Raw genomic sequence first — 72,089 nt, 5'->3', positions numbered from 1 at the left:
GCGCTTTATTAGAGGTGGCGAGATCAATCTGCCGGTCACGCACGTCTTCAACCAGTTTGTTGAAAATCAGGAGGCTCGCCGTCATTCCCTCAACCTTTGTGTTAAGGCCACCGAAGTCGAGTCCCTCATCAGTCAATTTTTCCTTGATGTTCGTTATAGGCTCGTCAACAAGTTCATGCAACTTTTCATTGAACCTAGCTTCGAGGCTTTCGATTTGCTTAGCAAGCTCAGCCTTCGTCGGCATTGTGATTAAAGCAGTCAGATTACAGATCACTGGACAAAATATTCAAAAATGCCTAAGCAGAGGAGCAGCAGCAGCAGCTGTGGTGAAATACCTAAATACACTAATATGACAAGAGGATGCCAACAGCACCAACCTGAGGAATGGATGAAGAATTACCAGTGTTCTTGCTTGACCACAGCCGCTGCTGCTATGAATCCGGAGCCATGTCGGCGGCGACTTTTATAAGGAACGCCGGCAGTCCGCGTAGACGCAGGAGGTCCCGTCCAAGCAGCCTTGACTGGCAGGAGGATATGAAGATGGCACGTAGGCGGACGGCACATGCGGTAATATTCTGGACCACTGAAGAGGACAGCAGCCCAGCAGAAACCTGAGGAATGGATGAAGAATTAACAGTGTTCTTGCTTGACCACAGCCGCTGCTGCTATGGCAATAGCGGGGTACAAGAGCTTACAGTGAGATGATGGAATCTTTCAATGGTGATCGAGAATGCCATGTAGAAGTGGCACAACTCCCCCCCAAGTTTACTAAAAGCTTGGTAAGGATTCATGACGGCCTCTCAGCCTTCCTTCCAATAAGGTCTTGAGAAATACCCTAACCACCCGAGGCAGTGGAAACAGTGCATAGGGATCAGGTTAACTGATATTCACAAACATGCCTTGACTAACACCTTTACTCCAAGCGGTCCTCGAGCCCCCCCCCCCCTTTTTTTTTTAAATGAAGCTCTACTTGAATTGCTCTTCGAGTGCATGAGAACACAGAGCATCTATAAGTGTCAATGACACTACTACGGGGACACATAGACTTCCACTTGCAAACATGGGGCATCGCAGCTTTCACACACTGTGCAGACTTCGTTCTACTGCATACCAAGCCTTTCATAAAAGTGGATACAATAAGGATTCACAGACCCACTCTCTGAAGCATTGGCTCTGAGAACCTCAATCTGACTCGAAAATACTGAAGCATCTTTTCAAGTATGACCAAGAAAAGCTTCCTAAGTTTCTGCGGCTGACGTTGAGCATGGATAACTATCGTTAGTTGCAGATTTCAATGTTGTAGTTGATCATCGCATTACGCTACTGTGGTGGAGGCACATTTCAAGTCATCACCAGATACCTTAGAAACATTTCAGAGCACGCCGAGTGCCAAGTTGCAGAAAGCATTTGATGGCTAATAGCAAATGAAGCATGTGCAGTGGTTTCTGTGAACCACTGTGGACAGTGGTGCAATCGTGGGGAATGTCATATTGTAAACAAGAAGACAGCGAGGTACCGGAGGTGCAGTTGTGCCATGGAACACCTGTGCTGCACACATCAATGGCTTTCTGATTGCCTCAAATATGCCTGTATGTCTAGATGCAGTGCTGAAGGGGGGGGGGTCAATTCTGTCTTTTTAGCTGTGGAGAGATATTTGCAGTTGGTGGAAGGCATGGATTTTCAAGTGCGCTTAAAATTATAGCTCCTAGCTTGCTTGGAGACAGAAGCGGCATTTGCTTCTGGAAAGACAAATTTGCTTGGGTGCATGCTCTATAACATGCTTCTTTGAACCTCACATGTGCTCAACGCTCGCCGCTGAGTACTCAGAGGGCAAATATGCAACTAGGTCACTAGAGTTCACAGCAGTTCGAGCAGTTTTCAATGCCTAAATCCTGTTCTAAATGAGCCATATGTCACTGGCAGTGAATGTTGGTAGATGTGAATTGTTTTCAGCCATTTTTCGCAGCTGCCTTGTTCATGCAGTCAGCAAAACATATTTTACTAGGCTGCGACTTTTTTTTTAACGTCCAAAAGCGACTCAGGCTATGAAAAATGCTGTAGTGGAGGACTTCAGAAATTTCAACCACCTGGAATTCCTTAACGTGCACTGATGTCGCACCGCACATGGGCGCCTTGCTTTTAGTCTCCATTGAAAAGCGGCCGCCACAGACTACTAGCCTGTGAATCTTGAGGCAGCTTGTGGATGCTGTTCACAAGGACTTGACATTAGAAAATGAGCATGTTACACGTAGTGGCATGCACTTACCCGGCCAAATGTTGGCCTTATGGCCCATTCGGTTGGGGGACGAGAGCAGAGGCGCCGAGCAGTACAGAGAAGTACAGGAGCACGCCGACCAAGGGTGAAATTGTCCTCCCACGGAAACGCTCTCTGCGTGTCGAGAGCAGCACGCTACGACCATTGTCACCGCACTTCCCTCCCCAGCATTCTCCGCCTGCCCGCAGTAGCAGCAGTTGCAACCCGAGGAGAAGCAAACATTCCGTGAAAAACTGCTTGCTTTGCATGCATTTGTTCTCACAGCGCGGCGATCTGCCTCCTTTGGCCCTTTCAATGCCAGCACTGACTCTCAAAGCTGAGCAATGCTTTGCAGCCGCCATTTATAGCGTCACCGACTCGAGAAAAGAAAAAAGATGGCACGGATACAACGCTTTATGTCATGCGACTTCCCTACACTTGCTTTAGATGAGGGAGCAGCCGAGAGTGCATTCAGGTGCTCTCAGCAAAGGAAAAGACCTCCTCCTCTACCATTGGAAGCCAGTGAGTCTACTCCTGCTCTACCACTGGAGGGCACCCGCTTGTCTGAGAGCACTTTCGAAGTGCTCTCGAGGGCGCCTGCTCTCCCACTCGAATTCGCCATTAGTTTTGTCCCCGTATGCCACTTGTGCTGTCTGGAGTGGGGAAATATTTCTGAAGGGTAAGTCGGAGGAAATGCTGAAAAGCATTCAAGAATCTGAACTGAACCTTAAGTAGAGAAAAGACTGTTTTCTGCACTTTATGGAGCTGAGGTAGCGTCGAGTGGAGACATGTTTTTGAATTCGGCCACAAGGGTAAAATTTGAATTAACTATTCCACACGCAAAACACTCATGTCCTAATGTCAAGTCCTCTGAACATTCAGAAGCAAACTCGATATTCACAGGCTAACAGAACATGTTTCCCAGGCTGCATGAAAAGGCAGCTGTGAAAAACAGCTGAAAACGCTTAATGTTAGGCAAAATGTCGCTGCCGCTGTGATATTGTTCATGTAGAACATGACATATGCATTGAGAAATGCTGTGAAATTTAGTGACCAAATTTGTTTATTAAGATTTGATTTGAAGTTGCTGCTACACTTGATCTTTGAGCTTGCAGGGCTCAGGGGAGAGGGAAGAAAATATGCGTGCTTCTTCGCTACATTTACACCCAAACCAACAACATCAACTCGCTGATTTCAGTTTCCAAACAAAGCTGGGAGCCACAATGGTCACTGCACTTGAAAAGCCATGCCTTCTGCCTACCGTGAATATCTCTCCACAGAACAAGTGAACCAACCGCTATGACAGCACCGTGTGTCCGAAGACGTACATAGTACCGTGATGTGACAAGCAAACCATTGATGCCTGTAGCACAGATGTTGACATTGTTCACAAGGCTTAATCGCACTACTAATGGCCCCAGCTTCCTTTATACGTACTTGCTAAGACCAAAAATGGGAAGACTGCAAAAATGGGGGAAGGGGGGAGGCAGCGTTTTGGTACAAAAGGGGGAGGCGGCTGCTACTTTCAGGTAGTGTCTGATGCGTCCTAATCTAAACATCCTAAGCATAAACACATGCAGCAGCAAGCATGCAATGCATGTCTAAAGGTGTGCGTCCGTCGAGATATCTGCAGGCCGCCACCGAGCGTTCTCACTACGTCTCTATAGCCAACGCAAAACTGATCTGCATGCCCACCACCAGTTTTCTCTCAGCACCATCGGAGCGCTGTTTAAGTTTTTTATAGCAAAACCATAACTAGCCCTTTTACACGTAATTTCGTCCGTGACCGTTGTTGGCTGCGTTGGTTCCGAAAGAAGAGCAATCACGCCGTTGTTGAGCATAGAGCAGCTTGGTAACATAAGTCATGCGGCTGAGCTCAATAAGAAGGATCAGATAACATGACATTTGGGCAAAGCCTTTAGCCTCAAGTACACTGAGTGGCTGCCCTTAGCTGAGATCGAAAGCGAAGCCAGCAGAGCATCTATATCTACTGTGGCTGCATTAGCTGTGCATCGCTGCCTACAAGAAATGCAGTACACCAACTGCTTTCGCAGCCAGCGACACCTTGCTTGGTTAAAGTCTGCTTTGATTGATTTCCTGCTTAGCCAATGATGCCGATGGTGCTAGTGTGGCCTCTGATGGAGATGCTCGAAATTATAATGCGGCTGCTGATTCCTCGGTGCCGGTTCCGCAAAAGCCATTCTTTGCAGGCAAAAGCCCCTTATCGGAAGATTTAGGGCAGTGATCGTGCAATCAGAAAGTTTGGTCAAAAATCTGAAGTCTTCTAGAAACTCGGAAGAGTTGGCTGCAGGTATGTACGCAACATGCCTTCCCCACAAGTGTGTCCTTGTCATTGGAAGCCACCAAGCAGAGCAAACTTGCTATTAGTCCTCAAATTTGTACCGTAGCTCAGCACTAAGTAGGTTCTGAAACACTGCTCGTATACAGCGACAACTTAAAATGTGCAGCACCACAGAAGTATGTGATGATCAATTACAGCACTGGAGTTAGTGATATACCATGATTATGCATACCTTGTGTCAGAAGCTGGGATGTCAGGAGGGATGCCAAAGCCATACCCAGAAAAAATAATGTGCCAGAAGTTCTAAGTTAACCAGGGTTGACCTGGGCTGTCACTCAGCCAATGCTTCAGAGAACAGATCTGTGCATACTCACTGTATCCACTTTAGTAAAAAGCTTGTAAACCCGCAGAACAAAGCCCACAGAGAGAGCAAATGATAAGATGTCAAGTGTTTACAAGTTGAGTGCCAGTCTATGAGCCCTCAAGGTCACATAACTGCCAATAAATGAAAAGCAGGCATTCAGGGCTACGTGAAGTTGAAGTCAATGTATTCTTATGAAGTGAAGATTTCCTGTCACTATACTCAATCTCACAAGCTGTCTGCTGCACCTGGCCCATTCGAGATCATATAGATTATAGTAGGTAATTGTGCTCTTAAGTGCCTCTCACCCCTTGATTTGGCCAGGGTGAAAGTAGGAGCACAATGACCTACTTGAGCCCTTTGCAAAACTCAATGCGCCACCTATCTTATATAGCAAAATCCTTGTGGGAGAATATTTTTGCACATCCTGGGTGCACAGTCACGTGACACATGAGTGATGTAGCCTATATGTCACATACACACATCTCCTAGATTGTTTTTTTTACAGAGGCATGCGGCTCAGTCAAAAGACGCGATGCGCAGGAGTGTTGCGCGCACCGATTCTGTGCGTTTGCAATTTTTTGTTTTCGTTCTGTTTCTTCCGATAGTTTGGTAGAGCGGCTGGTATGCAATGCGATGCGGGGATTCTGTAGTCGTGAATCTGCTTTTTCGTAGCATGCCGCCTGGATGGTGCGTTTGCTTTCTGCAGCCTAAAAGAAATGTGCAAGAGTACTTGCCGTGTGCGGGGCTGCATATATATTGAGTACCAGAGTGCGAGTTATTTGCACACACGCACGCCCATACGTGCCCATACACATGCAGTTTTGTAGTGGCGCCAAAAAAGTAATTCTGTCAAGACAGAGCATCTTCTAAAGGGCACGTAAACTTTAACGTTTGGATTAAGCAACGGAATTATACAAGATGTTTCACATAAGGTTTGCTTTATGGGGTTTAACGCCCCAAAGCGACTCAGGCTTGTATCACATGAGGGGCTTAACTCAAGGTACAAAACCGGCCCATGTGCGGACGCAGAAGCAGTCAAACCTTCGGTGCTACAAAAAAAAAGAAAATCAAGCATGCACACTGCTCTGTGCTTTGCCAAGGCAGCTCCAAGCCCTCACTCACTTGAAACCGTGCTGCCTGCGTTGGCCAGCCTGCCCCCCCCCCCCCCCGATTCATTCATTTTGTCCACACTACTAAATAAAAAAAGAAGAAGAAAGCATGCATACTGCTGTGCGCTTAGCTCGCAGGACAGCTAGACTCCCCTCCCATTACCTCCACTCCCCCTTCCCACCCGCCACTCATTTTAAAGGACGGCCAACATTCCAGCACCCTTGAGTCCTTCCCACGCAAACCAGGCAACCCTTTTCTCACTCCCTGCCAGTAGAATGAAAAAAATAACCCATGCAGGACATGCAGGAGTGACATAGTCACGTCACTTTTGTTTCAACGAGGTTTGGGTTGCTTTGGCCTGAGCAGCAGTATAGGGAGCGCTCAAGATTTGATTGCTTCTGTGCGCAGCGCGTTAGAGCACAGGGCTCGATCGGCCACCTTTGTACCTTAAGTTAAACCCGTTGTGTGAAACGATAGTGCCGGAAAATTGTTGGTTCATAAGCTAAGCCACATCTTCTATGAATTTACAGTTTAAGTTCAAACACCAACGTTTATGTGCCCTTAGAAGATGCTCTCAGTCTTGACAGTTATTTCTTTTCTGCCACTGCAAAACAGCATATGTGTGGCGTTCGTGTGTGCAAGTAACTCATGCACTAGCCTTGCATGTTTTCATTACAATGAGGAAAACAAATGCTCAATTTCTGCAGCGCACTGTGAAGAAGCAGACTCTTGACTTCGTGTCCTTGCATTGCTCGAATACCACCACCGCCGCTAAACCACCAGAAGAAACAGAATGAAAGCTAAACAAAAGATTGCAAACGCATCAGAATCGGCGCTCACTCTAAATTCCTTTGCATCATGCTTTTTGACTGAGCAGCGCTTCTCTCTCAAGGAAGAAAAGAGTACAAACTCCACAAGATATGTGTACGTAACACATAGGCTATGTTACTGATGTATCACGTGATTGTGCACTGAAGACATGCAAAAATATCCTCCCAATTCCCTTTGGGGCAGAAGTTGGGTGCAATGCAGAATATTTCTGTATCAAACCTTATGTTATGCACGAATCTGACGAGGAGCATGCCTTCACTATTGAAAACCAGAAGGGGCGGAAGTGGGGGGGGGGGGGGATTATGAATTTTGTTACTGAGTGGAGCAAGTAATGGATGTGGTCATTGTCACAAGAAATGTCTCCTGGCAGCCGTCTATTTCTGCTCCCAAAACAGGTTTGGCCGCCACAGTGAAGGGGTTTGCGCTGAGCAGAGAAGCATTGCAGAAATATTCTGCCAGAAAAACCCCATACTTCATTCATGGTCTATGATTACATATGGAGTAGTATTATCACTCTCCTCTTTTCTCTTTTCACTTTACATACAAATTATATTCGCACTCAGTTTGGCTACCAAAAAAGTGCAGGGCGGCCTTTTAGAGAGGAAATGTGTCGGAGCTTATTTGTAAGAAAGCAGCCATCAACAGGTCTAGTTGAAGACAGGAAGACCAGAAAAATAACCCTCCAGAAAGGTCTTCAAGGAGTTCCAATTTGAGAAACATTTATTCACAGCAGTTTTGCATAAATGTTGTGTGAAATTTAGGAAAACAAAGACAGACATGCTGAAAAAAAAGAAAAATTAAATAGGGACAAGAGAGCTGGCAACTGCGAAAAAGAGAGCCACCTGTAACCTTGGTCTGGACACATGCCAGGCTGTCACTTTGGGTTTTTATTATATAGGCTGATGCTCTCTTCGATTGTTACCTCTGAAGTTCACTTTTAGTTTTCATGTAGGCTCGCTTTTAGAGAAAAGCCATGCAATTTTTTTGAGCATTTTAAGAAGCAAATAATCTCAGGAGCTCCAAAGATCCTTGAAATAGTTCCTGAAAACCAAGGGTACTCAATGATATCAAAGGCCTGTGTAAACCACACTCCATGATCATCATATTGAAGGGAACGGCTTACCAGCCCAGCCTCTGGGGCCTGTGCCCAATAAAGTATGGATGCATCATGTAGAACTTATGAAATCAGCTGGTAATGACATCGGTTTCGAAACTTCTGGCTTTTCCTATCTTAAAGTAAGCTCGCATTTTCAGTAAGTAGCACTTTAGTGGACAGAATGCAGTAATTTATAATAAAAGACAGCTTCAGCTTGTCCTCAATGTCCTTTTATTACCCTAAAGCTGAACATGAGCTATGAGGGACATCCCGATGGAGGGCTCTGGGTTAATTTCCAGAGCCCTCTTCCACAAAAGTTCTTCAAGCTATGCAGTGGCACCAAATGTTGGCAAATTTGCATTTTGCCTCTATCAACAGGCCACAGGCACCATTCCACTCCGCATTCTGAAACTCAACAGCCAAATGTCATAGCCAATAAGCAACGGCAGCAAGCAAAGAAAACACTGAAGAAACCTAAATGTCAAAATGAACATGAGGGGTCACAAATGCAGTAGTGAGTTAGGCAAATAAAAAACTACACATGCTGAAAGATGTCTTCAGTACTTACATCAGTGTCCCGCTTCTTGCCCACCACAGCACAACACAATTCCGGCAAAGGGTATAGAGCTTGAAGGAGCCATTGCTTACGAAGCCACATGGAACTTGCTTCAAGGTAAAAAGTACCATGACCCAACAAATTAGTGAAAACGTAATATGGTGCAACACGTACATGTAGAGGCTTTGTGAACAAGAAATAAAGGCACAGAGTAGGAACACCACAATACTGTTTTTTTTTCTTGAAATAATGCACGACATGCTGGTGTAGGTCACTGCATGAAATTTGCCTCTGCCTGCTAAATAATCTTAAATTATTATTTTTTTTAATTCAAGATTTCACTTTGGGATTCAATTAGTTGAAGGGCAATTGCCTACATGCCAGAGAAGAAACAATGTTGACATCACACGAGACATACCAACAGTGAAATAAAATAACTCCTTTCACTCCATCTCGTCGCCAGCCTGGCAAAACAGCAAGTCAGGCATCACAGTGCCCCTAGTTACAAATAAAAAAGCATTTACTTGACTTTAACTGCAAGTGCATTTTAACAGCCTGTCCGTAATCCACCAGTTCCCACTAGGTTCGAGATCAGACAAGCCCTCCCTTTCTTTATGCTTTACATCGAGCGAGCACCTTAATTCGTACTGCAGGGCCTAATACATTCCTGCAACTTCAATACTACTTTTCTAAGAGATGTGGAACTTCATTAAAATTCATTTTATGTCCGAAGTAGCAAAGATTGTATTTTATCTTGAAAGAAGCAGCAAGAAAAACAAGGGTTGAAAGGAGACAATACGGGCACTAGCTTACAACTAATGTTTATTGAAGCACACATGAAATATATAAAGAAGTCGAGCAACAACGCAAACCACTCAATCACTGATAAGCAAAAATCAAGACATGAATCACTAAAATTTAAGAACAGTTCCCTATCTAGATAACCCAACTCACTGCATGGTAACACGATGGATGGTAACACACATTCATTACCTAGTTGTAAAATGTATCTAGCTTCAATGATTTCCCAGCTGATTTGCAGTGGATGACAGCCAGAATGTGCACAGCAGAAAGAAACTGAAAGCAACCAGTGCATTCTTTACAATGCACAGCCAAGTTGACCTCTACCTATATCTACTCAAATGGAACCGTTCGGAAGTTTTAGTGATTCATGTTTTGCGTCTGCTTATTGGTGATTGAGCGATTTGCGGTGTTGCTTGGCATTATATATTTATTTGCATCAATAAACTGTAGTTGCGAGTTAGCGTCTGCTTGTTTCTTTTCACGTCCTTGTTTTTTCGTGCTGCTACTTTCAAGATGACACCTTACCAACTCACCCAAATTACCATCCTTATGATTGTATTTTATTCAGTGAAATTTTACTTCATGTCACACTAATCAACACACATGACCACGTTTCATGGAACTTAAAGCCAATCAGTGAGAGCCTCATCATAAAGCATGAAAGTTGGCTCAGATATGCAGCTCTCCATGCCAACACAGCTTGCACAGACATGATGTTTTGTGGTAAACAAAACACTGGGCTGCTGCAAGGGTGGTACAGAGCAAGCAGAGGGTGCTCTGACACTGAGAAGAAATGTGGCATTGAATCTTGCTGTACATGGGGACAATGTTTTGGGGCTATGCAGCGGAGTCTAGGTACGAAAGAAAAGGAGAAAAGTTTCTGTCCCCATGCCGTGAAGAGTGGTTTGCTTACTATTTGGGCTAGGAGTGTACTGGGTGGAAGTGAAGGGAGGAAGTTGGAGAGTTAATGCAAGGTCACTAGGGCTGAAGTAACCCACTCAACATGGCAAGGGGAAAGAGGTATGTTGCCTCTTCCTCCCTGCCTAACTTCAGCTGCATAGCCACAGTTATCCCCGAGTATAGTGATGTGCTACCGGGATCAAGACTTTTAGAACTGAAAACTGAAAGTAACAAAGGGGTATGGCATGATTAAAATATCTATGGTGTCCAGGTGAATAGCACGCTGCACTCCAGGGTTGCTGACGGCGTATTTACTTATTTTATATTAAAAAAACAGTAGTTAGTGAACCATAAATATAATACTTCTGCTATTGTGAGGATTCCACAGCTATGTAAACTGCATGAATAAAGTGAAACTATCAATAGCTTGCACTGACAACTCACCACGCACCCACTGGTGAAATAAAAGTGGAGCAAAATGTCATCTGCATTCCCCACATTCATCATGAAGGTATTGCAGACACTAAGCATAGTTCACCATCATAGCACTTCTGATATCATATCCAAGCCATCTATAAAGCTACCTAGCTTGTCACATGAACATTTCAGCAGATGACTTTTCAATGGTCGTATGACTGACCAAATTCTCATGAAAAAAAAACGTTTATGACCAAATCAGCACTTTTCTCAGAGTTCACTGCATGGGAGTGAATTCGTCAACTGCTAGTGTTTCAGAAAAAGGGGTCATCAAACTGTAAGTAACCTGAGTTGAGTTGCAAACAACGAAATTTCGGAGAGTGGTGAGGGGCAGACTTTGTGGCATTACGAAGGTCATCTACTAACGCTAACAGTAGGCAGCCTTGATTTGATGATAGGGTTCAACATGCCAAAGAAACTTAGAAAATGAGGGTCAGCAATAGTAGGTAGCTTTGGATAATTTTGACTATCTACACTTCTTCAATGTGCACTGACACTGTACAGCACATGGGGACTTAGCGTTTTGATACCACCAAAATGTAACCACCCCGGCTCGGACCGAGCCCGCGTAACCCAGCTCACTAGTCAAATGCCCTAAACACTGAAGCCACCACAGTAGGGTGCAGGCAGCCTTGAAGTGGGTTACATTTGCAGGCATGTTTTGTACAAGCCAAGCTTATATAAGCTGGGTGTGGCCAAGCTGCGGCTAATGAGTAGCACGAGGCTCCTTGCAAAGTGCAGATCACAACTGCTTGGCACCTGTCCACCACCCACCGTTTGCAGTATTTCTGCCTCTACAGCCAGCTTCTCTGTTCTTTCTCCTTTAAGTTCCAAACCACCTATTGTTTAAAATTCTTTTGAACAATGAAACAATATGCCACCCTTATGGACACACATCTAACAGAGCTGCTCACGACTGTAACCATGCTCATTCGAGAATTTCAATATGCTTGCTTTACAAATGGGGCAGTAGAGGCATATTAACAGTCGTGGCATGAGTTCTTCACTGTGACCACCAGCTTTGTTAAATGGAAAAAAAAGTGATTCTTATCATTTACTTTGCTCTTTGTAAAATGTTGCCTTTTTAGTCAAGCGTTCTCATTAAACGTATGGCAGCAGTTGCTGTAGGCCCATAGCTAAAGAGCTGTCTCACATATGCCCGCATTGTACTAGCTTGCTCGTACATGGAACTGAGCCTTAGCAAGCTTCGCGATGATGCAATGAGATGTTTGCCCATGCTAACATCTCGGCATTTCCATAATGGCGCAGATCAGTGTCTTCACTCTACTTGTGCCATGAGCATTCCTGTCACTAGCACATATTGAAAGTAAAAGGGATGACAGCAGGCAATGCGACATATGCCAGCAGAGACACGTTCACCTGCTTTTCCTCTGCACATACAGTGAATTACAATCCCAGAAGTGAAGTGGCCTGCCTGCTCCGCAAAAGAGTCCAGTACAGATTGTGTCCCGACTGCGCTTGGAACTCATGCCAGCGTGAGTAGGTGGTGCCCATGAACTGACAGAAGAATTGCCTGTTATTCTGTGTGCTAGCCCGTGCTTCGTCTACACGTGCCAGCTGTTTTTAAACCTGTAATAGGTCTGCATTTCTCCCGCTGCTTCTTGGGATGACATTGACATCAGCAGTTTATGCCATTATTTCGTATAGCCGAGTGCGGGCAAGCAGTGTAAAATTTCTTTGGACTATTCTCAAATAAAAGGAAGTCGCAGTTCACCATTTTCACTGTTTCAGAGTTCAGGAATGGCTTTAAGATCATGAATAGCCCATAAAGATGGTTTCCGCACAAAGTCTTCTAGTCACACTCCGAGCTGAGGTCTTTAAAAGAGATTATTGCATAATACTGCTGCTCTTAGACTTGCTGTCCTCAAGAGTAAGCACTAGTTCATGACAGCAATTTGCATTCATAGCAGCGGCAATTAATGATCATCTATTATGGAGCACAGAGGGCACAGTCAGCACAGCAGAGCATGCTACTGAAAATGGAAGGTTCAGCTGAACAAATACTCAAGCAAACTTCTAGCCGATTCTGTTGATTTCGGCAGAGCAATCCACTGCTCCAGGGACCGATCTTGGCTCAGCAATCGCTCCCCATCTGCATTAGGAAGATGGGACCTGAGTTCCGGATCTGCATTTGGAATACAGTTACTCTAAAAAAAGCAGAAAATAATGTTCTGTAAGTCACTAAACCCTGTGATCGGAATTGACCATTAGTAAAGTATTGTCATCCATCACCTCGATCTGCTCATAATTTAAGTAGCATTATAAAGTCTGCGATTCTGCAGGAACCTCTGATCTCACACCAAGAATTCAGTGCCCATAGCAGGCACAACGCGCATCTAGATAGAGATGCCAGGTAATGTAACTCGTAAGAAATGTTGTGCTAACTCTTCTTTACCTACTAAGAGAGCAAACAGTATTTCTGTCACCGAACCCTTTTTTAAATACTATTTCACGGCAATGGCAAAATGCATTTCGAGTCAACTGGAGGTCTAACCTAGTACAGTGGCGATGAACGAGCCCCTGAGCCTGCCATGTGCCAAGGCGTAAATGCGCTTCACTGCAATGTACGAGTAAACAAGTGGAAGGCTGGAAGCTAGAACAATCTGTTTGCAGTAAACAGTGACGTTTGGGTGGTTAGGTTGAAATACCAAGCAAGCACTCTGCCCATAGCTTCATCTACTAGATTTTTTCTCAAAGGTATAACCAGCAAACAATGTCTGCAACTTAAGCCAGCATGTTCTGAATGTTCTGAAGACTTTGATCATCACATTGACTTTTTAATCACGCAAGTCACCTCAACATCAAATCAAAGCAATATCTGTGGCAGCTTATGGAACCCTCGCACATACAAAACACACCGAGAAATGCAAGCCAGTCAGTCTAAAGGCAGCCTATCATCAGCATATTGTTCATGGCCTTCACAGTGCCATCAAGTTTGCTCCCTCACCACCTTATGAATATGCAGTGTTTGCACCCCAACTCGGGTTACACAAAATGTGGCGGCTCTTTAAACGAAATAGGAGCAGTGCACCAAGAAAGGCAAAAGTTCGTCCCTAGCTCCCATTATGTCAACTGAAGAATGTGCAGAGTCAGACCAGAAATATGGATTTCTGAATATATGCATTCTGTATAGAAATATGAGTGATATCTAGGAATCTAGGAAGATAGTGGTACCAGTGCAGTAAGCAGTCTGCCCCTTGTGCATCATGAAGGGCCAATGCTCTCGAACTTCCGAACCTTTTATCATGCCAAAACATGCTCACCCGATCAATTATGAATTGTGAAAGGCTACACACTTTAAAGTGGAAACACTTCCATGCAAAAAAGTAAAAAGAAGCCAGATGCAGAATGTCATGTGACTGTTCAAACAATGTCTGGAAGTGCATATGGCAACCAAGCAATTCTAGCCTTTGTGACTAGGCTCCTGACGCGGGCTAGGTGGTAGTCGTGGCGTGCAGCAGTTCTGTGGCACCCGGCCGGCCTTAGTTGTTGAGTGCAATGCCTCCGAGAAAAGACGTGCCAGATAGGGCCGCCGCTTCGGACGCCAGTGCGTCCGGAAGTGAGGTAAAGGACGCGGTAGAGTCTGCGGAGGTTACCGATGCGGCCGCCCTGATGAGGCAGATGAACGAAGTGTTGTCGGTGTTCACCCGTCAGCTCGGTTCGGTGGCTAGCGCCAACCAAGCCACAGCTGCGGCGACAGTTTTGCATCCGCGGATAAATGTAGAGGTTCCCTCCCTTTCCGGCTACACGGATGTGAAGTCAGTCCACGAGTTCTTGCAAGAACTCGAGGATTATCAGACGGCACTGGGTTCCCCAGACGACGTGGTGCTAGCGCAGGTAATCACCGTGACACTTGTTGAGAGCGCGGCGCGGTGGAGACGCTGCCATCCGGCCTTCCAGTCGATGGCAGACTTCACAGATCGCTTCCGCGCCGAGTTCTTGCCGCCCGATTACGAACGCCGGATGCTTGAGGAGCTAGCGTTGCGCACCCAGAGGAGAGCCTCCTCAAGTATGTACGCGCAATGCAGGAGCTCTACAAGAGGGCAGATCCCACGGCAACCGATCTAGAACAGGTCACGCGCGTGATGAGGCAATGCCATCCGCGCTTCAAGCCGTATTTGCTGGGACGTGGTTTTGCAAACCACGAGGCCCTAGCACAGGAAGCGAAGGTAGTACAGGCGGATTTACTCTCTGAATTGCGCTAAGAGCCACCCCCCAGGCCAGCTGAATCGCTAGAGCCGCGATGCGCCTGGGCCGGAGGCCAAGACTCCGTGCCGCGCGCCAGAGGCGCAGACGTAATGACGGTAGGGCAGGAGAGGCCAGCGGAAGGCTCCGCGATTCCTCGCGCTCTTGACCCGTACGCGTTCGAGCAGCGGCGTCGAGCTGGGCTCGCCAGCGACGTCCGCACAGGCGCGGAGAGAGGAGAAAGACGTCCCCAGCCGCTTCGTGGAACGCGGCATCCCCCGACCGCGCGGCAGGGGAACGATCGGCTTTGCTGGAATTGCAACCAGCCGGGCCACGTGGCACGAGAGTGTCGAGCAAGGCGTATGCAGGGAAACGCGGACCGCCGGCGGCCATAATTGGTAACACCAGCCTGTCGCCGTCGGCGGGAGAATTTCGTGGTAGCCACGGCGGAAAATGGGAAATGTACTCCCACGCCGCGTCACCGGGCGACGGGCCCGGGGGCGCAGAGGCTTTTGTCCCCCTCGCCTGTAGAGCGCAAGGAATGTTGTCGCGCTCGAGCCCTTTTATGCTAGTGCGGTTAGTTGGTCAAAGCTACTCGGCACTCGTTGACACGGGCTCAACTCTGTCATTGGTCGGTGATGATGTTTTCGAGGCCTGCCGTAGATGTAACATCCGTGTCAGGTCAGCCGAAACCCCCTTAAGCTTAGCAGCAGGGAAGACAAAAGCGGAGGGAGCAGTACGTCTGGTTCTGCGTTTTGACGGCAAGAAGCGGGGGCATCGCTTCGTCTATCTGCCCTGCTTAGCCATACCAGTTATTCTGGGAAGAGATTTTCTTTCGAGCGAAGGCATTGTGCTTGACATGGGGGAGAATGGCTATCGCTACAGCCCCGTTCACCCCCCTCATTCCCTTTGTTAGCGCACCCAAACAGGAATGCGTCGCTCAGCGGGCGAGCATCCACGCTTGTGTGGCAGAGGGCTCCCCCGCGACACTGAATGGTAGCCCATTAGAAGCAATTTTCGCGTCCTTCTCAGGAACCGGTAGTCAGCGCCGAAGGCTGGTGGAAACTTTACTCCCGTTTTCGGATTGCTTCACAGAGAAACCAGGCAGAACCGACTTGCTTCTGCACGAGATCGAAACGGGTGATGCGCGCCCTTTCAGATGTAACCCGCGGCCGTTAAGCGCGCATAAGAGACAGTTTCTCGACAGCGCCCTTGACGAGATGATAGATACCGGCGCGGTGAGACCCTCACAAAGTCCCTGGGCGTCCCCAGTGATTCTAGCGCCAAAGAAAGATGGTTCGGTCAGGCTGTGTGTTGATTATCGAAAGCTCAACTCACTGACGCCTACGGTTGCGTACCCTTTCCAGTCGATCGAGGCTGTGATGTACGCGTTAGGGAACGCAAGGTTCTTCACAGTCCTGGATGCAAGCAGAGGGTACCTGCAGATTGAGGTGGCGGAAGGTGACATTCAGAAAACCGCATTCACCTGTCACCGCGGGCTCTTCGAATTTACTCGACTCCCGTTTGGTTTGTCTAATGCACCGAGCACGTTCATGCGATTGATGGACATCGTGCTGGGCGATGCAAGGTTCAACTACGCGATGGCGTACCTCGACGACGTCGTGATATTCTCACAGTTGTTCGAGGAGCATCTTATTCACCTGAATTCCGTTCTTGAAAGAATGAGACGTGCGGGTATAACGATCAACCCAAAGAAAGTGCAGTTGGCATCAAAGAGAGTGAACCTCTTGGGATTTGTGGTTGATGATGGCACTTTGAGATCGAACGATGACAAACTGCAGGCAATTCTGAACTACCCCTGCCCGACGGACGTGAAAAGCTTGCAGAGGTTTTTGGGAATGGTTGCCTTCTACAGACAATTCATCCCTAGTTGTTCAGAGCTCGCTAGGCCGTTGAACCAGCTGTTGCGGAAAGGCTCGAAGTGGGTCTGGGGCAAGGAACAGAACGACGCTTTTGTTGCCTTGGCTCGCGCGATAGCGAACACCGCTAGTTTGCGCCTCCCCGACCTGAACAAGCCGTTTGTCTTGCAGACAGATGCTAGTGATGCCGGTGTAGGAGCTGTTTTGTTGCAGGAACACGAGGGCAAGCTGCGCCCTGTCGCGTTCGCTAGCCGCACGCTCACATCGGCGGAGCGGAATTACTCCGTGACCGAAAAGGAATGCCTGGCGATAATGTTCGCATTGTCAAAGTTCGACATGTACCTAGACGGAGCGGTTTTCACCGTGCAGACAGATCACCAGGCACTTTCGTGGTTAAAGAGGCTGAAAAATCCCCGCAGGCAGACTCGCGAGATGGGCGCTGACGTTGCAACGTTACGAGTACGCCATTGAGTACCGCCGGGGCAGCATGAATAAGGTGGCCGATGCGTTATCGCGCGCACCGTTGAAGGCTGGCAGGAGCGCAGAAGAGGCGCAGACCAGCTTTGCTGAAAGCGGCGTCGCCGCTAGTGGAGAGGAGGAGAGGGCGGACGCGAGTGTCGCGCCCTGCGTAGTTAAAGAGAGAAAGGAGGCGGATAGAGTTGCCGCGCGGTGCTGCGAGAGAGAGAAGGCGCAGCAGATGGTGGCGGCGACTACTCGCCTGCCAAGAAGCGAGGCAGAGAGAAATCTGTCATGGGGAGTAGCGGTCAGTAGGGAAGAGCTAATTGAGGCCCAGAAAGCAGACGGTCTATGCCAGCGGGTGCTGACAGAGCTTGCGAGTAGTGCAGCTTGCACCGGGAACGCTGAGGGCAAGTACGACGCGTATCTGCTGGGCGATGACGGCTTACTGCTCCGCTACATCCCCCAACTTGATGAGGAAGAGGCGATTGCATCCCCCTTCCGAGTCGTGGTCCCGAGGAAGTTGCGGAAACGATTCCTCCAGTACTTCCATGACTCAGCGCTGGCAGGCCATGACAGCGGAAGTAAGACTTACGATAAGTTATGCCTTGTCGCGACCTGGCCAGGTATGAGAAAGGATGTGCTGGGTTACGCCCGTACATGTCCTGTTTGCCAGGTAGCCAAGCCTCGGGCGGGGAAACCCGCTGGCATGATGAAGCCGGTAGTTAGCAACTATCCGTGGCAAGTGGTCGCGTGCGATATCATGGGACCCCTCCCTCGCTCCGCGCGCGGACGCCAATATATCCTGGTAATAACGGACCACTATTCCCAGTGCATTGAGGTTTTCCCAATTAGGAAGCTTGTGTCAGAACGGATTTGGGAGAAACTGTTGGAGACATTCACTCGTTTCGGTTTCCCTTCCGACCTGATTATAGACAATGCCTCGTATTTCACAAGCAAAGTCTTTGTTGATTCCTGTCGGGTGCTTCAAATCCGCCACAGGAAAACGAGTCCCTACCACGCTCAGAACAACATAACCGAGAGAGTGAATCGGAATGCTAAGAGTATGCTGGTCGCGACGACCGAGCAGCACAGAGATTGGGACGCACGGCTGTCCGAACTGGCTTTCGCCACTAGAACAACCGGGAACAGGTCGGTGAGTATGACACCTGCTTACTTGAATTTTGGGAAAGAGATCGCTTTTCCGCTAGAGGACGCCCTACTTGACGCGGCGGGGCCCGCGCCCCCTCCGCTTACGCAGTACGCGGCAAAGCTCCGCGAGCGCCTTGAGGCAGCGCAGCGCGCGGCTCGTGAAAACCTCGATGTCGCGCGTATGGAGCAAGCGGATCAGTAAAACAAAGGTCGTCGTCACGTTGTTTTCAACACGGGCGACTTGGTACTGAAAAGAACGCACCCGCTTAGTAACGCAGCGCGTGGTTTCGCCGCGTCGCTAGCGCACAAGTGGGTTGGACCGTTCGAAGTTACGGCACGGACTACGCCACTCACCTACCAGCTGCGGTTGTTGGAGAGCGGTGAAACCGCTGGTCCGGTGCACGCCGCAGACCTGAAAGCTTACCACCTTCGCAAGGACGATAACTGCGAAGCGGAGGAAGCTCAAAGCGATGCAGCGATCTCCCCCAAAGTAAGGCGTACAGGTAGACACCCGGTTCGCAACCGACGCTATAACCTAAGGCCAAGGTAGTGCACTACTTTGTCTAACGTCTTTGCTTCTTTCAGAATGCATTCTGATAAGATTTTGCAGCAGCCAGATGAACCACCGTCGCTGGGGCGGGAAACCGCACCCAGCGCATGGTTCAAGGAGGGGCCACTTAAACAGGGGGTACCCCCCTAGTTTGTAGTGGTTTGTGGCCCATCATTGTGACCAGCGCGGCCATGCTGGCCGTCTTCAACGAATCTGGATTGGAGCCCGCTGCCCAGGCCTGGAGTACGGGCCTCAGGAAGCCAGGTGTGCCCGGGGCGGAAACGCCTGCTGCAATGTGCATCCAGCACGGCGCCACGTGGAAAGGGGTCAACGATGTAGAGCAGCAGCTCAGGGCCGCTGCCAGGCGTATCCGTGGCCGAGCCCAGCTGCGCTGTGACCCCGAGGATGTGGCCGCTGCCGGAGAGGGACCAGTCGGAACAGTCCCGTCATGCCTGCTGCTTCTCCCGTCACACGAACCAGCTGAGAGGGCATCCCGCCAGAGCCAGGCGACAAGCCTCCCTATTTTACGCCTACCCGGGCTCGTACATGGACATGGCCCGGCTGTTGGCGTAGCCCGGGTCGGACGCTGAGGGGGGGAGGGGGAAGATGTGGGGCCCTGCACCACGCATTCGAAGGCCGCGCCACTATCCCAATGCTCCCTGCGCGCGGCCTGTTTCCCTGCATATGGCAACCGTGCATATGGCATATGGTATATGGCATATTGCAACCAAGCAATTCATAAATGTGGTAGCCATTCATAATCTAGATCCAGGCACAACACTAATTCCATGTCAACATCTACCGTTGCTTCTACAAAACATGCATAAATTTAAACAAAAACACCACAACTAAATGACAGTTTAAGAAGCAAAGGCTTGTTTTGCTTGGATTTCTGCATGCACTCTTCATTTTGAAACCTGCATGTATTTCATATTCCCACATCTGTGATGAATCAGTGGTATACTGAGTACAAAAAAACTGCACACATTTTGATTCACATTTCATATCAGAAAAGATGCCAGTGGGGCATCTCAGCCCTAAGTCATATTTTTTTTCGCTTCATTTGTAAATAATTAAACAAGAAAATCAATGCTATTGGTACTGTTCAATGCATAATTACCTTTACACCTTACTGACATTTCTGGACTGAAGGTCTGAGTTTCGTGCCTGTCATTTATATGCGCTTAGTAGTTTTTGGGGATTACTTCAGTCACGGCCAAAGTATGAAAAATAAAATGTCAAGCCCAATACAGGTAATAAATTCAAAATAGCTCAAAACTTTTTTTTCCCTTCTACTATCCAAGGCTCGACAATGGAGTTTAAGTATGGTTGCTGCTAAATCATACTGCCGTCGCATGTTCGCCGGCTCCATATCTCATAATCCGCAATATTTATGGAACATATAATGATCTAGCCCTGTTGTAACGCAGGTATGTTTTACCGCTTATTCAATCCGTGTAGTTGCAACTGCACGAGAGCCGGATCTTGCAGCGCAACATAAGGCAGGGGTCGAGGCACTTGGAACTGGCCCATTCTAAATTCTTGCAGAAGGCTGAATTGCAGTAGGCGCCAGCATCGTGCACCCCGCAATGGTCTTACGAGTGAGGATTTGTACGGCCTATTGTACTCTGAGCGTGCAGCCCCTGGCACTGTCTCTTTTCCAAGACACTGCAAACGCATTCACCCTTCCCTCGTCAAAAGCAAACTACCGTATGTTATAATGAGATGCGCGTCTTGATGTTTACGAACTAGCGCTGTGCTGGCATGCATCATCAGTTCTGCGCAAAGTTTTTAGGAGAATATACAGGGAAGATGGAAATTAACTTACCTCCGAGATGTCAAATGTATGCCGGGTGGTGGCCGCCCTCCAATAGTCCCGTCGTCAGCGTAGTGTTTGCAGTGAGAGCGCACAAAGGAAACGCCCTACCTGTCGGGCACGCGAGCACAATTTTTGCACAGGTATTCAGTTCAGTTCAGTCGTTCAGTCGTGTCCGACTCTTTGTGACCCTATGGACCATGTCACGCCAAGCTTTCCGGTCTCTCACTATCTTCCTAACATCACACAACTTCATCTGCAGTGCCTCGAGGATGCCATCTAACCATCGCGTTCGCTGCCTACCCCTTCTCCAGCGACCCTCAACCTTTCCCAATATCAACTCTTTCTCCAGCGACTCCTCTCTTCTCATCAGATGACCAAAGTAGCTGAGCTTTAACTTTACAATTTGACCCTCCAATGAGCAGTGAGGGTTTATGGTCGACAATATCGACTGATTTGATCTTCTGGCAGTCCAAGGAACTCTCAAGAGTCTTCGCCAGCACCACAATTCAAACGCGTCAATTCTTCGGCGGTCAGCCTTTTTCACAGTCCAACTCTCGTATCCATACATCACAACTGGAAAGACCATAGCACGAGTTATACGGATCTTGGTTGGCAGACTAATGTCTCTGCTCTTTACTAGGCGGTCAAGGCTAGCCATTGCTCTCTTTCCCAGAAGCAGGCGTCTCCTAATTTCATGGCTGCAGTCTCCTTCCGAGGTAATCTTGGAGCCCAAGAAGAGAAAATCTGTCATAGCTTCCACTTTTTGTCCATTGATGCTCTGTCGTGACGCTGGGGCTACGTCGACCCGGCCTTCACTTGGTAGCGTGCAGAGACTCGGGGTTGAAGAAGGACTGAATCTTCGAAGTTGGTAAAATATGTACAAGCAGGTTTACTGGCACTTTGAGAAAACGTATTTACAAGAATATTTACATGAAAAAGAAGGGTACATCAGCAAAATGACAAGCGTTAAGAGTTCATAGCGAGAAGCGACTGGATGAGCCGTTTACCCAGGGCCCAGAGCGACATTTCGTGCTCTGCAGCGTCCTTAAAAACCCCCTATGTCCAGCCCCTCTCTGAAGATGCTGACCAACCAAATCCAGGGCACGCCCCTCAGGTATCGGCATCCAATCGAACACATCACTGCACTGATGGTCTGAAGCACTGACTGGTCCGGCATTCATTCGTTGGGCGTGATCACTTGTTGGCGGGAAAAGCTTGGGAACGGCGAGGAGAGGAGGTACATTTCTATTCTTCAGCAAAGAAACCACAGGCTGGTTCTGACAAGGGGTTTTACTTCTCAGAAACCCGAGTGCACGTGGCGCCGCATAGGGCTCCCAACATGGTCCCTTTTCGACAATTGCAAATCTTTCCTGCATTCCCGGGAAATCACTTAATGGCCGTATGAGTCATGCTCCTTTCTTGTCCTGCACGTCAGCGGACATGTCACTCTGTCGTCTCCTTTGGATAGGAGGCATTCATCACTGGAGGATAGCATTTCTCGACTGGAAGGGTGAACAAAAGAAAGAAAGCACTTCCTGCTATTTCCCGCAGGGGGACGTTTCTTTGTGTTTTTCCAGACGTTCTCTTGACAGGGTCAATTTGGCATTTGCAGGTTGTCCACAAAGCAAAACATGCTTACAAAAACAGAATTCCTGGAAACAGGCTCACTTAGAGCCATTGGACCATCACCACATATTCACAAATCTTATCCATGCCCACAGGCGAACAATAGAGCGCGCAAATGCGGATGCTTGGTCGTAACAGCCTCCTCCCCCGCCAGAAGAGACTCGGAGGGCAGCAGTCCCAGCTGCTGCATGAAGAGACGACTTAATGGCCTGCACGTGAACGCTTGAAGTTCGCTGTTGCTTGTCGCGTTGTCTTGATTGTTGTAGGCCAAATCGAGCTGTCTGAAACTCAACCACATGTCGAAGCAAGCACTCGGCTCCCGTCTGAAGAGACCAGGTTAAAAGAAAACTGCCATTGTTGTTCGAGAAAAGCCCACTCTCAAGACGTTCAGGACCCACGTATTCCTAGAAAACCAAACGTGCTGCTTTACATAGTCACACATATACAAGCGCACGAAAAAAAAAAAAACCTGATTATCAATTTGGATACATGGTGAGGAACATCTCGGACCGCTTAGAAAGAGCGGCTAAGCGCGTCCGCATTCCCATTTAACTTCCCCTTTTTGTATCTTATTTCAAAATTGTACTGCTGTAAAATCAAGCTCCACCTAAGAAGGCGACTGTTCTTCGATGTCGCAGTTTGCAGCCAAGCCAGGGGACAATGGTCCGTCTCTACGGTGAATTTGGCCCCTCCAAGATAGCACTGCAATTTTTGAATGGCCCATACAATGCAAGCGCATTCTTTCTCTGACGCGCAATAAGCCCTCTCTCTAGAACTCAGTTTTCTGCTCAAGTAGAGCACGGGGTGCTCATTACCGTCGTCATCTCTCTGGCAGAGAACAGCACCTAACCCTCGATCACTGGCATCACACTGGACCGTGAATTCTCGGCCATAGTCTGGAGCTCGCAATACCGGACGGCTAATCAGCACAGCCTTCAGGTTTACGAAGGAGGCTTCCTTTTGTTCGTCCCAGACTACATTTGTCGGTTCTGTCTTGCGGAGAGCGTCGGTCAGAGGGCTAGCCAAAGCTGAATAGTTAGGGATGTAGTGATTGTAGTACCCAGTCAGACCCAGGAATGCTCGAATTTCCGTCTTCGTGCTCGGCCGCGGGTAGTCTGCTACCGCAGAAATCTTAATCTCGCTGGGTTTCCTGAAACCTTGACCTACATTGTGACCCAAGTAGTCCACGGTCGCCCTTGCCAGGCAACATTTCTCGGCCTTTACGGTTAGTCCAGCTTGACGCAAAAGGCTCAGTACAGCTCTTAGATGTACCATATGGTCCGCCCATGAGTCGGAAAAAACCTCAATGTCGTCTAAATAAGGCACCGCGAATGTTTCACACCCCTTTAAAACCCCATCCATGAGTCGGGAAAAACAAAATGGAGCATTTTTGAGCCCGAAACTCATCATTGTTGGCTGGTAGCTGCCCGTCGGAGTGACGAAAGCCGCGTATCTGCTGGCGCGTTCAGTGAGCGGTACTTGCCAGTATCCTCGAGTAAGGTCCAGCGTAGTCACATATGCCGCTCTACTGACCTGTTCTACTCTCTCCTCAATATTCGGAATAGGATACACTTGATCCCTGGTGAGAGAATTTAGCTTTCGGTAGTCTACCACAGGCCTAGGGTCTTTACCTGGAGCTTCTACTAAGATCATAGGCGAAGCATAATCGCTTTCCGAGGGTTTTATTACTCCCAATTCCAGCATGCGAGTTACTTCCCTATCCAGAATTTCTCTTTGCCTTGGAGATAATCGGTAGCACCTTGATCGCACTGGCACGTCTGAAGTCAGCTCAATATCGTGCTCAGTCAAATCAGTCCTGCCTGGCCTGTCCACGAAGCAGGCCTCAAACTCTGTTATTATCTCGCCCAGATCGGACAGCTGGGATTTCTTTAGTTCTCCTCTCTGCTCCGTCTTTTTGAGAAGCTCCTGAGCGTTGCTTCCTTTTCCGCTGAGGCAAATCAAGTTGTCCCCCATCTCCTCGGGAAGGTTTAACGTTAGATTTACCATGGTTTCCCTCTGCTCATAGGGCTTCATAAGATTGCAATGATAAATGCGCACTGCTTTACGACTATCGGGGATTTTCACTGCGTAGTTAGTGTCAGAAAGCTTTGCAACGACTTCAGCAGGTCCTTCCCACTGTACTTCGAGCTTATTCTTGGGATCATTGGCTTGCTCCATAGCTAAGTCCTCTCGGGTTCCACTTAGAAGTCTCGTGAGATTACTAGACACCGGCGGCAAGAGGTTACTCTCAAGAACGTCCTCATTCCGCGTCTCATCAAGCTCACTTGCAAGCTGACATATCTGAGATGCCTCGCTCTCAAAGCTTTCTGACCTGCTATCTTCCGCATTTACCACTGTTTTAACTGCCGTTTCCTCTGCTGTGGAATTTTCTGGTATGAGCAGTGTAGCTAGTTCTCGCGCCTTTGAACGTGTTAATGCTTGCACAACACTGTCTCCGAAAAGGATGCCCCTCTTTCGCAGTAGCATGTCCGATTTGTTAGAGAACAAATACGGATAGCACTTAGGAAGCTTTCCTGAAACGGCAGCCTCGGTTGTCAATTTGCCGAAAGGGCCCTCGATGACCACGTTCGCGATTGGCAAGCACACACTCTGTTCCTCCACTACCTGGCGGATCCACGCACACTGTCCTGTATAGTCGGAAGGCGACACATACGCCGGATGGACAACATCCATCGTTGCGGCCGAATCGCGCAGTACCTTGCAAGGCTTCCCGTTGACTACTAGGTCATGCAGGTAGGGTTCTAAAAGCTGCATATTTTCATCGCAGTCACTGACATACGAGAAAGCAAACTTTTCTTTCCGGCAGTTGACGGCAATGTGACCCTGCTCATTACACCTAAAGCATGTGAGCGGCTTCCTAGCCCCAAGCTTGTTCTTTGTGTTCTGCGCGTTGGTCACTTCCCCACTTTTCTCACTGCCGTCCTTTCTAGGGCGTTTGCCTGAAGAAGCCTTCCTTTCTTCGTTTGCAAATCTAGCAAAGTGCCTTTTCTGACGGTTATTCCCACTCAACTTGGGATTGCGGGGCCTATCCACTGCTGGGTTGCTGAATTGTCGGCGCGAAGCATACTCCTCAATGAGTTCGGCAGCTTCAGTTGCCGACTTAATGTCGCCTCGGTCCTGTAACCAATTTCTTTCTTTTTCTGGGAGGCAGTTATAAAACTGCTCCAAAAGAATTCGCTCGACTACAGCGTCCCTATCACTGTAGGAATCAGTGCTCTTTAGCCACTCGCCCAAATTAACTCTTAAATTGTACAGGAATTCAGGGTAACTCTCGTCCCTGGACTTAGTAGCGTTCCGAAAACGTTGTCTGAACGCCTCGGCGCTAAGCCTATACTTTCTCAGAAGGCAAGCTTTGACCTTCTCGTAGTTGTCCGCGTCCTCCTTGCTTAGCCGCGCGACAACCTCCGCTGCCTCGCAGGGCAGAACCGTCAATAATCTCTGAGACCAAGTGTCTCGCTGGAAGGACAGTTTTTCGCAGGTTCGCTCAAAGTTAGCCAGATACAGACCGATATCCCCTGATATCACATATGGCTGCATGTACTTTGACATCTTGAAATCTGCCTCCTTGTTGAGACGAGGTACCGCTAGCTGGGGACAATCGCCCGACCTCTTGCTCAACTCTAGTTCTAATTTCCGGAGCTCAATTTCTAGCTCCCGCTTTTTTGCTTCTCTCTCAAGCTTCTCACGTTCGTGCTCCCTTTCCTCTTTTTCCCTCTCAAGTTCACGCTCTCTTTCCTCTTTTTCCCTCTGACGTTCGCGCTCACGCCTCTTTTCCTGTCTGAGTTGTTCCTCCTTGTTTTGGGCGATGAGGTTCCATGCTTCACTGAGCTCCTCATCATCGGCTCCCAAATCAGTGATTGCCTTTAAAATCAAGGGTTTTTGTGCCAAACCACTTGTATCAATTCCCAATTCCTCACACAATAGCAACAGGTCCGGTTTCTGCAGCTTTTGTAGGTCCATGATCGCTCCGAGTGTCGGCTACTTCCAAAACAACTGTGCAAACTACCAACCTAAAGGCGTTTCCACACTCTCTTTACCAGTTCTAAAATCTAACCCTGTTCTAGAACCTGGTCCACATCAGAAGAAAAGCCAAGCACTCACCCACACATGCGATCGATGTTCCGAGCTGCCCTCTTGGCCGATTGTTGCTCCTGCTTGTTGCTTGAGATGCCACCTCCGATCACAAGGTGTTGTGGCTTGTAGCTTCAGATCCACCTCCAATCACCAGATGTTGTGGCTTGTAGATTCAGATCCCAACGCTGGGCACCAGTCGTTGTGCTTGTAGATTCAGATCCCACCGCTGCCACCAGTTGTCGTGACGCTGGGGCTACGTCGACCCGGCCTTCACTTGGTAGCGTGCAGAGACTCGGGGTTGAAGAAGGACTGAATCTTCGAAGTTGGTAAAATATGTACAAGCAGGTTTACTGGCACTTTGAGAAAACGTATTTACAAGAATATTTACATGAAAAAGAAGGGTACATCAGCAAAATGACAAGCGTTAAGAGTTCATAGCGAGAAGCGACTGGATGAGCCGTTTACCCAGGGCCCAGAGCGACATTTCGTGCTCTGCAGCGTCCTTAAAAACCCCCTATGTCCAGCCCCTCTCTGAAGATGCTGACCAACCAAATCCAGGGCACGCCCCTCAGGTATCGGCATCCAATCGAACACATCACTGCACTGATGGTCTGAAGCACTGACTGGTCCGGCATTCATTCGTTGGGCGTGATCACTTGTTGGCGGGAAAAGCTTGGGAACGGCGAGGAGAGGAGGTACATTTCTATTCTTCAGCAAAGAAACCACAGGCTGGTTCTGACAAGGGGTTTTACTTCTCAGAAACCCGAGTGCACGTGGCGCCGCATAGGGCTCCCAACATGGTCCCTTTTCGACAATTGCAAATCTTTCCTGCATTCCCGGGAAATCACTTAATGGCCGTATGAGTCATGCTCCTTTCTTGTCCTGCACGTCAGCGGACATGTCACTCTGTCGTCTCCTTTGGATAGGAGGCATTCATCACTGGAGGATAGCATTTCTCGACTGGAAGGGTGAACAAAAGAAAGAAAGCACTTCCTGCTATTTCCCGCAGGGGGACGTTTCTTTGTGTTTTTCCAGACGTTCTCTTGACAGGGTCAATTTGGCATTTGCAGGTTGTCCACAAAGCAAAACATGCTTACAAAAACAGAATTCCTGGAAACAGGCTCACTTAGAGCCATTGGACCATCACCACATATTCACAAATCTTATCCATGCCCACAGGCGAACAATAGAGCGCGCAAATGCGGATGCTTGGTCGTAACAGCTCCAGGACTTGGTAGGGCAAGACGTCATGATCTTTGTCTATTTAATGTTCAGTTTAAGCCCAAACATCTCGCTCTTTTCTTGTACGTGCATGAGAAGTTTCTTGAGTTCCACTTCACTTTCTGCCATTAAAGTGGTATTATTAGCATATCTAGGGTTGATACGTTTTCCAGCAATCTTCACTCCAGCTGAAGACTCGTCCAGGCCGGCCTTCCTCATGATGCACTCTGCATATAGGTTAAATAGGCATGGCGACAGTATGCAGCCTTGCCTCACTCCTTTCTCAATCGGAAACCAAACCATGCCCAGTTCTGACTGTGGCCTCTTTCCTTTTATACAGGTTCCTGATGAGACAGATGAGGTGAATTGGAACTCCCATCTCTTGGAGAGCTTGCCACAATCTGCTGTGATCTACGCAGTCAAACGCTTTCGCATAATCAATAAAACAGAAGTAGATGGGTTTCTGGAACTCTCTTGTTTTTTCCATGATCCAGCAAAGGATGGCAATTTGGTCTCTAGTTCATCTGCCCTTGCGAAACCCAGCTTGTACGTCCGGAAGCTCCCGATCCACATATTGCTGCGGCCTACCTTGGAGGATTTTCAAAATCACCTTGCTAGCATGCGAAATAAGCGCGATCGTGCGGTAGTTGGAACAATCTTTGGCACTGCCTTTCTTTGGAATGGGGATGTAAACTGACCTCCTCCAATCCTGTGGCCACTGCAGGGTCGTCCAAATCTTCTGACATAATGTATGCAGAATGTTAACAGCGTCATGGTTGAGGTTTCGAAGCAACTCAGCTGGAATGCCATCAATTCCGCTAGCTTTGTTCTTAGCAAGGCTGGCTAAGGCCCATTCAACTTCACTCTTCAGGATGCCCGGCTCGAGATCAGTAATCACAACAGTCTTATGTTGGGTTTGCACATTCGGGTCCTTCTTGTAGAGTTCTCTGTATTCCTGCCACCTCTTGTTTATCTATGAGGCTTCAGTGAGGTCCTTGCCTCGTTTGTCCTTTATCATGTCCAGCTTAGCACAGAAGCTTCCTTTGATATCTTTGTCTTATACAGAGCTCTTGTGTTCCTTAATTGGCTGTTGTCCTCAACTGCTTGGCACTGTATGTTCAGGAAGGCATTCTTATCTCTCCTTGATATTTTCTGAAAATCCGCATTGAGAACCTTGTATCTTTCTCTTTTTCCTATAACTTTTGACATCCTCCTTTCCTCAGCTATTTGCAAAGCCTCTTCAGATAACCAGTTTGCTTTCTTGCATTTCTTTTGCTTTGGAACTACCTTAGTAGCAACTTCTTGTATTATATCACGAACATCAGTCCACATCTCTTCGGGCTCTCTGTCTTCTAGATCTAATTCTTGAAATCGATTCCTCACTTCCACAGCTAATGGTATTGTGACTGGCCATAGGGTTTTCTTGGCAGGAAATACTGGAGTGGGTTGCATTACCTTCTCCAGTGAATCACATTTTGACAGAACTTTCTGCCCTGACCTTGCAATCTTGTAATCAACGTTTGTCAGAGCAATGGGCCTGTAAGACGACAACTGCCTAAGCTTATCTGGTTGGTCAGTTTTCGGAATAAGTACTGTGTGCGACGATCCGAAAGACGGAGGCAGTGCTTTCAGTTCATATGCTCCAATTAATAAGGCCCACAATAAAGGTGATAGCTGTTCCTTGAACGCTTTATAAAAAGCCGCACTCAGGCCATCAGACCCGGTTGATTTCCCTGGGTTTAAATTTTCTATTGCCTGCTGCACTTCTTTTTCGCTTATTGGCCGCTCAAGTCTTTCTTTTTGTTCGTCATCAATTTTTTGTAAAGAAAGAATTCTTTAAAACGGTCCAAATAAACCTCTCGGGACGAAAATAGCTCTTCATAAAACTCCCGGAAAGCTTTCGCGATTCCTTCGTTATCGGTTTCTGTGCGTCCTGCCCAATCTACCTCTGCCACGTGATTTCGCCTTGCATTTGCTTTTTCTATTCCCAACGATCTTTTTGTCGGCGTCTCATCCATGGCCAATTTTTCCGCTCTCGCACGCACCAGTGCTCCGCGATAACGGTCTTCGTCATTCAGTTGAAGTCTTTGTTTTATTTTTCTAACGTCGTCCATGTATAACGCTGGCGTGTTACACTCCAGGGCTAATAATTTATCTAGCAAAGATCTTAAATGCATTTCATTTTGTTTTTCTTGAAACCGTATGCAGCTGGCCTTTTCTATAGCTTTGATTTTAATTTGTTGCTTACACAGTTCCCATTCTTGACCCAGTTCGTGGGTGTCCTCCTGACAAATCTTACCAATTTCTTCTTCTAGTCTGATGAATTGCTCGTCATTCAGCAGTTTATTATTTAACTTCCACAATTCCCATTTAAAACCGCTACCTCCCTTTCTTGTTCCAATTGTACACTGAACCATGCAGTGATCTGAGTACGTTACCGCCAAAACATAATAAGCCTGGCATTTTGGAGCCAGTTCTGCGGACACATAAATTCTGTCAAGGCGGGCGTGGCTAGCACCCTGAAATTGAGTATACTGAACCCGTCGCTCGCTCGTGAGACAATCTGCAACATCTTCCAGTACAAACTCGTCAATCAAGCGCGAAAGTACCTCTGTGCTACTATCCCTAAATGTACGATGGCTAGTTTTGTCACCGGAGCTCAGTACACAATTGAAATCTCCCACAAAGACAAGTTGCTTATCCGTGTTTAAATACTACTCAACAAAATCAAACAAAGCAGCCCTCTCATCAACTACCGTAGGTGCATATGTACAAACAGCTCGCCACTCAGCCGAGCAAAAACTACAATCGAGGACCACACCCCGACCCGACGGAAAAGAAGCCTGCGACTGCACTACAAGGCCCGGCAACTTCTTCACAAACAGGACGCATCCAGAAGAAGTACCGACTGCATGACTGACAGCTGCGTAAAACCGCGACGTGAAACGTTGCACCATGCTCTCGGTCTCTTGTTCACCCTCGACTTTTGTCTCTTGAACTCCAAGTATATCGATGTCATTTTCATTTAAAAGGCGCAGGACTTGGCTTTGCTTCCTTTTCGATGCTAGACCTCTCACGTTAAGGGTCGCAATCTTTAGTGACAGTACATAAGCCATTTTCTTAGAGTGAAAAGAGGCCAAGAGCATGGTGCTTACCTTTCACGTCTAGCATGGCGCTAGACGCTTTCGTTGACGCCAGAGCCATGAGGTTGGACTGGCAGACCTTGTGACAGGGGCGGCTTTTCGGCAGCTCTCCTGTCCGTCGAGACATTCGGTCTTGGTTTGAAGGTCGCCCTCCTCCCTATTGGCGTTTTTATCGGCGGCTCGTTGTTGCTAGCTGCCTCTGCCTTGTTTGTCTCACTTGTGTTCTCGTCGTGGGCACGCTTCGCAGGGCCTTTGACGTTGGTGGCTCGGCCGCTGCTCTTTTCGAGGGTTTCCTGTCTGCCCGCAGACTCCGGAAGTTCAATTTTTGAGCTCTCGGCATCGCTCACCCTTCCTTCTTCTGACGGTCCGTTGTTTGGTAGTGTGACTTCCTTGTCTGGCCTACTGAGTATCTCGTCACCACCCCCCGGGGGCACTAACATGCCTGTCGTGGCTGCTAGCTTTTCAGCTTCTCCGACCCCTTTTGCGGCGTCTTCAGTCTCTGCGACATCCATTTGGTGCTCCGTCATGTCCGCCCTCGCGGTTGGTGCAGTAGCCACTGCATACGTTCGTACGCAGTCTTCTTCGGAGTGGCCAAAACGCTTACATGTCGAACAACGCGGAATCTTACATTCCCGGCGCACATGACCGGTCCCGCGGCAGCGCAGGCACTGCATTGGCCGCCCAGGCACCACAACAAGGGCCAACTCCCCTGCTACTTTTATCTAGTGAGCCAGGTCTTCTATCTTCATCCCGGGCTTCAACTTCAGGAGCACGGTTCTCGATGTTGAGCCCTTTTCGTGAACGCCCTGGACTCGCCACCGCTCACGGGTCACTTCGGTCCCCTCACCGAAAGCCGCAAAAGCAGTTCGGATATCCTCATCCGCCACGCCATGCAACATCCAGTGGAGCCGTAGCTTCACATGTTGATCCTCCGGGTCAATGATGATACACCGTCGACCTTTCACTTGAAGCTCCTTGAAGGCTAGCAGCCGCTTGGTTGCTTCAGTGCTGCTCAAAGTCACCGCCCAGACATGGTTTATTTAGTAAGCCCCCAAGGCCACCACGTCTGGGAGCGTACCAGTCTTAGCCAGGGCGTCCCGGAAATCTTCATCCCTGAAGGGTCACACTCGTACGTCGCCGTGCAAAAAAAGCTTTGTTGAAAACAACACGTCCGGTGGGATGATGCGGCAAAATGATCTGATATTTCTTATCATCGTTTCCGTCAAGCCTGTTACCGCGGCCAGCCTGGGCCGCAATAGCCGCTCCGCCGGAGCACATGATTCTTCGTCCGTACACGCCGGTGGCCGGAAGTAGAATGTCCACTGCGCCACTCTGCTTTCTTCTTATTTCCATCTTTAAACCCAGATTTTATACACAAAGAAAATTACACAACAAAGAGACATGGGTAAAAACGACGCCAGCTCGGGCTGCTGGAAAAGCATGCAGTTAAAGTGAAATGCATTTCAGTGCAGACAACAAAGCGATTACAGCTGCCTAGGGATCAATTGACTGATTTCCTCAAAAGAAAAAAAAAAGATATAGCAGAGCGTGGTTTCGATCCACGGACCTCTGGTTTATGGGCCCAGCACGCTTCCACTGCTTTTTTTTCTTTAGTACCGACTTGGCAACTACAAAGAACGATGAAAAGTCGCATGGAATAAAAAAAAACACAAGTCACTTTCTGACAGGTTTCTTGTCATAGAATAGATTAAGTGTCATGAGCGTGTCCAAGACTGGCAGCGATTCCGGGGGTTCAGATTGCCCTCCGAAAACATCACGCGTGTACATTACACTTTCAACAAAATACTGATGGGCTGTGTGTACGACAACATGCTCAAAGCGAACATCCATCCGCGTTCTCCATATGCTGTGCATACACAAGACCATTAATAAATCACTGGGCACTTCTCCTGGCTGGGCGCATGGAAGGTAGCGTATGCCAAACGGCGTTATTGGTAAGTCCTTTTTAATAGTACGCTGTAGCACGTCCCTAAAAAAAAACCGCATCGTGACAATCAAGGAAAATATGCTCTATGAATTCCAGCTTTTTGCAAATTAAACAGTCAGCAGACCAAGGCATAAAAAGGCCTTTGCTTTCCAGCCATGGCTTCACTGGAAGTGTGCCGGTATGCAATTGAAAAAAGAAAGATTTAGCGGACGATCTGATGGGCATTCTTTTCACTCTTTTCAACACGTCCCGCTCCGGACCCAAAGCATATACAACGCGATAAAGAGGCACAGGTAAAAAGGTTTCCAATAAATCTTTGTACAGCCGTTTTCGCGTAACAGTACACATATACTCATTTGAAAATCTCGCCTTCACTATTTGGAAAGACGCGACAACTTCGCGAAGAAAAGCACTTAGAGCCATTGGCCCTGTAGACATAGTCGGAACTACATATTCCGGCAGTGAATCACGCAATCGCACCTGCATTACCGTTCTAAGAAAAACATCGCTTTGTTCGCGCAAAATAAAGAACCTGGTTACAATCTGCTTTAAGTGTAAATGTGACAATCCCAGTCCACCGTTATGCACCGCCTGAAACAGATTGCATCGACTGGTACGCTCCCATGTTGAAGCCCACACAAACGTGGCAAATACCCTATGCAGTTTTTGAACAGAAATTCTTGACATAGATAACACTTGCAGCATGTAAAAAATTTTTGCAACTAGGAACATATTGCAAACGGTAGCTCTTGCGAACATAGAAAAGTTATGTCCTCCCCATTTGTTTGTTTGGGTTTTCACTTGCTCAACTTCCCCGGCCCAACAATCCTTGCTTTCACGGTAATGCTTTAGTGGCACACCAAGGTAATTGCCTGGCGGTATTGTCCATTGCATACTGGAGAACAGTTCAGGCGCGTATAGCCAGTTTCCATGCCAAAATCCTAAACACTTCGCCCAACTAATTTCATTTCCACTTGCAGTGCAAAAAGCATTGGCTTCTTTTACAACTTCTTGCACGCTCTCATGGTCCGTAAAAAAAACCGCAATTTCATCCGCGTATGCCAAAACCCGTACTTCACTTTGAAAAAATCTATAACCACGTATGTTTGGCCTTGTAAGCAGTCTCAAACAGAAAAGCTCCAGATAAAGCGCAAACAAAAGGAGAGACAGAGGACAGCCCTGCCTTACTGACGACTGTACAGGTATACAATCGATTGAATGCTTATTCACGACCAGTCTCGCTGAACAGCACTCGTAGACCATTTTCACGCCATTTGTAATCACGGTACCAACATTGACATACTCTAAAACAGAGAACAAAATTTCATGTACCATTTTATAAAATGCTTTGTGGAGGTCTAATTGCATCATGGCTACGTGGTCATGCATCGCGTCACAACATTCGAGAACACTCCTTGCTGCGTGTATATTAGTAAAAATGGTCCTTCCTTTTATACCGCATGTCTGATGTGGGCCTACAAGAGAAGTAATTACACGTTGGAGTCGTCGCCCTAATACTTTCATGTAAATTTTATAGTCAACTTTCGTTACACTTATAGGACGGTAAGACGCTACAGAGTGAAGCTTAACTGGGTCATCTGTTTTCGGGATTAGTACAATGTGTGACATTCGAAAAGACGGAGGAGGTACGTTTTTTTCGTAGCATTCACTAATAACTCTTTCCAGTAAACCAGCCATTTCATTTGGAAAGGCCTTGTATATGGCAGCACCAAGACCATCTGGTCCCGGTGACTTATTGGAATTTAATTCCCCGATAACGGCCTCAATTTCCTGGGAAGTAATACTTGCTTCAAGTGTCTGCGCCACTTCGTCTTCTACTCTTGGCATCAGCGACAGAAAGTCTTTTCTGAAGCGTTCAATGTCCGGTGTTTTCAGGCTAAACAATTCCCTGTAAAATTCTATAAACGCCCGTTCAATCGTTTTTTTTCTCCGAGGTAACTACGTTCTGATAGCAGATTTCTTTTATCTCTTTTGACACTGCGTACCTTTTTTCATCCCTAAGTGCCCTTTTCGTGGGCGTCTCTCCGAGCCACAATTTTTCGCTGCATCACCGCACCGCGATACTTCTCTTCGTCTATCACCTCAAGTTTGGTTTTTATCTTTTTTATATCTTGGGCGAACAAGCCAGGCTTAACGCTCTCCATGCTAAGCATGTATTCAAGTGTGCTACGAAGTTCTTTTTCTTGTTTTCTTTCTTTACGTCGGAGAGTGCATGCTCGGTCAATAGCAGCTATCTTTATATCGCACTTAAACTGCGCCCATGCTTGTATAAAATTAGAGTCATTTTGTACCATATGCGTAATACATTCTTTCACTTTAGTGGTAAACTCTTCATCCAGCAGCAGTTTTTCATTAAATTTCCATAGCTCCGAATTGAACTTTGTTGCCTTACTTTTCATGCCCAGAGTAATCATTACGAGGGAGTGGTCACTAAAGCTCATGGGAAGTGTTTGATATTCCGGGCACAAGGGCACACAATCAATGGGAACATATATTCGGTCCAACCTTGCATGACAGCTACCTTGAAAGTGCGTGAACTTTGCTTGGCCTTCATGCGTCAGTATACAACCAGCATCTTCAAGCTCTGCCCCATTAACAATGTCAATAAGTAACTCTGCACTCTTGTCACGAAGGACACGGTCTGTTGTTATATCTTCCGGTCTGCAGACACAATTGAAGTCTCCAAGCAGGAGAACACGCCTCTCATGTATTAGGAAGGATTTGATATAGTGATAAAACTCTTCGCGCTCAAACGTTCTAGTCGGCGCATAAACGCAGATCACTCTCCAGTCCAATCCAGAAAAACTGAAATCAAATATCAATAGCCGTCTACTCTCACACGAGAACACAGACTGTACACACTCTATGCAATTTCGGATGAAAATGACACACCCCCCCGATCTTCCAACCGCATGACAAACCCGAACGCTATATCTAGAACGATATATTTCAGCCATTTTATCTGTCTGTCGTTCGCTTTCCATTTTGCTCTCTTGAACTGCTAGCACAGCAATTTCATTTTCCAGCAGAAGGCGGTTCAGCTGCTGTTGTCTCCGACGCGTTGACAGCCCCCTCACATTTAGCGTGGCTACGCGCAAGCTAGTGGATAAATTGGTAGCCATCTCAAGAAATTATAAATCGCGAAACATATCCCTCACATCTCTTTAGCAGAAAGACAGCATTGCGGTTGATCTGTTGCACGGGATGACCATTCTTCCGTTTTGGCGAGTCCGTCCGTCGTTCCAAGCGCTGCTCCCGATCATGGACCGGGCTTGTAGCGTCTCAACCGTAAAGGGTACCCCCGCTATGGCGGAGGCACAGGTGACACAGTCCTCCGGTCTGAAGGCACGTTTGGCCTTGGCTTGAAGGCCGACCGGCGAAGAGGGGCCGCCTTCAGTGAAGGCTGACCGTTCCCCGCTCCTCCTTGTGTTGATCCTTCGTTGACACTGTCTTCGTGCACACGCTTCACAGGCAATGTAGAAGCAGCTGGCATCTCAGCTTCAGTGAATCCCTGTTCCTCACTGTGTTGTGTAGTCGAAGCTGGGCTTACAGCACTGGCATTGCCGTCTTCTTTCGCGGGTGTCTCAGTCCCAGCAACATTCGGCAACGGAACAATCACATCTGATTCACAGTGTTCTTTAAGGGCAGGGGTCTTCTCAGAGGATTGTTCTTTCTGCTCTGCATCCTCAGTGATTCCACAGCTAGCTTCCTCGGCGTCTACTGCGTCCATCAAGTGCTCGCCTGCCACTTCACTCGGCACGTTGCCTGCAACGTTGGCGTACGTGCGCACACACTGGGACTCGTCATGGCCGTAGCGACGACACAGCCCGCAGCGCGGCACACGACAATCACGACGTATATGTCCTTTCCCTCGGCACCGGAGGCAAAGCGGGGCTCTGCCTGGCACGTGGACGAGTGCGACGTCCTCGGCGACTTGAAGCTGATGCGGCAGGTCCTGAATGGTAACGCCCACTTTGAGCTTCAGCGTGACCGTTCGCGTCGTTGAAGCCTTGTCGACACACCCTTGCACTTTCCACTTGTCTCTGGAAATTTCAGTCACTTTTCCAAAAGCCGCCAACGCCGCTCGCACATCATCGCCGTGCACGCCGTGAAGCAGACAGAAAAGTTTCAACCTGATGCCTTGGTTACAGGGGTCAATGACCACGCATCGGTGCTCCTTCACTTCAAAAGCTTCGGCTTGCAAAATCTTCGCTTTCGCCTCTTCCCCTTTAAACGTTACCGCCCACACGTGATTCATTCGATATGCCCCGAGGGCAACCACTTCCGGCAAAAGTGATGGACCAGCGAGGGAGTCTCGAAAGTGCTCCACCCGGTACGGCCTGGCTTTTATGTCGCCATGCAAAAAAGCAGTATGCAAAACACTCGAACCTGTAGGCACATGCGGCAGAACCAGTTCATAATCCTTGGCAGGCCTTTCCGTACTCCTGATACCACGGCCCAGCTGGGCCGCTGAATCCGCTCCTTGGGAGACCATGATAAGCACGTCCTTCACGCTCGGTGGCCGGAAGTGGAATCCGCGCCACTCTGCTTTTTGTTTTTTTTTCTTTATTGCATGAATTTGTACAAATACTTCAGTAAAAGATCGTGGTTGCCATGCCCCTTGGCTGACAACCGTGTCTAATGGACTTTCATTACCACAAGTTCACCCATCAGACTCAAGACCTCCTCCGCAGCGTCTTGCTGCTTCAAATTTTTTTTACTTTATACACTTGTTCAACAAAATAATCACATACAGATCGTGCATCGACATCAGAGTGTCTATAAGCCGTCCTACTCCTCCAAATACTGTGAAGGCCCAATAGCATGATGAGGTCATACTGAAAATCATCATTAACAGTTGTCAAGTACCGAATTCCACGTGGCGTCAATGGCAGGTCTTTTTTAAGTGTCCTTTGTAACACATCCTAGTAAAACACCGCATCCCAACAATCCAGGAACACGTGCTTAACTGTTTCAGGTTTCCTACATAGTAGACAGTTTGTGCAAAAAGGTACAAAAAGGCCCTTTTCTTCCATTCATGATTTGACTGGGAGGGTTCCTGTATGCAATTAAAAAAAGAATGTTTTTATGCCCGGTGCAACAGTCATGTTTTTAACTCCTTTGAGCACATCTTTCCCTGGGCCTTCACAGTATAAGGTTCAGTACAATGGAGCTGGGAACAATTGCGAAATAAGATGCTTGTACAGTCGCTTAGGTGGTACCGTCGCTAAATACTCTACAGTGTACGTCACGCGCAAAAACTTGAACGACCACACAACTTCTCGCAGGAAGCGTGACACAGTGCATCCCCGAGCAGAGCATGAAGAATCTATAAACTCTGGATTTTCACTGGATAGCATGATTTGCATAAAGGTTCCCAGGAATGCATCTTTTTGGTCACGTAGGAAAAAAAACCTTAAAACCATCTGCCGCACATATAGATGCATTAGAGACAACCCTCCGTCTTTAACTCGCCAAAAAAGATTATCTCTGCTAATTCGTTCCCAGTTTGACGACCAAATGAAGACCGCAAATACACGATGGAACCTTTGTATATTGCTTCGAGCACAATACAATACTTGAAGTAAATACATTATTCTTGCCACCAAAAATGTATTGCATACAGTCGCACGGGTGAAAATAGAGAGGTTACGTCCCATCCATCCTTTCGTCCTTTCCCGTATTTCTTCCGCTTTTTCATTCCAGTATATCGTATTTTCCCCGTATTTGTCAAATGGGACTCCCAAATAAACTCCGGGCTTTGTAGCCCATCTTACTCCACAAAACATTTCCGGCTCCTCTTCCCATTCCCCGTGCCAGACTCCGAGACTTTTCTTTAAATTAACAGCACTACCAGTCTGCCTGCAATACCTTTGTGTTACTTTCAAAGCTTCCGAAACGCTTTCGCGATCTTCACAAAAAAGCGCCACATCATCAGCGTATGCCAATATTTTAACTTCACATACTCCCAGCTTAAAACCACGGATGTATTCGTTAGCAATTACCATTCTACACAATGGTTCCAAATATATAGCAAAGAGGAGTGGAGACAGTGCACAGCACTGCCGCACAGATGCTCTTACATCAATTCTTTCTGATAACACTTTGTTAATCATAAGGCGTGTAGAACAACATGCATAAGCCATTTTAACTCCTTTCAATACAGCGCCACCAACACCAATATGTTCCAACAAACAGTACAATATTTCATGAGACACACGATCAAATGCTTTTTCGAAATCAACTTGAACCATGGCCACTCTCCTGTTTAGAGCATCGCAGCATTCGAACACACTACGCGCTACATGAATATTAATAAATATGCTTCTGGTCTTTATTCCACATGTTTGATAAGGTCCAACAATATCTTTTATGATGTATTGCAATCTCTTTGCTAACACCTTCATCAGAATTTTATAATCAACATTTGTTAACGTGATCGGTCTATAGCTTGTAACTTTTAAAAGCATGGCTGGCTCATCAGTCTTGGGAACCAAGACCGTATGCGCGTTGCTAAACGACGGTGGCAGATAACCCACATCAAAGCACTCCTTGAAAAGCCTATAGAGCATGATAGATAACTCACTTTTAAGGCTCTTGTAAAAGGCCGCACTCAAACCATCTGGACCCGGGGACTTTCCGACATTCAATTCATCAATGGCCTTTTCTATTTCCTCCACACTTATTTCGTTCTCTAATTGTTAAGTAACTTCTTTGCCTAATATTCGCATCAGAGGCAAAAAGTTATTTCTAAACCCTTCTTCACTTGATGCTTTGCTCGAAAACAGCTCACGGTAATGTTCCACGAAGGCGCTCGTAATTCCGTCTTGCTCATCATGCCTCTGCCCCTTGTATTCAATAACCGTTATCTCGTTCGCGCGCGCGTATCGCTTTTCATCAGCGAGGGCGCGTTTTGTTGGCGTCTCGCCATCGAGCCATTTTTCCGTGCGCGCTCTAATCGCAGCGCCTCTGTACTTCTGGGCATCCAAAGCTTCTAGCCTAACTTTAATGCATTCTATATCATGCATGAACATACCCGGCGTTCGTTCTTCTTCCCGCCCTAAATATTTTAAGAGCTCTTGCAGTTGCTTTTCTTCTTTCTTTTCCTCATACATTATAATGGAAGAGCGCTCAATTGCATTCATTTTAACCTCCTGTTTAAATCGTTCCCAGGATCCAATACACCCTGTTTCGCTCTCATAAAAAATATCAATGCTTTCCTTAACTTTTCTTAAAAATAGTTCGTCTTCTTTAAGCCTTGAATTTATTTTCCATAAGTCCCAGTTAATTTTTGATTTACACTGCTTCGTTCCACCCAGCGTGACAGTAACTAAGCAATGGTCGCTAAATGACACTTGCTTCCCTTCATACTAATCACAGGTAGGCGAAAACTCTGGCGACACATATATTCTGTCAAGTCGCGCGTGACTACTACCATGAAAATGAGTGAAATGCACACGTTTTTCACCATTCACCAGGACTGATACGTTCTCTAAGCTGCACTCATTGAGGACACACTTCAGCAATTCACTTTGCTCTTTTCCAACATTTCTATTCGAACGATCCTTAGAGTCTACAACACAGTTGAAATCTCCCAAAAATATAAGCGAACGACTGCAATCAAGAAAAGACACCAACTGCTCAAAAACGTCGCGCCGTTATTTTGTGTCGTTGGTGCATACAGGACCACCACCCTCACCGCACTGGTTTCGTACTTAATGTCGCACACGACGACACGCCCCCTTACACAAGTTATTACTTGCTCCACTGCTATGCCTACACTTTTCCTCAGGAAAAGACAGCAACCTGCCGACAAACCGACTGCGTGGCTTACGCAAACATTGAAGCGGGACCGAAAACCAAACACCATATTATCTGTTTGCTGCTCATCCTCAACCTTTGTTTCTTGTATGGCTACGATGTCTAAATCTAGTTCGCTCAACAAACGGTTCAACTGCACTTGCTTCCGTCTCGAGGCGAGCCCTCGGACGTTTAGAGTGCACACATTTAGCGTTTTTTTTTTTCCAATAAGCCATACTCTAAACCCAGCTAACAAACAATGACTAAAGGTTCACGTCTTCAGTCTCTCGTCGCGAGTGAGCGACGAGGAACGGAAAGCGGTTTGCGATAAGGCTAACTTGCCTTTCTTAGCGCCTTCCACCCTCCACTGCTTTTCTAGTCGACGCAGTTCCCGTTCTGTAGCTGGTACCTTTTCGTAGCCTCGTGGTCTCTTCATGGAGGCGGTTATCATATCCATCGGGGACTCAGCAACGCTTCCTTCCGAAGTGCCTTTCGCTGTTGGCTGATCTGACAACATAGCAGCCTCCTCCCCCTTTCCAGTCGTTTCTGCAGCGGGTTCGAAAACTTGCGTCTTCCCTCCGCCGGTGGTGGGCTCCGGCTGTTGGGCATCAGGTCCCTCTCCGGATCCTGCAGGGGGCAGGGCTCCAGTGTTCTCCAGTTCCTCCTGGACCATGATCAACTCGCTCCCGTCGTCTTGAGGGGGCACAACACCCGTGGCCACACGGGCATACGTGCAGACACATCCCTCCCGGTCGTGCCCGAAGATATGACACGAACTACATCTCGGAGTGCGGCAATCAGGTCGTATCTTATGTCCATCTTTAAACCCAGATTTTATACACATAGAAAATTAAACAACAAAGAGACAGGGGTAAAAACGACGCCAGCTCGGGCTGCTGGAAAAGCATGCAGTTAAAGTGAAATGCATTTCAGTGCGGACAACAAAGCGATTACAGTTGCCTGAGGATCAATTGGCTGATTTCCTCAAAAGAAAAAAAAAGATATAGCAGAGCATGGTTTCGATCCACGGACCTCTGGGTTATGGGACCAGCTCGCTTCTAATGCGCCATTCTGCTTTTTTTTCTTTATTGCCTGATTTCGGCACAATCTTATGTCCATCTTTAAACCCAGATTTTATACACACAGAAAATGACACAACAAAGAGACATGGTAAAAACGACGCCAGCTCGGGCTGCTGGAAAAGCATGCAGTTAATTTGAAATGCATTTCAGTGCAGACAACAAAGCGATTACAGCTGCCTGAGGATCAATTGACAGATTTCCTCAAAAGAAAAAAAAAAGAAGATATAGCAGAGCGTGGTTTCGATCCACACGTTAAAGAACCCCAGGTGGTCGAAATTTCCGGAGTCCTCAACTACGGCGTCTCTCATAGCCTGAGTTGCTTTGGGACGTTAAACCCCACAAACCAAACCAAACCAAACCTCTGGGTTATGGGCCCAGCACGCTTCCACTGCGCCACTCTGCTTTTTTTTTTCTTTATTGCCGTGAAACACAAAACAAAAATACACATGATAAAAAACGTCAACTACACTTGAGCTAACGCGTACGTGGCTAAAATCTCTTCAAGTGGACTAACTCATCAAAGAGACAATGCCATTGTGGCGGATCCTGCTGCCTCCTGAAAGATTCGCGTACATAAACAGCACTTTCAATAAAGTTTTCACGCGCAGATCGTGTATCTATATCTGCATGACGCACCTGCATTCGTGTTTTTCACAAACTATGGAGGCCAAGAAGCATAATTAAATCATAAGGTGCATCATCGTTCTGCACTAGTAAGGATCTTATACCGTAAGGAGTTAATGGAAGCTCCTTTTTAATTGTCCTTTGGAGGACGACCCATAAAAAGACAGCATCCCAACACTGTAAGAAAACGTGTTCAATTGTTTCCGTTTTTTTTTGCACAACAGGCAATTTGTTGTCCATGGGACGAAGATACCTTTTTCATTCAGCCAGGTTTTAACCGTTGAGCGTATTAGAGTGAAGTTTGAAAAGGAACGTTTTAGCAGATGGCCTCGCAGGCATCTTCTTAACTCTTTTCAAAAAGTCCTGCCCGGGGCCTCCACAGTGTAATAACCGGTAAAAAGGCACCGGCAGCATCACGTCAATGAGATGTTTTTACAGTTTTTTTTCTAGGAACATTGTAAAAATAATCAAAAGAAAACCGCACTTCAAGGAACTTGCACGAAAAACAACCTCGCGCAGGTAGCCAGTCACAGTACCAGGCATGTTTTCACATGACACAATCCATTCAGGGAGCAGCCTCTGTAATCGCACTTGCATCACAGTTCTTAGAAAGGTATCTTTTTGAGCACGGAGGAATATAAATCGCGAAACCACCTAACGCAAGAACAGATGTGCAAGGCCAAGCCCGCCCCTTTTAACAGAAATAAACAAATTCGTCCGGGCGGTTTTTTCCCATGTGGATGCCCAAATAAAAACAGCAAAAACGCGGTGCATTTTCTGAATTGAGGTTCGTGAGACACACAACACATTTATGAGGTAATACAGCCTCGAAATAAGAAAAACATTGCAAATAGAAGCGCGCGAAAACATTGAGAGTTCCCTTCCTTGCCAGGCATCCGCTTTTTCCTTCGCTCTGGATGTTTCTTCCATCCAGTGCACGTTGGGATCTTGATAACATTCTAAAGGCACGCCAAGATATCGTGTTGGGAGAGCAGACCATCGCAGCTTACAGAAGAAATCAGGTGTCACGTCCCAATCACCGTGCCAAAGCCCAGAGCTTTTCTCCCAATTGATCTTGCATCCGGTTTGATCACAAAACGTTTGGACGACACCCGTGACTTCACAGATGCTCTTTCTAGTTGCACAAAACACTGCTATGTCATCAGCATATGCTAGCATTTTCACGTGTGCTGATTGCAGCTTGAACCCTAAAATGCGATCGCTATCAATGATAGCCAAGCAAAGTGGCTCTAAATACAGTGCAAAAAGCAGGGGTGAGAGCGGGCAGCCCTGCCTTACCGATGAACGTACTGCGATGCTGTCAATCAGTTCACCATTCACTATAATACGGGTCGTGCAGTTCGCATTCGCCATTTTACCACCCTCCACTATGACGTCACCAAGGTTAGAATGCTCCAAAATGGAAAACAGAATTTCGTGAGAAACACGGTCAAAGGCTTTCGCCAAATCTAACTGCATCATGGCTATCTGACCACCCAGTGCATCAACACATTCTATACGGTTCTTGCGACATGTATATTCGTGGCAATGGATCGACCCTTGATGGCGCACGTTTGATGAGACCCAACCAATTTCTTTATTACGCTTTGCAGTCGTTTTGCTAAAACCTTCATGTACACCTTGTAGTCAACATTGGTGAGGCTAATCGGTCGATATGACCCCACCAACAGTCGCTTCTCCGGATCATCAGTCTTGGGTATTAGAACAATGTGCGATGTAGAGAAAGACAGTGGGACAGTATTACGTTCATAAGCTTCAGTGATTACACAGAGCATAAACTGAGCCGCATACTGCTGAAAAGTTTTAAAGAAGGCAGCGCTTAGACCATCCGGCCCAGGGGCCTTCCCAGTTGTCAGGTCATCTATTGCAGATACTATCTCCTGCAACGTTATCGGTGTTTCTAGGCGCGCTTTACTTTCGTCATCCAGTGCAGGCATCAGTCTTAGAAAATCCATTTGAAAGCCGCCTACAGTCTGAAGCTTAGCGCTAAGCAGTTCTTCGAAGTGCTCTGCTACCGCACGCTGAATATCTTTAGCATCTTCAGTGATATGGCAGGCATACCTTATACTGCTTATTGCTTTTTGGCAGGCGTATCTTTTCTCGCCTGCTAGCGCTCGTTTTGTCGGCACTTCTCCTGCCCAAAGTTTTTCAGCCCTTGCACGTATGACAGCCGCTGTGTATCTTTCGCTGTCGATTGTTTCCAACTCACTTTTTATCTCTCGTATTTTACTGGCGAAATGCCCTGGCACAGAACTTTCCATGCTCAAAAAAAAAAACTGGAGTTGTTCATTCAGTTCTTTTTCTTTTTCTTTATCTTTATGCCGCACCTTACTGCTCTTTTCTATGGATTTCAATTTGACCCACTCTTTGAAGCTGTCCCATTCCGCTGCAAAACCTACTGGTCGCATTGCAAGACGATTTTAAAACTCGGTCTTAACTTCCGTAAGGAACTCTTCATCGGCAAGAAGTTTGGCATTCAGTTTCCATAGGTGCCAGTTAAAGCGCGATTTCTTTCCTTTGCGATCAAATACTGCACTCACGAGACAAAGATCGCTGAAAGACACAGGTTTGACCTCATGTGCAGTACATAGGGAAACAAGATCTACCGAGGCATACACCCTGTCCAATCTAGCATGGCTATCTCGCTGAAAGTGAGTGAACTCTGGCTGGTTTCCAGAGGAGAACACACTACCAACACCCTCAAGGCTATACTCATGCACAAGTGCATTCAACCGCTCGTAGCTTCTGTCTCTTCGAGGTTTACACTTCGCCGCTCGGTCCACAGCTGCGCACACACAGTTGTAGTCACCAAGTACTAGCAAGATTTTGTCAGTCTTCAACCACAATTCAATAAACTCAAAAAACGATTCACGTTTGCATTTTGAATTGGGAGCATACACACACACAACACGCCAGCATAAATTACAGTAGGTAAAATCAGTAACCAAAAGCCGACCACTTGGACAGGCAAAAACGGACTCTACGCTTACTCCCAGCGTGTTACGTAGAAATAAAAGGCATCCATCCGATACACCAGCAGAATGGCATACACACACATAAAAGTTTGCTTGAAAAGAAGCCACCATACGGTCAGTGCTTTCTTGGCCCTCAATCTTTGACTCTTGCACAGCCGCTATATCTAATCATTATCCAAAAGGAGGCGACTGAGCTGGCATTGTCGCCTTCTCGCTCCCAGTCCTCTGACATTCAAAGTAGCTACATGTAACGGCGAATTAAGCTTGAGGGTCATGTATTAGTGAGAGACGCCCGCACCCGCATGGTGCCTACCTTCACGGTTGCGTGGCTACCGCTTCTGACGATCAGCGGCGTATGCATGCATGTAATGTCCTCCAAGCAGAATGTCGGGATGCATTCAAACGAGGTCCAAGCACATGTTTCATTTTTGCTCACACACGCACCACTTGGTTGCAGAAGGTTCCTGACGCTGGTCGGTAGGCAGCCGACCCACAAATCGTTCAGGACACCACAAAAACTACGGAGGCGGTTTCCCCGCCTGACGCGTTTCGGCCGAGAAGTTCGGCTTCGGTCTTAACGTGGCTCTTCGGATGCCAGAAGTTTTCGGCGGCGGCTCACCACAAACACCGCCTGGCAGCTGAGTCTCCTCGACGCTTTCCTCATGCGGACGTTTCGCGGCAATTAAGGCTGCTGTCTCCGGCCCAACCTCCATGGCATCAGTACAGGAAGGCTCAGTACTGAGATGATCCTCAGCGTCGGAAAATTTGGTTACGTCTTCTGACGCTTCCTTTGACGCGCTTTCATGGTCCTGGGATGGAACGTTCAAGACATGCCGAGTTTCATTTTTTTCATTTGAGACCGTCACCTTATTCTTTGTTAAAACCCTCATGGAAGGCGCGTCCTGTTTCGTTGACTGACCTCTAATGTCAGCAGCCTCCTCCGCATCCGCCTCGTCCATAATTAACTCGGACGAGTCTTCGCTGGTCCCAGGTCCGGCAATGCTAGCGTAGGTTTGTGCACATTGGCTGTCTTCATGCCCGAACCGTCGACAGGTTCCGCAGCGAGGAACCCGGCACTCTTTGCGGATGTGACCAGTACCCCGGCAGCGGAGGCACTACGGGGGTCTGCCTGGCACAATGACAAGCGCGAGCTCACCGCTAACATTCAACTGATGCGGCAGGTCGTCGAGCTTCATGCCAGCTTTCAGCTTCAGCGTGACGAGTCTAGTTGTAGAGCCCTTTTCTAGCATACCTTTAACACGCCAACGCTCCCGGGAAACTTCTGACACCTTTCCGTACGGCGCAAAGGCAGCGCGAACATCCTCGTCTGGCACGTTGTGTAACAGCCAGTGAAGTTTCAGTCGCACGCTCTGGTTCGCCGGCTCAATCACCAAGCAGCGACTGTTTTTCACAGACAGCTCACCTACACTGACAATCTTGTTGACGGCTTCAGTATCCTTGAGAGGGACGGCCCAGACGTGGCTCATCCGGTACGCCCCCATAGCGATAACATCGGGGATTAGCGAGTGTTGTGCTAAAACATCCCGGAAATCCTCCACCCGGTACGGGCGGGCCCTGATATCGGCGTGCAAAAAACGGTATTCAAAACAAACCGACCTGTTGGAAGTGCAGGCAAAACGACCTGGTAAGTGTTGTCCTGTTCAGCAGTCCTGTTACCGCGGCCTGACATGGCCGCTGAAGCCGCTCCTGAGGAGCCCTGCATCCTGCGTCCGTTCTCTGGCGTGGCCGGAAGCAGAATACACGGCGCCACTCTTTTTTTTCTTTATTGCCTGATCTGCTTCCAATACAATACATGTTTACATATACACACGATCGTAATTAAAAGCGCTTGCCAACCTTTGGATAGCACAAGTGTTTAAAAACGCTTCAAGTTAACAAGGTCATCTAACACCGGTAATCATTCTGGTGGGTCAGTGCTCGATTTACATACTTCACGAATGCACAGTACACTTTCCATAAAGTACTCTCTGGCGGGCCTGGGGTTTAGATCTGCGTGATGTACCGCCATCCGAGTGCTCCATATGCCGTGCAAGCATGGTACCATTATCATATCATGCGGCACCCCTCCATCGTTGGATGTAGGGAGAAAGCGGATGCCATATGGTGTTAGCGGTAAGTCCTTTTTTAAAGTGCGTTGTAGTATGTCCCACAGAAAAACAGCATCAGAACACTCAAGAAAGATATGATCAGTTGTCTCTGGTATTCTACAATGGAAACAGTTTACTGTCAACGGAACAAAAATACCTTTCTTCTCGAGCCATGGTTTCACTGGTAGAGCTGCAGTGTGTACTTGAAAAAAGAAGCCTTTTACCGAAGGTCGAACTGGCATCCGCTTTACTTTCTTCAATACATCTTTACCTTTACCTTTCGGATACATCAAGCGATAGATTGGCTGTGGCATGCATACATCAACAACATCCTTGTACAATTGCCTTCGGGTTACGTCACCCAGGTATTTTACTGAAAATCGTGCTTGGAGAAATTGAAAGGACCCAATAGCCTCTCGAAGAAATCCGCGCACGCTTGATCCCTAACTCGAGTTGAAGACACAACAAAAGATGGCACATGATCGCACAATGGAGCTTGAATCACAAGCCTTAAAAAAGCATCCCCTTGGTCTCGCACGAACAGAAACCTCGAAATCACTTGTTTCAACAACAAGTGAGCTAAACCCAGTCCGCCCCCTTTTACTCTACGAAAAAGGTTCGGGCGGCTTGTGCGCTCCCATGTCGACCTCCCTATAAATACTGCGAACACCCTATGTAGCTTTTGTATGCTCCCTCTCGAAGCCCACGTGACTTGCAGAACATACCAAATTCTCGCTACGAGAAACAGGTTACAAACAGTTGACCTCGCGAAGATGGATAGAATACAGCTATGTCGTCCGCGTATGCTAAAAGCTGAACCGCACTTGAAGAAAATCGATACTCGGTGATAATAATTGGTTATAATGCTTAAACAAAAGGGCTCCAAAAACAAGGCAAATAGTAAAGGCGACAAGGGACACCCTTGCTTAACAGATGATTTTACTTGAAATGGAGTGGTTAATGCCTTATTGACTACAATCCTGGTGAACATGTTAATATAGCATAACTTAATTCCTTCTATTAGTACCTTCCCGACGTTCACCTGTTGCAAGATACTGAACAGGATTTTGTGAGCGACTTTATCGACCGCTTTCTCTAAGTCTAACTGTATCATTGCTACCATCTCACAGTACGCATCACAACACTCTAGGATAGTTCTAGTCACGTGGATGTTTGTTTGAATAGAACGCCCCCTGATACCACACGTTTGGTGTGTCCCTACCAGCCTCTGTATTACGCGTTGGAGTCTTTTGCCTAATATTTTCGCAAAGATCTTATAGTCTGCATTTGCAAGCGTTATCGGCCGGTATGCTCGTACTGACAACAGCTAGTAGGATCGTCCGATTTGGGGAACAGCACCATATGACTGTGCCTAAAAGACGGAGGCAATTGCTTTATGATGTATGCTTCTTCTATTTCGTGATGTAGGACTATAGCGAACTCGTCTTTAAACGCTTTATAAAACTCGGCGCCGAACCCGTCAGGTTCCACTGCGCCACTCTGCTTCTTTTTTTTCTTTATTGCATGAATTGGTACAAATACATCAGTAAAAGATCGTGGTTGTCATGCCCCTTGGCCGACAACCATGTCTAATGGACTTTCATTACCGCAAGTTCGCCCATCAGACTCAAGACATCCTCCGCAGCGTCTTGCTGCTTCAAAATTTCTTTTAGTTTATACACTTGTTCAACAAAATAATCACACGCAGATCGTGCATCGACATCACAGTGTCTATAAGCCATCCTACTCCTCCAAATACTGTGAAGGCCCAATAGCATGATGAGGTCATACTGAAAATCATCATTAACAGTTGTCAAGTACCGAATTCCACGTGGCGTCAATGGCAGGTCTTTTTTAAGTGTCCTTTGTAACACATCCCAGTAAAACACCGCATCCCAACAATCCAGGAACACGTGCTCAACTGTTTCAGGTTTCCTACATAGAAGACAGTTTGAGCCCCAAGGTACAAAAAGGCCCTTTTCTTCCATCCATGTTTTGACTGGGAGGGTTCCTGTATGCAATTTAAAAAAGAATGTTTTTACGCCCAGTGCAACAGTCATGTTTTTAAAACGTTTGAGCACATCTTTTCACAGTATAAGGTTGTATAAGGTTCTGTACAATGGAGCTGGGAACAATTCAGAAACAGGATCCTTGTACAGTCGCTTAGGTGGTACCGTCGCTAAATACTCTACAGAGTACTCTGCTTCTATCTTATGTCCATCTTTAAACCCAGATTTTGAACACACAGAAAATTACGCAACAAAGAGACATGGGTAAAAACGACGCCAGCTCGGGCTGCTGGAAAAGCATGCAGTTAAAGTGAAATGCATTTCAGTGCAGACAACAAACGATTACAGTTGCCTGAGGATCACTTGACTGATTTCCTCAAAAGAAAAAAAAAAGGTATAGCAGAGCGTGGTTTCGATCCACGGACCTCTGGGTTATGGGCCCAGCACGCTTCCACTGCGCCTCGCTGCTTTTTTTTTCGTTATTGCTGACTTGGACATTCAAAACAAGACGATGAACAATAAAACGTGCCAGCACACTTTCGCGTGACACGGCGGGTTAAAACTTTATCAGTTTTACCAAACTTTCAAGCGCATGAATCCATTGTCGCTGCTCGGGAAGTGTCATATGCACTTCCCTGAACCGCACAACACTGTGTATGAAATGTTCTCGTACAGGATTGACTTGTATATCTGCATTGCTAAACTGCATTCTAGCTTTCCACAAGCTGTGGAGGCCCAGGAGCATTATTGTATCAAAGGGAAACTCCTCTGTATTAGGAAAAGGTAAAAATCGTATGCCATATGCATCTAGAGGTACCTCTTTTTTTAAAGTTCTCTGAAGCACATCCCAGAAAAAAATGGCATCCCAAAAGTCCAAAAACACGTGTTCTATCGTCTCTGGTCTGTTACACAAGAAACAGTTTGTTGACCAAGGGACGAACAGACCTTTAGCGTGCATCCATGTTTTGACTGATAATGTGATAGTGTGGAGTTTAAAGAAAAATGATTCGACTGGTGGTGATATTGGCATCTTCTTAACGCTCTTGAGTACATCATCTCCTGCTTTTATCTTATGTCCATCTTTAAACCCAGATTTTATACACACAGAAAATTACGCAACAAAGAGACATGGGTGAAAACGACGCCAGCTTGGGCTGCTGGAAAAGCATGCAGTTAAAGTGAAATGCATTTCAGTGCAGACAACAAAGCGATTACAGTTGCCTGAGGATCACTTGACTGATTTCCTCAACAGAAAAAAAAAAAAAAGATACAGCAGAGCGTGGTTTTGATCCACGGACCTCTGGGTTATGGGCTCAGCACGCTTCCACTGCGCCACTCTGCTTTTTTTTTTCTCTTTCTTTATTGCCGACTTTGACATTTCAAAGTGAAATCAGAAATACAGTTCATAAAACGCGCAAAACAGGCTTCGGCAAACACGGATTAAAATTGTCTCAGCGACACCAAAACATCAAGCAAGGTAATCCATTCTGGTGGATCAGGTTGTGCTCGGTAACACTCTCTTAGTGAAATGACACTTCCAACAAAATGCTCGCGAACAGGACGCACGACAAGATCAGCATGTTCAAATTGCATCCTCGTTTTCCATATTGAGTGCAGGTCCAGAAGCATAATGAAATCATATGGTATATCCTGTGATGTTTCTATCGGCAAAAACCTTATTCCATATGGATCGAGTGGTAACTGTTTCTTAAGCGCGCGCTGTAAAACATCCCAGTGAAATATTGGGTTCCTGCAGTCAAGAAAAACATGCTCTATTGTTTCAGGTTTTTTGCATAAAAAACAATAGGTAGTCCAGGGTACGAAGATGCCTTTGCTATGAAGCCATGTCTTAACGGGTAGCGTGTTAGTGTGCAATTTAAAAAAAAAGTTTTGACTGAAGATATTACCGGCATTCTTTTAACTCTTTTAAGGACGTCTTATCCGGGGCCTCCCCGGTATGGCAAACGGTACAATGGCTGGGGAAGCATGATGTCAGTGAGGTCTCTATAGAGTTTCTTCTTGGTGACATTGCACAGATACTCATGAGAGAAACGCACATTTAACAACCTATAAGCAAGCATAACTTCACGCAGATATCCAGTCACGGCACCGCAAATATTTTGACATGATGACACCACGAACCCTGGAAGGAGTCTGCTGAGCCTGACTTGAATGACTGTCCGACGAAATGGATTGTTTTGGTCGCGTAGATAAATAAAGCGTGATACAACCTGGCGCATAAATAAATGCACAAGCCCTAGTCCTCCCTTCTTGGCAGGAAGGAAAAGATTGGTTCGACTTGTTCTCTCCCATGTCGAAGCCCAAATGAACACAGCAAAAAACACGATGAATTTTTTGTACACTGATCCTCATGGCACCCAATACATTTATTACATACCAGATTTTAGATAGAAGGAAGAGATTGCAGATTATCGCTCGGGAAAACATCGACAATTGCCTTCCTTGCCACGCGTCAGCCTTTTCTTTTGCAAACAACGCTTGGTTAGCCCAATATGGCTCTGGGTCGCGATAGGCATCAAGCGGTACACCAAGATAACGTTTTGGAACAGATGACCAATTGAGCCCACAAAACTTGTCCGACGTGGCTTCCCAGTCTCCATGCCAAAAGCCATGACTATTTCCCAGTTTATCTGGGCCCCGGTGCACTCACAAAATTGTTGTACAACAGTTGTGGCATGCTGAATGCTGTCTCTGTCGGAGCAAAAAATGACGATATCATCGGCGTACGCCAAGATTTTAACATGGGCCGCCTGCAGTCCATAGCCTGTTATAAGTTGGCTATTTGCAATGGCCAAACGGAGTGGCTCGAGGTAAACAGCGAACAGCTAGGGTGACAGCGGACATCCTTGCCTCACGGACGACAAAACTGGCAGGCTGCCAGTGAGTTCTCTGTTTACTATGACATCGCGTTAAGCAGTTCGTGTAGGCCATTCTCACTCCATCGGTCATAAGAGTACCGACGTTCGAATGCTCCAAAACGCATAGCAGAACCTCGTGCGATGCACGGTCGAACGCCTTCGCCAGGCCGAGCTGCATCATAGCCACGCGGTCACCAAATGCATCGCAACACTCAAGAATACTTCGAGCAACATGGACATTAGCTGCTATACTTCTGCCTTTTATGCCACAATTCTGGTACGGTCCAACTAAAGTTGTTATCACTGACTGCGAGCGTTTGGCCAGAGCTTTCATAAAAATCTTGTAGTCTACGTTGGTAAGAGTGATCGGACGATAGGACCCTACCAACAAACGTTTATCCGCATCATCACTCTTTGGTATGAGCACAATGTGCGAAGTTGTAAAAGACAAGGGCACTCTTTTTATTTCGTAAGCTTCATCCAGAACCTTATGCAACATGCGGGCTGCCTTCGTTCTGAAAACTTTGTAAAAAGCCGCTCCTAGACCGTCAGGTCCGGGTGCTTTACCTTGGGCGAAGGCATCGATTGCGCATTCTATTTCGCCCTCAGTAATTGGCTGCTCCAGTTGCTTCTTGACTGTTTCGTCCAGACGTGGCATAAGGGAAAGGAATTCCTGGAATCCGTCTTTTGCCTCGCGTGAGCAACTAAACAGATCCTTAAAATGGTCGGCAACCACTTTCTTGATAACGTTGTTATCCGATGTGATTGCGTTCCCGATTGCTAACTGGCGTATCTCTTTCTGACATGCATATCTTTTTTCGTCAGATAGCGCTCGCTTAGTTGGCGTTTCTCCTGCCCAGAGCTTCTCTGATCTAGAGCGTACAATCACCGCTTTGTATTTTTTCGCATCCACACCTTCCAGCTGGCTTTTAATTTCCCTTATTTCTTTCGTGTAATTACCTGGCTGAATGTTTTCCGTGCTTATCAAGAACTGCAGTTCTTGCTGAAGTTTTGTTTCGTTCTCTCTTTGCTGGTATGCTATGAGACTGCTTCTTTCAATGGCTTTCATTTTAACTCGCTGTTTAAATTCCTCCCATTCGACTGCAAAACAGGGGGGCTGCATTTCAAGTAACTTTTCGAATTCTTCCTTTACTGCGTTAACGAAAACCTCATCCTCCAACAGCCTCAGATTTAATTTCCATAGGTCCCAGTTGAATCGAATATTCCTCTGTCTTTCCCCAAACGTTGCCATCACCAAGCAATGATCACTAAACTGGACGGACTTGACTTCGTCGGCAGTACATAAGGACACCAACTTATGTGATGCATATATTCTGTCTAGTCTCGCGTGACTTTCACGTTGGAAATGAGTGTACTGCGGTCGATTTTCGCCGGTCAGCACGCTTCCTATGTCTTCGAGATTGCATTCATGTATCACTGCATTTAGCACCTCTGCACTTTTGTCTCGGACACGTGCACGCTTAGCACGATCCAAGGCTGAGCACACGCAGTTGAAATCTCCCAACAGTACTATCACTCTGTCACAGTGTATGTAAGCATCAAAACGCTCAAAGAAGTATCAACGCTCTGTTTCAACATTCCGTGCATAGGCACAAACGACACGAAAAGACACACCAGAATAGGTGAAATCAACAACTAAAAGGCGCCCACTTTGACAAGAAAGCATTGATTCCACAGAAATCCCAATGTTATTGCGTATGAATAGGGCACAACCACCTGCTCCACCACCTGCATGACATACACATACATGAAACTGCATACGGAAATTGGACACCATTCGATCAGTCGCTTCTTCGTTTTCAATTTTTGTCTCCTGGACGGCAACTACATGTAGGTCATTGTCAAGAAGAAGGCGACTAAGTTGGCACTGCCGTCTCCTTGCACAAAGCCCTCTTACGGTTAGAGTGGCTACCCGTAACGCTGTTTCAAGAATGCTTGCCATGGCTACACGAACGAATGGTTCCCATCACAATGGAACAAGTTTCTCTTTTGATACATTTGCGATACCATGGGAACCGCAGGCTTCCCAACCAAAATTCTGCTTTGGATTTGAAAGGAACGTAAACGCCTTTTTCCTGCATCCGTTCAAATACTAATTTATACAGAATTTCAGCCATTGTTGTCACCAATATCCCCCCCCCCCCCCAACCCTTTTACGACCCTGACAGCAAAAAACTACGGAGGCGGCTTACCCGCCTGCCGAGCCTCGATGGGAATGCTCGGTCGCGGCTTGAAGGATGGTCGCCGCATCCCTGATCCTGGCGTTTTTGCTGGTGGTTCGTCTCCACCAGTTCCTTCCTGATGCAATTGCTTCCTGTCGGTAGCATCTTGCGGCCGCTTCCCGGCCGGGAGGTTAGCCGCTCCAAACGCAGTGTCCATGCTGTCGACGTCTGCTTGGCTGACGGCTACGGCGGTGTCTGCAGGCTTTTCGTCCGTGCCCTTCGGCGTCTCCACGACGTCTCGTGAAGGCACTTGTTGCGGTTCTTCAACCACGGCTTCTTGTACGGTGTTGTTCCCCGCTTGTGGTATGGGTGTATTCGGCTTTGCCACAGTGGCTCGTGCACTTGCTGCAGCTGAAGCTTCCTCCACGTCTGCCCCGTCCATGAGCAGGTCAGACACATCCTCACTGCCCACGGGTCTGGTTACGCTGGCATAGGTTCGCGATCATTGGCTTTCGTCGTGGCCGAAGCGACGACAGACACCGCACCGCGGGATACGGCACTCACGGCGAATATGGCCTGTGGCTCGGCAGCGAATGCAGAGTGGAGCCCTGCCCTGCACAACAACAAGAGCTAGCTCACCGGACACGCTCAGTTGATGAGGTAGATCGTCAACCTTCACACCGACGTTCAGCTTCAAGGTTACGTTTCTTGTGGTAGAGCCTTTATTGGTCACTCCTTGAACACGCCACCGTTCCCGCGAGATGTCACTGACCTTGCCGAAAGGAGCGAAGGCGAGACGCACGTCCTCGTCTGGTACACTGTGCAGGAGCCAGTGCACCTTCATGCGTATATCCCTGTTAGCCGGGTCAATGACGAGACATCGCTTCTTCTTCACTAGCAGTTCGCCAATGCTGACCATCTTCTTGACTGCTTCGGTATCCTTGAGTGTAACGGCCCACACATGGCTCATTCGATACGCCCCCAAAGCGATAACTTCGGGGAGCACCGAAAGCTGAGTGAGGGCGTCTCGAAAATTCTCAACCCTATACGGCCGGGCAGTTATGTCAGCATGCAAAAATACGGTATTTAAAACAAACCGACCTGTGGGAAGACTGGACAAAACAACCTGGTACTCATTCTCAGAGGACGAAAACCTGTTACCGCGGCCCTGCTGGGCAGCTGACACCGGTCCGTGGGAGCCCATGAATACACGTCCGCTCGCTAGCGAAGCCGGAAGTGGAATCCACTGCGCCACTCTGCTTTTATCCTATGTCCATCTTTAAATCCAGATTTTATACACACATAAAATTACGCAACAAAGAGACATGGGTGAAAACGACGCCAGCTCGGGCTGCTGGAAAAGCATGCAGTTAAAGTGAAATGCATTTCAGTGCAGACAACAAAGCGATTACAGTTGCCTGAGAATCAATTGACTGATTTCCTCAAAAGAAAAAAAAAGATAGAGCAGAGCGTGGTTTCGATCCACGGACCTCTGGTTTATGGGCCCAGCACGCTTCCACTCCGCCACTCTGCTTTTTTTTTCTTTATTGCATGAAAAAACTTCCGTAAAAAGGAACAACTCCCCTTACTTAAAAATGTCCATGTCTAAAGTTACCGGGCTGCTTAATACGAGCCCGTCATATCCACAGCCCAACAATGCACAATCATCAGGTCATCAAAAGTCTGGGAGACATACACATGCGTCTAGATACGGCATCCAGTTTGGAGGTTCTTCACGTGCAGCATATACACTTCTCACCAAAGCACACTGCTCCCGAAACACGGATTTGAACGATCTTGGTGACTCTGCATGCCTGTCGATCATGCGGCTTTTCCAAAGGCTGAACAGTCCCATCAACACAAATAGATCGTAAGGCACGGCAGAGTTTTTGTCAGGAGGCAAAAATCTAATTGTATAAGGCGTAATTTCAATGTCCTTTTTAAGAGTTCTTTGTAGTATGTCCCAAAAGAACATAGCATCACGGCACAGAATAAAGCAATGATCAATTGTCTCAGACACGTTACAGAGACGACAATTTACCGACCAGGGCACAAACATCTCCTTATTGTGAAGAAATGTCTTGACAGTCAACGTCGCTTTATGTAATTTGAAAAAAGAACGTTTTTGCAGCTGCCTGAATGCACATTTGCCTAACACGCTTTAAAACAGTGGTGTCTAAAAACCCCAGATAAGGCTACCGATACAACGGTGTAGGGAACAAAGACTCAGTGAGAGCCTGGGTCATCTGCTTTCTCGAGAGGCTATACAGGTGATCTACAGAGAAACGCACAGTGAGAAAATTGAAAGTGTCAGCAACCTCCTTAAGGAATCCCCATAAACGCCCCCCACGAACCTGCATAGTTGGTGCGAATAAGTAAGGCAAATGTGGACTAAGACGCCCAATGAGCACAGTTATAAGAAACGAATGGTTTGCCGATTTGAAAAAGAAAAAACGGGAAACAAGGTGATGCACAAACAAGTGTACAAGGCCCACTCCACCAGACTCTAAGGGAAGAAACAAGTTGTCACGCCGCATGGGCTCCCATTGAGAGCGCCACACAAATGTTGCAAATATTCTGTGTATAACTTGTACTTTGCTCCTCGCACAATGCAGGACTTGAAGGACATACGCAAGCTTTGCGAACAAAAATATGTTACAGACCTGTGCCCTAGCAAACACTGAGAGTTCCCTACCCATCCAAGCCTGCGTTTGTCGCCGCATAGGTACGATTTGTAAATCCCAGTAGGCTCCGCTGTTACGAACTTGGTTCAGCGGAACCCCTAGGTACTGAAGAGTACTACAGTCCCAGCATATGCCTCCAAACTGGCTTGGTCTAGTGCCCCAGTGTCCCAACCAAAAACCTTTGGATTTATCTAAATTAAGGGCCGCGCCTGATGCATCGCAGAACTGTTCAGTCAAGTGTAAAGCCTCAAGTACACTCTTTTTGTCAGAACAAAAGAGGGCTTATCGTCCGCGTAAGCTAAAATCTTAACTTCACATTGAGCCAGAGAGAAACCACGGATGGCTGCACTGTTAATTATACTAAGACAGAGGGGTTCCAGATATAAGCCAAACAACAGTGGAGACAGTGGACATCCTTGACGAACAGATGATTCCAGTTGTATTGGTTTCGTTAGCTCCTGATTAACAATTAGTCTTGTATACGAGTTCATATAGCACAGCCTTATGCCTTTGAGCAAAACGTCACCAATGTTTGCATTCTCCAAGACCGCGAACAAGAAATTGTGCCGAACTTTATCAAACGCCTTCGCCAGGTCAATTTGAATCAGAGCTACTTGGCCTGTCTCATCTGATACTGTCTCGATTACTGAACGTGCAATATGGATGTGTGTTTGAATACTGCGCCCTCTGATACCACACACCTGATGACCAGCTGCAAACGAGAACAAAGGGCCTTAGCAAAAATTTTGTAATCAACATTGCAGAGGGAAATTGGGCGATATCCTTCAACAGTTTTCAACCGATTAGTATATTTGCTTTTGGGAATTAATATTGTGTGGCCTGAATAGAAAGTGGGAGGCAGGAAACCCACATCATAAGATGCTTGGAATGCTTCCATCAAAACAGGTGTTAGGCAAGGCGAAAATGTTTTATAAAATTCGCTAGTAATACCATCTGGGCCAGGAGATTTCTGCTTCTGAAGGTCTGAAATGGCTAATTTAATTGCTTCCAAAGTGATGGGTCCCTCTACTACAGCACACTTCTCATCGTCTAGTCGAGGAAAGTTCTCAAGTAAGGAATTATAATCGAAACCCTGATTTGGATCTTTACAACTGCCGAACAGCTTTCGATAATAATCATACAAAGCAGCAAGAATACTAGGAGCATCACTATATGTGCAATCACCATACTGAATTTCCAATATTTCCTTCGTAGGAGCATTCTCTCTTTCATCACTGAGGGCCCGACGTGAAGGTTGCTCGTCAAGAAACCTTCCAGTTCTAGATCTTATTAGGGCCCCCTTGTATCTTTCCGTCGCAAATTGTTGAAGCTCTGCCTTTATGTTATTAATTTCTTCAACATAGGCACCCGGGCTAACCCTCTCTAGCTCATGTAGCTCAGTTAGAGTGCGCCCAAGCTCACGAAGGTGGTGTCTCTTTAGGAACGCGATTCTTGCAGAGGCTTCAATTGCTACGTTTTTGGTTTCCTGTTTAAACAAGTCCCATTTTTGAAAAACTGACAGATCATGGCGTGACCATATGTCTTTCGAACAAGTAGGTACAGCACGCTTAAAGATTTCATCGGAGAGCAGACAGTTATTCATTTTCCACAGTTCCCACCGAGGGTGAAGTATCTGCCGACTGTACCTCCCTACCTGAAGAGACACCATACAATGGTCACTGAAGAAGATGGGCCGCACCCAGTAACCAAACACATTTGCTAACGTGTCTGCAGAAACATAAATTCTGTCAAGGCGGGCATTAGAGGAGAACTGAAAATGAGTGAAATGAATACTGTCGCCTTTTTCCTGCCCCACATCCACAAGGTTATATTCACAAGCCAAATCGTTAAGTAATGCAGCACTAGGGTCATATCTCTTACATAATGCTGATCGGTCCTCATCCCTACAAACACAATTAAAATCTCCCAACAACATAATTTTGCGATCTGTGCACAAATGATTAACTAATGAAAGAAAAAAATGCCTTCTGTCTCGCTGTTTTACAGGGGCGTAAACACAAATAATTCGCCACTGCACACCTGAGATTGTGAGGTCACAGCATATAAGTCGTCCCTCGCCATCTATGCAATAAGACATGGCTGTCATCTCTAGTGTTTTGGTCAGGAATAGCATACACCCTCCGGACAGGACAAGCCTCTAGCGTGGCTAACAATAATGTTATATTCCGGCAAAAACGGCTCAAGAGCAGCTTCCGTCTCTTCATCGGAGGACAACTTTGCTTCCTGAATTGCTGCTACAGACACACTCCATTACCTTAACAGATGTCTTAACTGCTTCTGTCTCCGACGATTGCGCATACCCCTGACGTTAAGGGTAGCGAATTGATATGCTGCGACGCTAGCCATATTTGGTACTAGTCCTTTTAAACATCATCCCCTGGAATGGGGTGGCCCGCCTGCAAATTGGCGGCCTTTCGGGCAGACATCACCCTCCTCTTTAAAGTCACCCTTCCTGTGGCCTCTACACAGTGTGCCTTGTGGCCAGCACCATCGATACACACCTCATCATCTGCGGGACGCTTCAAAGGCACTGTGGTGTCCATGTCCTCCTCTGAGACACTCAAGGCTTCGGCCCACGGACCTGATTGGAGAACGTCGCTCGCTGCCACACTGACAGCCGACAGAGAACCGGACGCACCAGAGATCGGCGCCACAGACGGCTCACTGTTACCCTCCAACGACGAATGAGAATCAATGACGAAGGAGGATAGGTGAGCATCCACTGGCAGTATCTTCTCCATTGACTCCACAGGAGGCATATCCAGACGTCCTTCAATGACAGGTGGTTCTTGGGCAGCAAGCGCAGCACTCTGAGTGGCACTCACAGGCGGGCCCGGGTCCTGCGGTTTTGACTCTGGAGACGCTGGTTCTTGATGGCCAGTCACTGCAGCTTCTTCTGAGTTGATGTGGGGTGCAGAAGGCTTCTGGTCCCCATCAATTTGAGGTTCACGACCTAACTCACCAGTTACATCAACAACCTCTGACACATCCATGATATGTTCGGACGCCACGTCATCGTCTCGTGACCACTGGCCTTGACGCAGTCTATCGGCATAACTTAATACACAGTTCTCCACAGTATGGCCAAAGCGCCGGCACTGGGTGCATTGAGGCGTTCGGCACTTACCCCGTACATGACCTACCCGGCTGCATCGAAGACACAGTGGAGGTCTCCCTGAGATAAGCACTAATGCCTGCACCCCATAAACATTAAGATTGTGAGGAATTGTACTTGCTGACACTCCGTCCTTGAGCGTGAGGGAGATTTCACGGTTCGCCGTTTCCATGTGCTCCATCCCTGGGCACCGCCACTTTTCACGCTCCACAGATTGAATCGTTCCACAAGGCTCGAAAGCTTCCACAATCCTCCGGTGCTCCATATAGCGGGGAAGCTAAAGGAGCTTAACCTTGACATTCTTTGTATCCGGGTCGAACACCATGCACCGAAGTCCTTTCACAGGGAACTCTGCTTTGTTAATTAGCTTCTGCTTTGAAGAACTACTCTCGCAGGTAACCATCCACACGTGGCTCATTTGGTATTGACCAATGCACAAAATTTCCCGGAGGTCCAAAATCTGTGCAAGTGCGTCTCGAAAGTCAGGTGCTCGGTACGGGCGACCCTTAAGGTCGGCATGCAGGAAAACGGTATTAAGGACAACATTACCGGTGGGCAGGCGTGGAAGGACAACTTTGTACGTTTCGGTAGCGTCCTGAGGAGTCGAAAGACCTCGGCCAACGGCCGATGCGCTGTTTCCAGCAAGCAACATTTTCAGGCTCAGCCGCCCAGAACGCCCTTCCTCCACTCTGCTTTTATCTTATGTCCATCTTTAAACCCAGATTTTATACACACAGAAAATTACGCAACAAAGAGACATGGGTAAAAACGACGCCAGCTCGGGCTGGTGGAAAAGCATGCAGTTAAAGTGAAATGCATTTCAGTGCAGACAACAAAGCGATTACAGTTGCCTGAGGATCAATTAACTGATTTCCTCAAAAGAAAATAAAAAAGATATTGAAGAGCGTGGTTTCGATCCACGGACCTCTGGGTTATGGGCCCAGCACGCTTCCACTGCGCCACTCTTTTTTTTTCTTTATTGCCGGGCTCCGACAACCAACTCAGTACATTACGATACACTATATACAAACACAAGCAAGACGTGGAACAAAAAGGAAACGCTGTCAGTTTTGTACTGACATTGCAACTTAAAATTCCTTTTGCCCTGCCAAGGCTGGAAGCCTTGGCAGCCACTGCGGCACACACTCAAGTGTCTTCTGCACCTCAACGAAGCGGGAAATGCTCTCCCGAAAATACAACCGTGCAGGCCTCGCATCAGGATCACAATAGAAGCCGGCCATGCGGGAGCGCCATACAGAGTGGAGCCCAGCCAACATTACGAGATCGAAAGGAAAACCATCTTCTTTATCTATCACCAAATATCTGATCCCGTGTGGATCTAGAGGGAAATCCTTTTTCACTGTTCTCTGCAGAACATCCCAGAAATACACTCCTTCCCAGCAGTGAAGAAAAACATGATCTATAGTTTCGGGTAGCTTGCAGATTAGACAGTTAGTTCCCCATGGCAAAAAAAAAACCTGGTTGTTCAAGGAATGTTTTGACTGGAAGTGTTCCAGTATGAAGTTTAAAAAAAAAAAGGACTTCATGCCTGGTGTCACCTGCATTTTCTTCACCCGTTTTAACACATTCTGGCCCGGCCCTCCACTGTGCATGGCTCTGTACATCGGTACAGGAAGTATGCTGGCGCACACATCTTTGTACATTGTTTTCCTTTTCACCGCAGACAAATAATCGTTAGAAAATCGCACTGTCAACAAACATAAGCTCATCACCACCTCCTTGAAAAAGCCCTTAATTGGTCCTGGCATTTCATTCGTGCCGATCACAAAGTTTGGCAACGCCCGTCTTGATCTCATTTGGCACACCGTTCGTAAGAAAGAGTCTTTTGTGCCCCGGAAAAACAGAAACCTGTTAATAAGCTGTCGCACAAAGAGGTGCGCCAGACCAAGACCGCCGTCCTCCACCTTTCTGAACAAATTTGTTCGGCTGCACCTTTCCCACTGCGATGCCCAAATAAAGGTGGCAAACACTCTGTGCAGCTTTTGCATATTTAGCCGCGAGCAATGCAAAACCTGCATTAGATACCATAATTTGCTTATAAAAAAAAGATTACACACAGTTGCCTTGGCAAAAAACGAAAGAGGAACCCCCTTCCATCTGTCTGCTTTCTCACGTATTTCATGCGCCTGGCTTCTACAGAGGTCATCATTGCTTTCGTAGAATTGCAGAGGGACACCCAGGTACTTCACTGGGGTCTTCATCCACGTTACGCCTGCAAACGTGTCTGGGGTTGACGCCCATTCTCCATGCCAAAATCCCAGGCATTTTTCCCAATTGATCAAACTCCCTGTGGTGTCCCGAAAACATTTTACCTCTTCGACCACTGCTATAATACTTTCTTTATCAATACAACACACTGCGACGTCATCGGCATACGCTAAGAGCTTCACTTCGGCAGCATGGAGTCGAAAACCGTGAACAGAATCATTTTTAATAATAGTCAAGCATAGTGATTCGATGTAGAGACAAAATAAAAGTGGGCTGAGGGGGCATCCTTGGCGTACCGCACGCTGCACGGCAATGGGGGCCCCCAGTGACTTGTTTACAATACGCCGTGTTGACAACTCCTGTACGCCATGGCCACACCCTCTCTGATAACCGAACCGACATTAATACGGTCGAGAATGGCGAACAGGATAACATGTGATACACAGTCAAAGGCCTTCTCTAGGTCGAGCTGCAAAACCGCGACGCCAGATTGCATGACATCAAAGCACTCAAGCACGCACCGCATCTTGTGTATGTTGCTTACTATAGACCTTCCCTTGATTCCACATGTCTGGTGGCATCCTACTATGTCCTTAATCACTGTCTGGAGCCTAGCTGCTAAGACTTTCATTGATATTTTATAGTCAACATTGGTTAAAGAGATGGGCCTGTAAATCGTTACAAGGCGAAGTCTTTCTGTATCCTCAGTTTTTGGTATGAGAACAGTATGTGATGTACTATATGACGGTGGTAATTCTTTCAGTTGGTATGCCTCATTGAATACAGCTGTAAGCACTGCAGACAACTTATCTTTGAAAAACTTGTAGAACGCGGCGCTCAAGCCATCGGGCCCAGGCGACTTTCCGTCGTTCAAGTTTTCAACTACTCGGCACACTTCTCTTTCGGTTATTGGCCGCTCCAAAACTTCTTTTACCTCGTCGGCCAGTCGCGGCATCTGACCCAGAAACATCTTTTTGAAACCGTCTAAGTCAGCTTCATGAAACGCGAATAACGCCTGATAATGCTCAAAGAACTCTCGCCCAATGCCGTCGTTATCTGACACCACAACGCCGTTCCGCTCTATCTCGCATACGTGGTTCCGTTGGCCGTTCGTTTTTTCCAAACCTAAAGCCCGCTTCGTAGGTACTTCGCCCGCTTTTAGTGCATTTGTTCTAGCTCGCACCAGCGCGCCCCGATGACGCTCTTCTTCGATCAGCTGTAATTGCTGTTTTATAATCCTCACGTCATCTTTGAAAACACCTGGCTTTTTACATTCCTCTGTTATTAACATCTTTAGTGTTTTCTGCAGTTCGTTTTCTTTAATTTTTTTAATGAAATCGAATCGAACTGGCCCTATCAATCGCTGTGATTTTGATTTGCTCTTTGCATAGTTCCCACTGTTGTCCCACCTTGCAGTAATCGTTCATATTTATTCTGTTGGTTTCTTCTGTCACTTTTGCTACAAAATATTCAAGCAAACTTCCTAACTTTTTTCTTTGTTCCTATCACGCACTTAACCCGACAGTGGTCAGTAAAACACAGCGGTAGCACGGTGTAAGTGCGGCATTTTGGGATCAGGTCGAGTGCTACATAAACCCGGTCTAGGCGTGCGTGGCTTGTCCCCTGGAAATGAGAGTACTTCACTGCCTGTCCACTCTCTAGGACTTCGGCCACGTTGACTAATTCGGCTGCGGTACCAATATCGGCTAATAAATCTGTGCTCTTATATCGGAAAGCCATGCCGCTGGTTTTGTCTGTAGAATTCAGTACACAGTTATAATCCCCCAAAATAATGAAGCATTTTTCAGGGTCCACATATTGCTGAACCATAGCGAAAAAATTATATCTCTCATTCACTGCATTTGGTGCGTATATGCAAATAACCCGATAGTCCCTTTGGCAATAACTAAAATCACAAATAACGAATCTTCCAGAGGACCCTGATGTGGTGCTCTGCACAGTAAGACCCGGTAACTTTTTGACGAAGAGTACGCATCCTGCTGACAACCCAACAGCGTGGCTAACCACAGCGTAGTACCTTGAGGTAAAACGCAGCACCATGCTCCCAGTCTCTTCTCCCTCGACTTTTGTCTCCTGAACAGCTAGTACGTCAATGTCATAATCTGTTATAAGCCGATACAATTGACTTTGTTTTCGTTTGCTCGCTAGTCCTCTGACATTCAACGTGGCTACACTTAGAGACGGTTCAGGTGCCATTGTTGCTCTAATTATGAGGTAGGCCCAGGAGCATGGTGCTTACCTTTAACGTCTAGCAAGCCGCTAGACGCCTCCGGAGCCGCCCGGCTGACCGGTCTCGCTTTTCGGCGGGGGTGGCTTGTCGACAGGTTTTCTTTCCGGTGCGAAGTTAGGTCGCGGCTTGAAGGACGGCCGCCGTCCCTGCACCGCTTTCACAGGCGGCTCGTCAACACTGCTTGCATACGGCATGTCATCGAGATCGCCGGCTGCGTCGTGGGGCCGTTTAGTTGCAGTTCCGGAACCCACTGAACTGACATTGCCATTGCCTGGGAGCTCCTGACCCTTCACTGCTGCTGGCTGCTGCGCTTGACTGGATTCATCTTCGTTGATGTTCGACTCTGCCGATGATGGGTTTTCCACCATTTCACTTGCCCTGTCCGTGCTTTTATCCTGGGCTCCTTCGCTAAGGAGAGGCATTTCTGCTCCCGAAGAAGTCGCTATCTCACCAGTCCCCTCCGCCTCAGCCTCGTCCATGAGGTGCTCGGTGTCATCACTCGCTGCCGTTCTCGTTGCCGCGGCATAGGTACGGACGCACTGCGAGCCCTCATGCCCAAATCGCCTGCAGATCGAGCAACGCGGCACCTTGCACTCTCTTCTCACGTGGCCCGAGCCATGGCATCGCAGGCACTGCATCGGGCGACCAGGTGCGACAACTAGTGCCAGTTCACCACCGACCCGTAACTGGTGCGGCAGGTCTTCTATTTTCATGCCGTTCTTCAGGATTAAAAGCACTGACCTCGTTGTGGTGTCCTTGTCACTCACACCCTGCAATCGCCAGTGCTCTCGTCTGACATCTACTACAGTCCCAAAGGCCGCAAGTGCGGACCGGACGTCCTCGTCCGCCACTCCATGATACCAAGTGAAGCTTCAGCTTCACCTGCTGTTCCTTCGGGTCGATGATGACACAGCGTCGCCTCTTCACCATTAGCTCCTTCACGCCAAGCAGCCGTTTTGTAGCCTCGGCCACATTAAGGGTGACTGCCCAAACGTGGTTAACCTGGTAGGCTCCCAAGGCCACCACATCCGGCAGTAAGCCTGTAGGCAAGAGCGCATCTCGAAAATCTTCAACTCTGTAGGGCCTTGCTCGCACGTCGCCGTGCAAAAACACGGTGTTCTGAACGATGCGTCCGGTTGGCAGCTGAGGCAGAATAAGCTGATAATCGCTGTCTTCGCTATCTGAGATCCTGTTTCCGCGGCCGGTAAAAGCCGCAATCGCCGCTCCGTCGGAGCATCTGATTCCGCGTCCGTACACGGCGGTGGCCGGAAGTAGAATGACTGCGCCACTCTGCTTTTATCTTGTGTCCATCTTTAAACCCAGATTTTATACACACATAAAATTACGCAACAAAGAGACATGGGTAAAAACGACGCCAGCTCGGGCTGCTGGAAAAGCATGCAGTTAAAGTGAAATGCATTTCAGTGCAGACAACAAAGCGATTACAGTTGCCTGAGAATTAATTGACTGATTTCCTCAAAAGAAAAAAAAAAGGATATAGCAGAGCTTGGTTTCGATCCACGGAACCCTGGGTTATGGGCTCTTTTTTTTCTTGATTGCCTGGCTTTAACACAAATACACCGCACTGCAACTCAAAACAACAGGAACAAAGGAATAATATATGTACACAAAGCTAGTTCGCGTTGCCTAACGCCCACTGAGGGGCAGGCATTGTCATGTTAAAATTCCTTGAGCACCGTCAAAGGTTCCAGCTTTGACAGCCACTCAGGAGCACATGGTTGCAATTTAAGCCCGTCGAGCCATCGCTGCACACTTTCACGGAAATTCATGCGGGCGGGCCGTGCATCTGGATCGCAGTGTTAACCAGCCATTCGTGCGCGCCATATACTGTGGAGGCACATTAACATAACCTGGTCTAACGGCATGTCATCGTGGTTATCCAATGGCAAATACCTAATGCCATGGGAATCAAGTGACAACAGTCTTTTTCTTGTCCTTTGCAGAACATCCCACAAATATACCCCCTCCCAGCAATGCAAAAACACGTGATCTATTGTCTCTTGCTGTTTGCCGATCAGACATCGGGCCCCCCACGGTTAAAGCCCCTCAATAAACTAAAAGTAGCGCCAACATGTGAAGTTTGCCGCCCGCCTCCTCTCCTGCGCTCTCCTTCGTCGTTCGACCCTCTCATTGGCCGAGCGCCGTCACGTGCGCGCGAGCGCTTTTTTTTTTCTGCTGGGCGTGCAGCTTCCTCCTTTCCAGCGGGGCGGGCGGCGCGCGCGCGGCACATATCGCCGTGTGTTTTGCTGCCACGCGGACTGCTACTAAATCGTTCCCGCTGGCTATTTAATTTTTTTTTTCAAGCATGTTGCGCTCTTTGGCCGGCGGCTGATAGAAGCACGGTGGTGAAGGCGAGTTCAACCAACGCAGACATCGCGTACAAATGGTGTCACGCACTGACAGTTTAAAACGGAACCGTTTCAGCGCAAAATATAAAAAAAAATCTGCTACCACGCTTCTCAAGTTTCACGGTAGCTTACAATTCAGTCCAACCTGCAAAGAAACCACACAGACTGCAGCTTCCGCAGCCTAGTTAATTTTTTTTTCAAGCATGTTGCGCACTTTTGTCAACGGCTGACGGACTCAAGGAGGTGAAGGCGAGTTAAATCGACGCCAAAATCGTGTACGTATGGTGACACACCATGGCAGCTGAACACGGCACCGTCTCAACGCCAAATATATATATATATAAAAAAAATAACTGCTACCTCCCTCACCAAGTTTACCGGTAGCTCACAAGTCAATCAAAGCTGCAAAGACTCCGCACAGACTGCAGCTTCCGCCGCCTATAGTTAATTTGATCTGCAGCTGAAGTTGAAAATACATGGAAAACAGCTGCTGCCACACTTCTCAAGTTTACCGGCAGCTCGCAATCCAGTCAACGCTGCGAAGGAACCATACACCGACTGTTCCGAAATTGTTCCTGTCCGCCGCCTAGTTACAAATTTTATAAAGCATGCCGCTGAGTGGCCAAATGTGACGAACTACGGACACACGGAGATGACGGCGAGTTGAACCAACGCCGAAATCGCGTATATGTGGTGTATGACACTGAGAGCTGAAACTATTCTGGCGGGAAATCCCTGTCAACATTCGGTAATTATGTTTCAGCAGTGAGTAATATTTTAACCTGAACACATTGCGACAAAATGCAAGGCTCTGGTGAGACCTGGCGCACGGCCGCCTCGATCGGCGCGCGCGCGGCGCTGATCCTTGGCGCTTATCGAGACGGCTGTGAAGGGCGCCTGCTCCGGAGAGCGCGCGCTAGTCGCGCTCCCCGTAGGTGGAGCCACGGTCGAAATGTGAGAGGAGGAGCGGCGCCGCCGGAGGAGGAGAGAGGAGATGGCGCTACTTTTAGTTTATTGAGGGGCTTTACCCACGGTAGGAACATACCCTTTTCCTCCATAAATGATTTTACACTCAATGTACCGGTATGTAGCATAAAGAAAAAAGTTTTAGCTCCCGTAGCAACTTGCATTTTCTTTACGCTTTTTAATACATTACTTCCTGTGCCTCCATAGTATAAAGTTCTGTACAAGGGCACCGGGAACACCACTTCACAAACATCCTTGTATAATGTTCTCCTGTTAACATTACTTAAATACTCTTTCGAAAAACGTGTGCTTAAGAATTTCACGCTCACAACAATTTCCCTAAAGAATCCAAAAAGAGAACCCGGCATACATTGAGTATAAACTACGAAATCAGGCAACGCTCGACCAAGTCTTTGTTGACACACTGCGCGGAGGAATGGATCGCTGGCATCCCTAAAAAACATAAACCGGTTGACAATCTGTCGCACAAACAAATGACCCAGACCAAGCCCCATGCTTCACCTGCCGGAACAAATTTGTCCGACTGCACCTTTCCCAACTCGAGGCCCGAACAAACACCGCAAAAACTCGATGCAATTTTTGCACATATACACGGGAGCAATGCAACACTTGCATTACATACCATAACTTACTAATTAAAAACAGGTTGCAAACTGCGGCTCTTGCAAATATTGATAATTGAGCGCTTTTCCATTTCTCCGCTTTTTAACGGGTTTCTTTTAACTGCTCTAGCCAGTAAGGCTCGCTTTCCTTGTAAAATTCCAAGGGCACACCCAAGTACTTTGAAGGCGTTGTAAGCAACGACACATTAGCGAAAGTGTCGGGGGCAGCTGCTATTCTCCGTGCCAAAATCCCAGGCAATTAACCCAGTTTACTTGACTCCCTGTGACTTTGCTAAAATGTTTTACCACAGCTGTCCTCATCACACTCTCCTTATTTACACAAAAAACCGCAACTTCGTCTGCGTAAGCCAGCAATTTGACTTCTGACTCATGCAGTCGAAAACCATCAATGTCATTGTTTTGTAGAATGCTTAAACACAATGTTTCAATATAAATGCCGAACAAAAGAGGGCTGAGGGGGCAACCTTGGCGCACCGAACGTAGTACGTTGATGGGGGCCCCCAGTGACTTATTGACAATTAATCTCGTAGTGCAGTTACGGTACGCCAAGGCCACTCCCTCTTGAATAACAGAGCCGACATTAACATAGTCTAATATACTGAACAGAATTGTATGTGCCACACAATCAAGAGCTTTCTTGAAGATCAACTGCAGTAACGCAACACATGCATGAGTTGCATCGCAGCATTCGAGCACCCTTCTCGCTTTGTGAATGTTCTGAAAGATGGATCGCCCTTTGATACCGCACGTTTGGTGAGGGCCCACTAGTTCGCATATAACCGTTTGTAGTCTGGCAGCAAGCACCTTCATATAAGTCTTGTAATCAACGTTTGTCAGAGCAATGGGCCTGTAAGACGACAACTGCCTAAGCTTATCTGCAACACAGCGAAGCGCTCAAACTCACAAAGGACGAGGAGGGGACAGGACAATAGCGGTTGGTTGGTCAGGTTCTGGTTGGTCATTTGGTTGCTCAGTTTTCGGAATAAGTACTGTGTGCGACGATCCGAAAGACGTAGGCAGTGCTTTCAGTTCATATGCTCCATTAAATAAGGCACAACAAAGGTGATAGCTATTCCTTGAACGCTTTATAAAAAGCCGCACTCAGGCCATCAGGCCCGGTTGATTTCCCTGGGTTTAAATTTTCTATTGCCTACTGCACTTCTTTTTCGCTTATTGGCCGCTCCAGTCTTTCTTTTTGTTCGTCAAAAATTTTTGGCATCGCGTAAAGAAAGGATTCTTTAAAACGGTCCAAATAAACCTCTCGGGACGAAAATTGCTCTTCATAATACTCCCGGAAAGCTTTCGCGATTCCTTCGTTATCGGTTTCTGTGCGTCCTGCCCAATCTACCTCTGCCACGTGATTTCGCCTTGCATTTGCTTTTCCTGTTCCCAACGATCTTTTTGTCGGCGTCTCATCCATGGCCAATTTTTCCGCTCTCGCACGCACCAGTGCTCCGCGATAACGGTCTTCGTCATTCAGTTGAAGTCTTTGTTTTACTTTTCTAACGTCGTCCATGTATATCCCTGGCGTGTTAAACTCCAGGGCTAACAATTTATCTAGCAAAGATCTTAAATGCATTTCATTTTGTTTTTCTTGAAACCGTATGCAGCTGGCCTTTTCTATAGCTTTGATTTTAGTTTGTTGCTTACACAGTTCCCATTTTTGACCCAGTTCGTAGGTGTCCTCCTGGGAAATCTTACCAATTTCTTCTTCTACTAGTCTGGTGAATTGCTCGTCATTCAGCAGTTTATTATTTAACTTCCACAATTCCCAATTAAAACCGCTACCTCTCTTTCTTGTTCCAATTGTACACTGAACCATGCAGTGATCTGAGTACGTTACCGCCAAAACGTAATAATCCTGGCATTTTGGAGCCAGTTCTGCGGACACATAAATCCTGTCAAGGCGGGCGTGGCTAGCACCCTGAAAATGAGTGTACTGAAACCGTCGCTCGCTCGTGAGACAATCTGCAACATCTTCCAGTACAAACTCGTCAATCAAGCGCGAAAGTACCTCTGTGCTACGATCCCTAAATATACGATGGCTAGTTTTGTCACCGGAGCTCAGTACACAATTGAAATCTCCCAGAAAGACAAGTTGCTTATCCGTGTTTAAATACTCCTCAACAAAATCAAACAAAGCAGCCCTCTCATCAACTACCGTAGGTGCATATATACAAACAGCACGCCACTCAGCCGAGCAAAAACTAACATCGAGGACCACACCCCGACCCGACGGAAAAGAAGCATGCGACTGCACTACAAGACCCGGCAACTTCTTCACAAACAGGACGCATCCAGCATAAGTACCGACTGCATGACTGACAGCTGCGTAAAACCGCGACGTGAAACGTTGCAACATACTCTCGGTCTCTTGTTCACCCTCGACTTTTGTCTCTTGAACTCCAAGTATATCGATGTCATTTTCATTTAAAAGGCGCAGGACTTGGTTCTGCTTCCTTTTCGCCGCTAGACCTCTCACGTTAAGGGTCGCAATCTTTAGTGACAGTACATAAGCCATTTTCTTAGAGTGAAAAGAGGCCAAGAGCATGGTGCTTACCTTTCACGTCTAGCATGGCGCTAGACGCTTTCGTTGACGCCAGAGCCATGAGGTTGAACTGGCAGACCTTGTGACAGGGGCGGCTTTTCGGCAGCTCTCCTGTCCGTCGACACATTCGGTCTTGGTTTGAAGGTCGCCCTCCTCCCTATTGGCGTTTTTATTGGCGGCTCGTCGTTGCTAGCTGCCTCTGCCTTGTTTGTCTCCCTGGTGCTCTCGTCGTGGGCACGCTTCGCAGGGCCTTGGGCGTTGGTCGCTCGGCCGCTGCTCTTTTCGAGGGTTTCCTGTCTACCCGCAGACTCCAGAAGTTCAATTTTTGAGCTCTCGGCATCGCGCATCCTTTCTTCCGCTGACGGTCCGTTGTTTGGTAGTGTGACTTCCTTGTCTGGCCTACCGAGTATCTCGTCACCACCCCCGGGGGCACTAACATGCCTGTCGTTGCTGCTAACTTTTGCGCTTCTCCGACCGCTTTTGCGGCCTCTTCAGTCTCTGCGACATATATTTGGTGCTCCGTCATGTCCGCCCTCGCTGTTGGTGCAGTAGCCACTGCATACGTTCGTACGCAATCTTCCTCGGAGTGGCCAAAACGCTTACACGTCAAACAACGCGGAATCTTACATTCCCGGCGCATATGACCGGTCCTGCGGCAGCGCAGGCACTGCATTGGCCGCCCAGGCACCACAACAAGGGCCAACTCCCCTGCTACTCTTATCTGGTGAGGCAGGTCGTCTATCTTCATCCCGGGCTTCAACTTCTACTCT

General features: G+C 47.4%; 1 pseudogene; it reads right to left on the bottom strand.

The window, feature by feature from the left end:
* Positions 1-54,505: 54,505 nt before the first annotated feature.
* On the bottom strand, positions 54,506-55,900 carry LOC146209917 (uncharacterized; annotated as a pseudogene).
* Between the last annotated feature and the right edge of the window lie 16,189 nt (positions 55,901-72,089).

This window comes from Amblyomma maculatum, chromosome 1 (genome assembly GCF_055883805.1).
Source record: "Amblyomma maculatum isolate TAMU_Amacu chromosome 1, ASM5588380v1, whole genome shotgun sequence".
Classification (NCBI taxonomy): domain Eukaryota; kingdom Metazoa; phylum Arthropoda; class Arachnida; order Ixodida; family Ixodidae; genus Amblyomma; species Amblyomma maculatum.
Note: the sequence above shows the minus strand (reverse complement) of the source record. Positions and strands in the feature narration are given on the sequence as shown.